Source organism: Nicotiana attenuata, unplaced genomic scaffold (genome assembly GCF_001879085.1).
Source record: "Nicotiana attenuata strain UT unplaced genomic scaffold, NIATTr2, whole genome shotgun sequence".
Classification (NCBI taxonomy): Eukaryota; Viridiplantae; Streptophyta; class Magnoliopsida; order Solanales; family Solanaceae; genus Nicotiana; species Nicotiana attenuata.
Genome location: NW_017671086.1, coordinates 82,094 through 154,182, shown reverse-complemented (window position 1 = coordinate 154,182; position 72,089 = coordinate 82,094).

The following is a 72,089-nucleotide window of genomic DNA, read 5'->3' as shown; positions in this document are numbered from 1 at the left end:
TTAGCGACCATAATTGACGCATTTGAGAGAAAGGGTTGAGGGCACGGGCTTCCTTCTTCACATTGATCTGCGACCACAACCTCGAAAGCTTGATAGACTATATGTTCGCTACCTTCCCTAGCTTCCAGACATGGGACTGACGGGTCCCTATAAATTGATTGCTCATCCTCTCCGTGGACCACGATCTCCTGATCTTCATATTCAAATTTCACCATCTGGTGGAGAGTGGAAGGTACGGCCCCTGCCGCGTGAATCCAAGGCCTTCCCAAGAGGAAATTATAAGAACTGTCCATGTCTAGGACCTGAAATGTCACCTCGGAATCCACAGGACCGATAGTCAGAATCAAATCGATCTCGCCTATGGTGTCTCTCTTGATGCCATCAAAGGCACGCACACAGACATTGTTAGGCCTGATTCTATCAGTCCCAATCTCCATTCTTTGCAAAGTTGAGAGAGGGCAGATATCAACTCCGGATCCGCCATCCAGCATGACTCTTTTGACATAGTACCCCTCGCATTTAACTGTCAAATGAAGGGCTTTGTTGTGGGCAGCCCCTTCCGGGGGCAGATCATTCTTGCTAAATGAGATCCGGTTGACTGCGAACAATCTTTTTGCCATCCTTTCCAGTTGTTCAACAGTGGATTCAATCGGAACATAAGCTTCATTGAAGGTCTTTATCAACACTTTCTGATGCTCAGTTGAGCTCACCAGTAGAGACAAGAGTGAGACCTGTGAAGGAGACTTCCGGAGTTGGTCTATTACCTCGTAGTCCGCAGTTTTCATTTTACGGAAGAATTCTTCAGCCTCCTCAGCACTGACGGGCTTCTTGAGTGGGAAACGCTTCTTTTTGGCTTTGTTCAAATCCTCCAAGTTAAGGTATTTCTCGGCTGGGTTAGCTTCATTTGCTTCCCCTAGGACCTCTTTTCCCTTGTATGTCACGACCGCTTTGTTGTAATTCCATGGGACGGCAGTGGGGTCTGTCATGGGCTTCTGTGGTGCGCGGCCAATAACCACGGGCTCATTCAGCCTTGGTGAAATTACCGGCCCCCGTACCACATAGGCCCCTTTGGGCACATACATCTTAGGTCCCTTGTTCAGCTCGAACCTTTTTGGAGGACTCAATGTCATTTGTTCTTTCCTGTGACCCCGGGGAACATAAAGAATGGCATCTTTAGGGGGTACTGCCCCTGTTTTGGTTTCCACTGTCTTTTCTGCACTTTGAGGGGTGGATTTACTCTTCTTCTCCCCCTTGTCTTGCTTTGCAGCAGCCTTTGGCTTCTTTTCAACATCAGCGATGGCAATGATGGCTTTCAAAGCGGGATCAAACTCCTTATCTTCGCAAATCATCCCAATAACTGGCCCGTTGTTGTGAGCCGGCAATGGGTTATTGGTCACATTAGGAATTTCTTCATCCTTCAGCACTATCCGTTTTTGCTCTATGAGATTTTCAACCGCCCTTTTTAGAGTCCAACAGTCTTCAGTGTCGTGCCCTTCCACCCCAGAATGATAAGCACATCGGGTACCGGGTCGGTAGGAAGGTGACTCTGGGTTTTGTCTGTTCGGGGGTACGGGTTGCAACAAACCCATTTGGACCAGTTTAGGGAAAAGGCTAGAGTATGATTCACCAATAGGCGTGAAGTTTGTTCTTCTGGGTGGCTCCCGGGCATGGGCATTGTAGGGGAAATTATTTTGTGGAGGTCTGGGATTATACTGAGCTTTGTGAGGAGGGTTATTTCTAGGAAGTGGAGCTCAGTTTTGGTTAAACTATTGTTGTGGCCGAGCGTATGGCTGGGCGTTCATCACCGCGTAAGGCTGAGGAGCCATAGCATAAGCCACATCCTGGTGGGGATAATAATGTTGTGGGGTGCTTGGAGGGAAGTAACCTCTAGGTGGATGGGGGTTTCTCAGACCTGAAGCCGCCATCGCCACTTCTTCTTTCTTCTTTCTGTTTGCTACACCTCCGGACCCGCTTTGAATTGCTTGGGACGTAGCTCTTATGGCAGATTGGATCAATATGCGTCCTGTTTTCAGCCCATTGTCGACCATCTCGCCAATCTTAATAGCCTCAGCAAACGGCTTTCCCATTGCAGACATCATATTCTAAAAGTAGTCAACCTCTTGGGATTGAAGAAAAACACTAACCATTTCCGTCTCATCCATCGGGGGCTTGACCCTGGCCTCTTGTTCGCGCCATTTAACAGCATATTCTCGAAAACTTTATGATGACTTCTTTTGAGATTTGACACAGAATTCCTGTCGGGAGCTATGTCTATGTTGTACTGAAACTGCCTGAAAAAATCTCGGGCCAAATCATCCCAAATGTGCCAACAAGATATATCCTGATCCATGTACCACTCGGATGCAATGCCCACTAGACTCTCTCCAAAATAAGCCATGAGAAGCTCCGGTTTTCCACCTGCCCCTCTCAGTTGATTGCAGTACCTCTTGAGGTGGGCTATGGGGTCCCCATGCCCATCATACTTCTCGAACTTGGGAGTTTTAAAACCAAGGGGTAGGTGAACATGTGGGAACATACACAAATCAGCGTAGGATACGCTTTTCTGACCACTTAAGCCTTGTATATTCTTGAGGCTCTGTTCCATACTCCTCATCTTCCGAGTGATTTCTTCTTGCTCGGGGTTCTTTTTAGTTTTTTCCTGTCTCGCGCTAAACTTATACCGAGGTTGTTGAGGGTAGGAATTGGTAGTGAAATGAGTCGTTTCTGGTGGAAAGGATGGTACTTGAAAAGTAAAAGATGATGGATCAAAGTTTGGCCTGGGCAAAGTGGGTTGTGCCGTGGCCGAGGAAGGTGGCGCAGTGATTATGCTGGAGGCCACACCCGAAATTAACGCCTGGGGGCGAACCACAGAAGGCGTTCCAGTAAAGTGGGCTGAGATGGTAGGATATCCGAGCGGAGTGTTTGGGTAATTTATTGGGACGTTGGAAGTTCCACTTTCCCAGGGAAGTAGCTCAGGGAAACCAGGTATTGCACTCAGTGGCTCTCTGCCATTGGACCAGGCGTCCCACATTTCCAACATGCGGAGACGCAGTACCCTATTTTCCTCAGCAGCCGCTGACTCTGATGTTGGGATGGTCGAGATCAAGCTATCCTCTGGGATAGGAGCTGTTGGCAGATGACTCTCTGATGACATTTCAACACTTCCCTTTGATCTTGTAAAGTAAGGATGTGAAGCCAGATTACCACAAAACCAACCACCTTAACATAGAACCTACTCAATAGCAAACACAACAAACCGGTTAGTTTGAGACAATTAACACATAGGGAATCGCACATTGGGGTGTGATGCACCTATACAGTTAAATGTGTTTCTATATGTTTTGCAACGGTTGCGTGTTTCATCCCAGCTTTTGTTTATTTCCCCAATCTCTCCTTTCTTTTGGCGCTTTTCACCTTTTGCTCTCTTTTGATTTTGTCATGTTTNCATAACATCTTTAGAGGGAAAATATTGAGAATAACCCATTCACATTCCTAAACTCTAAATCTCTACGCGAACACCCACGCTAAACTTTTGATGACCTTCAACAATTACTCTAAGATGTGCTATCATAAACTGACCATAAAATTACCTATCGAATATATGTGATCACACTGTGAAGCTTCCTCTTTGACTTGTTTGAACCTTCAATACCCAATGGATTTAATACAATGTGGAACAATAGAGTTCAAGATCAGGCTGGAATTATTCAGGAATCCATTAATGTGCTGAGCAGAGTATTTCATGAGGTTATATGCTAATAGACACTAAGATTACTACTAACAATACTGACATGGTTAATCATTGTGACGACATCAATTATTAGACAAATGAAGCGTATGGGTAACTAGTACATTGGCAATAGGAATCATTAAGGAGGAATATTCAAGTACGTGACCCAGTCGTCTCCTGGAGTGTAGGGAAAATCCGTTTATCAAGAATGAGAATACTCTAGCACCTTGAATGCGATATGGGTTTCAAAATACATGAAGTTGAATTACACTCCTAACGTTAACTGACACAAGGAATCTATGCCAAAAGCCTATGAGGATGAAAAGAAGTTGAACACCTATGAGATTATCATATTGCAAACAGCCTAACCTTTCCTGCTAATTGACTCTATATGAGAGAACTAAAGATACGACAACTGGTCTTCCAAATCAATATGCTCATGATATGTGCAAAAATCTGAAGGCATCTAAGCTCAACCTTTCACGAGTGAAACCACATAGCTAGGAACTCCTACCATAGGGGTGAAATCATTTATTGGTTAGAGGGGTTCTAATGGTTGACGTAACGCTTCGTGAAGAAGGACAATTAAAACTCCTATCCTCCTTAAGGAGGTGGAATGCCAGGGGTAGCAAAATTTCCTGCACATGACAATGACGTTGTCAATAATCCTAGAAGCCGATTGAGCAGAAGGCCACGTAACCCATCCAATCCGACCCATTTAAGACTTCTGAAATGCGGACGCACTTTGGTTTGAAATCATGGCAATATAAGTTTGAACTTAGGGGAAATCATTACTTTTGGAACCTATGAGACAAGCCCACGTAGCCCTAGAAAATCGTTAACAATGGCGAGAAAGTACTTAAAACCATTACGAGTTGGTATAAATCAAGGCCTCAAAGTGTTCACATGAATAAGTTTGAAAAAATGAGACATCTCAATGTATTTATCTGGGGAAAGTAACCTAGGTTATCTAGTCACTGGGACAAGTAGAGCAGGTAACTGGTTGTTTGAAGAACACCTACAAGGAATACCAGCAATATTTATTTATTCTAACCAAAGGAATATGTCTCCATCCTTGATGTTATAAGACTTCCTCTTTGATGCCATAAAACATAAAATGAGTTTTACAATGAGACCTATCAGATGAAATAGATAGTAGGGCAGCAAACTTAAAGAGCACCATTTGGAACCAACAAGCTTAAACTGAGTTGAAGACATTAGAAGACTATGGTAAAGGGAAATTTACCCACTTCCAGTGTCTTTTTTTGAATAGGGGGCTTGTAGAGTACATAAAAATGAGGTGAATTGAATCGAATCATATAGTTGGATAGCTAGTTGAGAAAATGAGATAAGATCGTATTGAAAAATATGGAGAAAAGAAAGTGAGAGAGCCTATGGAAGTAACCTTTCATTGTAACCACTAGGAAGAGTGGTAATATAAGGGATTACGAGAAGCTAAAATTTTGAAAGAAGATCTCTGTATGCAGTCATGTGATGTATAGCTCCAGAATTCAAATATCCGATTATGTTTAGCAACTCTACTTCATAATGAAGCACTACAACACACTTCTACACAACCAGTTATTACAAGCCACATTGGGAGATGCCATAAGACTTGACTGAGAGAAAGGCTTTGACATATGAATGTGCTGCTAGGTGTATTTCTCCCTGGATCAACCCAAAACCAAAAGGCGAGAGTTAAACTGATAAGCAGATCGTTGGACTAGCACATGTGTAGATAATCCATTATCGAAAGGAGATCATTCAATCTCAGCAATTGCGGCATGCTATCAACCCTTGATGAACTTGAAGTGAGATGGGAACCCAATGAGATAGTATAAAATAATCATGGAAGGTTTGCAGATGTTCATAATGAGTTCTCCATGGATTTTGACTTGAGAAATACCCAGATGCTAATGAAAGACAAAACAGGAGAAACAGGCGTTGTGCTACGATAACCTCCAAAGGTGCGCTTGGTCTTGACGAAGAGCCTAGTAAGGGTCCTTACAAGACAAGAAGTGTTACAATGACACATAGAAGGATATGTTCTCTCATGGTTATCGAACAAGTATGGGGAAAATAGCACAATGAATTCACTAACTAAGGAACACAATTATCACATGTTGTGGAGGTGTAAAGAGAAAATAAACATTTGTTATGAGCTGGACATGCTTCTGCTATATTAACTCCCAACTGCAATATACGACCACGCCACGGGCAACCGCGATACTAGGAACAAAGTGAGCTACTTATTGCGGGATGTCCCAAGTGGACACGAAAGTTATACTAAGATGGCGACACAAGATCTTCCTATGAAGGGGATGTGAGGATCTCAATTTTCAAAGAGACTTTATGCACACGGTGACCATTTCGATTGACGTGCACTCATGTGATAGGTGTTAAGGTATTTTCTTATGTTACTATACATTGAGAATCTTTCATGATGATACTCGCAAGAGAGTAGAGTGATTGTTCAAACCATATAAGCCATATACACAAGTGAGTAAAAGAGTGACTCGAGAAGGATCGCAACACTGGGTTGTTTTACATGGAACTTGACACCACATAGGTAATCTTCACGACGGTGCATGCATGGGCACAAATGAGCAGACGTTGTCCATAAAAAGATTTTGTAACAAATTCATCGGATGTAGTCCCCCGTTGAAAATTTAGGAAAGAAAGTGGAAAGTATTAATCCTAGAGTTATAACTCCATTCAAGGATGTATTTATAGAACTTAATTCCACAGGAGGATGTAAATAAGAGAATTTGTGATAGCGTGGATTTACGAACAATATGTCACCTTCAAGGAGTAGTTACACACAAGTTTTTGTGACTCACATCCTATTAAGACCATGTTTATGAGGACTCTTCAATATGGATGTAGACATACAATGAGTAAAATTTTTATATTGTTCATAATGATGTACTAGGGAGTGACTTACTTGGTGGCTTTAGGTTGATAGGGCAATAACGTAATCGATGCCCCTCGACTCCACATCCCTATCGCACGTTGGTAACATACTAATATACTACATTATCTGGTGGTGCAGTGACATTAATAGGAACAAGGGTACTCCCCTTAGCAACAATTTCTACCAATCCCTCCATGGCTCGATACATTCTCCTAACAAACGTTTGGGCAATCTCCCTCAGATTCAATGGTGGAGTTATTCCCTCCTTACTGCTTCTAAAATCATGAATTACTCATCTTGAGATTAAGACATATAATGGAAATTAGCTCCCTATCTTGAGCTCTACTGCACGATCTGGAGTATCAAAGAAGGGTGAAATTCCTAAATGTCCGAATAGCCTCCAACTTATAGATGTGATCGACAACACACCGATAAGAAGGACTCTACTAGACACGGCTCCGAGACATCCTAGGACACTTTAAAACCTTCGGCTCTGATACCAAGTTTGTCACTCCCCAAAAATCGAGGAGCAAGACCGACGCTCAACCGGATTAACGATTAGCAGATGATTATCGGGTAGTTTATCAGCTAAACTAGATGGACAATAATGTGCTAGATTATAAAGACTAGCGACGACTTCTTTTTACCCCACCCTTTGATTTTTTTGGAAATTACAACTAGATCAACCATAAGAAACTAAGAATTATTCCAATCAATCTTGTAAGTTTTGTTAATTGAAATCTAATATGTCAGAAGGCTAGTTTGAATCAGTAGCAACATTTGAACTCAAGTTGTCCATAGATATCATCTATCATTGTTGTGTCTTCTCCCTTTTAGCTAGTAAGTCTAGCTATAAAAAAAAAATAGAGGAAGTCCTTGATATGTTTCTACCATCTCTCTTTCCACTTAAACCAAATCTGATGGAATATCATATTTAGCTTGTAAAGCCAAACTCATGTAATCAACTTGTTAACATGATTTTACTTGATTGATTTGGGAAGCTCATGTCCCTCATCTATAATTATCTTTTTGCCTTCTTGATTAATATGTTTAACCTCCTGAATGATCTTGCCTAATGCATTATTTCTGAAGGGGCAATTGAGATTTGATAAATTAGGGATTTAGTTTTTAGGTCTTAGGGTTTCAAAAATTACGTTATATACATAGGGTCAAAAGTAAAAATATAAAATTCTTAGCGGGTTAATGGTTTATCTAATAAGAAATTGAGTAATCCCGCCCAAACAATTAAACTGTTAATTATAAAATTTTAATCCGTTCACCAACCATTACCCTGATAACCTGATACTAATAAGCCAATTAGCCATTTTTCGGTTTGTTTAGCGATTAACAGTTCGGTTTTGAACTACCCTACCACATAGGACCGGTAAACACAGTCTATAGTAAAAGAATCACCCGCTGGTGTAGATACATGAACATTCATATCTAAAGAATCATGAGGCATGTCACACCTCCTTTTTTACACCCCGAGGGTATATGGGAGTTTTTCCAATTAAAGTGACATTATTCGAAATAGGATTATTTTATTTATTTCTATTTAGAGTCGCCACTTGGGGTAGTTTATTTGGTGTCCCAAGTCACCGATTTATTTTAAATATCCCAATTCAAGGAAGTTTTCGACTTTATTCAAAAGTCTTGCTAAACCAGAAATTCTAGATAAGGAATTCTGTTAACCCGGGAGAAGGTGTTAGGCATTCCCGGGTTCCGTGGTTCGAGCACGGTCGCTTAAACTATTAAAATTGGCCTATTATCTGATTAACTACATATTTTAACCTACTGTGCATTTTTAGCTTTACAACCGCTTTTAATTAATTTTAGAAAGGTTCAATGTCATTTAAAACACGTCGCAAACAACGCTACATGAAATGCACCCGCGGCTCGCGACACGTTCTATTTAACATTGTTGAGAATTGAAATTGGGTCACATGAAATGTACACCCAGATTTTGTGATTGAAAATCACAACTACATCACGGGAACCGTACCCGTAGCTATGATGAATTATTTGAAGAGCGCGCCTAAAGCAACTACGAAGGTTCAATTTTATCAACTATGAGGGCCATGGATGGTTTAATTAATGGCACAACTCAATTATTTCTACAAGGGTTAACTCTTGAATTAGTTTCATGAGGGCCATGGGTTAAGGGGTTTTATGGCACACCTCACTTTGGTTTTAACTAATGAGATTATTTAAATAAGGCTAAGATCCTAATTGAAGCTTAAACTAAGATTTCCTTAACTTAAAGCTAAGCTCTTTTAGGTTATCTAAGGCAAGTGTTTTGGGCTGGTATGAGTTCATTGAACAAATCAGCTTTAGCGATTGGAATTGGGCTCACAAACCAGCCCACAAATCAAAAAGACTTCAAACCATCATGCTGAGTCTTAACCAAACGGCCCAAAGTAGGCACAAAATTAGGCGGGCGCAGTGGCTATGTTTTCTAATTGGGCCTATCTACCCTTTGCTTAATATACAAACTGGTGGAAAAGGCTGAAAACGAATTCATTCTTAAAAAAATCGAAATACAAAGCTGGTTTGAAAATTAATTTCACTACATTGATTTGCAAGATGCATCAGATAAACGTTTATAATTTTTGAGAGGAATAGACAATTACAGCAGGGTCAAGCTATTGGGTTCAACTGCCCAAGCCCAATGGCCTGGGCCCAAACTAGCTCGAATGAATCCCAGACTTGGATCTGGTGGCAAGTCTGGCCCAATTTATATTTACATACAATCATAAAACATGTTCATTACAAAAGGAAAATCTACTATTGAAAGTCTACTGATAATTAAACTTAATTTGAAGCTTAACAGTCCATTCACAATATTAACAGTCCAAGACTTTATACAAGAAAGATTTTATCCTAATGAATCATTATCCTAACAGTCCCTCACAGCTAACATCTAAAAGAAGGAAAGAAGAACTTCTAAAAAAAAGTAAATGAAAGGAAAATGTCTTCTAGCCTTGAATTCCTGCCATCAGATTTTTCACAACCGATGTACCAGCTTGCAAGAGATCAGCTACAAAGCTGCTTCTCACAAGCTGATTGTTTAAACACCACACCTGAAGCTTCTTACTGCCCAAATCAGCTCCCATTCTACTAAGGATTTCATGAACCTGATCCTGTGAAAAGGTCAGATTCACAACATACCTTACTACATTGTCAGACCCAAGCTTAAACACATAATGCAGAAAAACAGTTATGATTCATGGGTTTAACCATGTTAAAGGTTAACCTCATGAACCAATATGGGTTTCAAACCCAAAATCATAGCATACTGCCTTGATGAAACACTAGAATAAACTCAAGGGAAGAAAAGGGGAAGTTCAATCCATGAACCTGACCATGTAAGGGTCAGGCTCAATGGACAGACCAGGTTTTAAGGAGGGGAGTCTAAACATGTTATTTAATTAATGCAAGAAGAAACATAAATGCATACTCGCATAAGATAACCAGTACTGAAGTCTAACAAAGAAACAGAACCCTATGACATAAAACTAAAGGTAAAGAAACTCATGCATTTTTAGAGAGAAAGAAGAAGCTTTAGCACTATTGTAGTTTCAGCATGTAAACCATAGCAAGCATATACAAACAATGTCAAACAAGAAACAGCTCATATTCATCTTAAATTTCAATTTACAAGTAGTCAAACAGGGAAAGGATCATATGTACCTTGAAACAACAATTAAATAACAGCTAAAATGAAGATAAGACTGCTGGAAGAATTTCAGAAGAAGAAAGCAGCAACAGTAACCAACACAGCTTCAGCAAACCAAAGAATCCTAGAGTTTCAAAACCAAACCAACACTTAAAAACTAGAAATCCCAGGTAACTAATCCTAGGAAAATTCTTTTCTTCAACTCATTTCTAGCTTGTCAACGAAAGGAGAGGTTTCTTTTTTTTTTGGAAGTTTTTCTGAGAATTTTTTTCCTAAATCTGAAATTCAGAGAAGAGAGGAGTTTTCTGCCAGAGAATGATACTATTGATTGCTGAAAGGATCTTCTTTTCAATGAGCGAAGGAAGGTACTATATATAGGCATATAAAATGCCATGTGCTGAGGGAATAAAAGAATCATTCCCTCAGCCACAAAAGGAATATTTCTAACAAAAATGGACAGCTGGCTGTCCCTCATTGGTTTCAGTACTTTGTACTAAACAAATGAGGCCAGCTGCCCCCATTCTAGAACATTTCCAACATAGACCTCATCCTATTTCAGAATTACCACACCCTGTTATGACCCCTTAAGTTTCTTTTTGTTCATTTGACCCCTTTAAGTATCTATTGATTTGCAAACTAGGGAAACACACACAAAAATGCCAATATCAACAAACAAATCAAACAAACAAAATTAGACAGTTGAATGAATCTGGATACTAAGGAAAACTTAAAATTAACTACTTTCATGATAAACTTCTGATTTAAACAAACAGAAACCTAATTAAACTAAATCATGCAATTGAGTGCTGAAATGTAAACATGCTTCAAATAATTTTCTTGAATGGACAATCAACCAAGCAGTCGTGAATAAAGAAAAGAAAAATCTAAAATTATCCCAAAAACATGCGGCTAATCAAGAACATTTAAACATGAAAAAGAAGCAAAATAAAACCAAACAATCAAAAGAAAAGAAAGGGATTTACCGGGGTTTATTTCAAAAACTGGATCAATTCACGAACTCGTCCAAACTCTTTGAAGTGTAAATGGACTTTGACCACCATTAATCGACTGTTTTTAATAAGAACAGTCGACTAATGGAGGTTTTAAGTCCACTTGACCAAACTTTGACCGAAAAATCAGAAAAGGGGAAAAATTAGGGCTCAATGGTTCTGAGATTTAAGATTCGTGGAGTTTGGCTGGGATTTTTGGGAAATCGATGGTGAGATGGTGGTGAGGAGAGGTTGAGGACTGTATGGTATGAATTTGGGGATTTTTGGGCGATTTAGGGTTTTTGACTTTGAATCTCGAATTTGAGATTCGAAGCGTTTGAGGGTGATTCGAAGGGATTGGGTTGGAGATTTGTAAAGAGGAGGCGAAGGGGGTTCTGTGGTGTTGATTTGGGGTCATTTGGCATGCCGTAACAACCGTGAGGCAATTTCCGGCGGGTGGTTTATGGCGGAGGCGGCGGGTAATATGAGGGCGGCTAGGGTTTCTCTTGGTTTAGGTTAGAGAGACTGAATGAGGGAGTTCCGAAGTGTGGGGGGGGGGGGGTTGGTTCGGACAATTATATGTTAAGTGACTCCCCAGTTCCGAGCCGTTGGATTGCCAAGATCCAACAGTTGTGCTCAAGTGCTACAAAAACGGGGTCGTTTGGGTTAAATAGGGGCTGGACCGGGTAGGCTTGATTTTTGGGCTTGGGTTGGGGGTAATTCGGACGGGTTTGGGGCAGATTTGGGCTGGTTTGGTCAGATTGGGTGTGAAATGAGCCCAATTTCAAAGAATAGAAATCCCTTTTCAATTCTTTCTTTTATTTCTAATTTCTTTTCCTTCCTTTTTTTTCTTAATTAAAAATCCTAAAAATTGAAATCCTAAATTATCTAAAAATATGAAATTAACTAATTAACTAATTATAAAAATTCTAAATATCATTAAGAAGGTAAAATTAATAAATTAAAAATTAAAAGACAAAAGATGTAAGATGAGCTATTTTTTTGTGATTTTCGAATTTCTAGAAAATAAATAAGTACCGATTGATCCTAAAAATGTAAAAACACATCCTAAATGCAATGCATGGTATTTTTTTGGTATTTTTCAAGATTTAAAATGAAACTTAAATATGCACAAAAATGCAAACAATTAAATAAAATTCTATAAAAATTCTTAAAATGGCAAATAATTAACAGAAAACCTATTTTCTTGGGATTTTATAGGAGTATTTCGTATAGGGCAAAAATCACATGCTCAAAGCTGCCCCTCTTTGCTCGGAAACATGAAGGGTTTTCGGGCAAAGACAAAATGAGCAATTTTGAGGGATTTTTGCCCATTTTGAAACTCCATGGGAAGCATCTTTTGAAAAAGGTCTGACCGAACCCTGCTTCGGAGGTTGCCTACATATCCTTGGCCATAAAGGAATCAGGTCAGTGTAGTTCTGGAAATTTTGGTAGCTGGGACTACCGGGAACTGTGATTTTTTTGTTGTTGCTACTATTTCTGCTTGCTGAACTCCTTATTACACAAAAGTGAAAGATGAAACGCTAAACAAGCTAAGCCTATCAACTACGAGTTACAAGATTCCTATCTATAGACCTTCTGAAGCTTGATCTTGAATCTTGGATGGTTCTTCTCGTAGACTCCGACCTAAATCTTGATGTTCTTTAGTTGCAACTACTGGTTCATCTTCTTCAGCTTTTCAGATCAGGCGGGACATGCAAAACTTATGACTTCAACCATGGCTTGGGCAGTCTGCATCTTTTCTCTGCTTCCACACAGAGTTCAACTCCTTTTCTTGTTCCTTCTTTCTTTTATTTGGGTTGAGACTTCTTCTTTTGGTCACCTCAACCTTGTGCCTCAACGGTAAAAACCTGTTCAGGCACCAAAGCAAACAAACAAACGAAATTTTTCTGCCCCAGTTTTTACTAAAAAAATTTCATTAGTTATTGCAACAAAATCTAAGCTAATTCTTTATTGAAAGCAATAAAATCAGGATTGTGTATCCTTGGGAAAAAGAGATTAGGGAGTGGAGCCCTATATCTATAATGAAATCAACCAGGGATTGGGGGCCCTAAATTGGAAAGATTGCCAGGTTATGCTGGAAAGATGATCGGGTTATGCCGGAAAAGGTAAAAAGGTCCTCGGGTTATTCCGGGGAAATCATCGGGTTGTACCGGAAAAGAAAAAAGGTTCTCGGGTTATGCCGGAAAAGAAAAAAGGTCCTCGGGTTATGCCGGGAGAGTCATCGGGTTATGCCGGAAAAGAGAAAGGGTCCTCGAGTTATGCCGGGGAGGCCACGGGTTATGCCGGGGAAGGTCATCGGGTTATGCCGGAAAAGAAAAGAGGTCCTCGGGTTATGCCGGGAAGGTCCACGGGTTCTGCCGGGAAAGAGAAAAGGTCCTCGGGTTATGCCGGGGAGGTCCACGGGTTATGCTGGGGAAGGTCATCGGGTTATGCCGAAAAAGAGAAAAGGTCCTCGGGTTATGCCGAAAAAGAGAAAAGGTCCTCGGGTTATGCCGGGGAGGTCCACGGGTTATGCCGGGGAAGGTCATCGGGTTATGCCGGAAAAGAGAAAAGGTCCTCGGGTTATGCCGGGGAGGTCCACGGGTTATGCCGGGAAAGATAAAAGGTCCTCAGGTTATGCCGGGGAGGTCCAAGGGTTATGCCGGGGAAGGTCATCTGGTTATGCCGGAAAAAAGGTCCTCGGGTTATGCCAGGGATCAACTAGGGAGCGGAACCCTGTAATGGAAAAGACTACCAGGTTATGCCGAGAGCGACTAGGGAATGGGACCCTATGTTGGAAAACGTAGCTAGAGATTAGGGACCCTATGCTACCATGGTTTTGAATTTTCTCCTTCTTTTTTTTTATTTATTATTTTTTACTTTTAGCACTTTATTCCGGGGAATGCATGAAGAGTTTTGAAAGAAACTTCTCTTTTTGGGGTTAGCTTCCGCTGCAGGATCATTCTGGTTTCCGCGCACCTTACTTTTATTGCACCTGCTTCTTGCGAGGTTGTTTTGGACTGCACCTGTTTTCAAATCAAAGAACAAATTTTCAGTTTGAAACGGTGGTTGGTTTTGTGGTCTTGATTATTTTGATCACATCTCGGCCCAACTTTTTTGCTGAAATCTCCATTGCTTGTTGGTTTTCCGGGAATTGGCTTCATTTCTAAACCCAGGGTCTTGACTTTTCCAAAATTTCACATGATGGTTGACCCGTGTGGGGCTTGGCTTTTCTTATTTTGCCTTTATGGGCGCTTGACTTTGGATTTCTTTCCTTTTCAATAGTTTTGACTCTCAATCATTGGCCATCATGGCCAGTCGAGATCGACTTGATGCACCTGCTGAGGCTGGGTGTCTTTACATGAATTTGGCTTTACTAAGCAGAAACCTGTAAAACCAATCTTGCCATCTTTTCTTTGTATTAGTTTCGAAGGAGGATTAAACCGAAAGGGATTCAAAGAAAAGTAAAGAAAGTACAGGATAATGAATTCAGAGAGAAGTATCCCTTTGGGGGGAGGCAAGAAGGACTTATCTGGAGTGCATGCAGACTTCAATAGACATGACATGCTTCTTGGACTGGATACCCGATCTGCGCAACTATCCAATCTCTTGTAAACCCATTATGACTCGTGTTTTAAAACGAGAAACCTTGCCAGGACCCTTTCAGTGCCAATTGTTGTAATGAATTCCTTCTTCTCGATCAACGGCGCCCTTTGTAGGTTTTCGCCAATTGACCTCTCTCATTTCTCTTCTCACTATCGCCTTATAGTGCTCTTTGCGAGTTTTCACTAACAAGACTCTCTCATTTTCAGTTTCTCCACTCACCATCGCCTTACAGTGCCCGTGTGGGTTTTCACCATAAGACTCTCTCATTTTATTTCTCTCATTTTGATTGCATCGGATCCAAGTAACTGTGTCCTTTCATTTCGAACCTCTTGCCGATCGATCAGAAGAAGTTGAACAGGGTTTCGGGGTAAAAAGCATTTGGATTGAATTACAACTTTGGAACCTTTCAGGCGACCTGTCGCCGAACCGTTATAATATCTGCCCCAGTTTCACTTTTGGGGGAAATTTGGATTTTTGTTTTGGTGTGACTGAACCCCAGAGAGAGGCTGCCTACGTATCCTTTCAGAATCAAGTCGAACGTAGTTCAGGGAAAACTTTGTTTTTGATTGAATTTTTTTTTTGATTTTTTGATTTTTTTTAATGTTTTTGGGTTCCAAAGAGGGTAATCAAAGAAAGGTAACCGGCTCAAAGGGTTAGCAAAGTGTAGAAGTGTTTGGGGTAGCGAGAATGAAAGCCTTCGTCATCCCAATCGGATAATATNAAGAGAAAAGGTCCTCGGGTTATGCCGGGGAGGTCCACGGGTTATGCCGGGAAAGAAAAAGGTCCTCAGGTTATGCCGGGAAGGCCATGGGTTATGCCGGGGAAGGTCATCGGGTTATGCCGGAAAAGAAAAAGGTCCTCGGGTTATGCCGGGAAGGATCATTGAGATACGCCTGAAAAAGGGAAAAGGTCATCGGGTTATGCCGGGGATGTCCACGGGTTATGCCGGGAAAGTCATCGGGTTATGCCGGAAATGAGAAAAGGTCCTCGGGTTAAGCCGGGAAGGTCCACGGTTATGCCGGAAAAGAAAAAGGTCCTCGGGTTATGCCGGGGAGGCCACGGGTTATGCCGAGGAAGGTCATCGGGTTATGCCGGAAAAGAAAAAGGTCCTCGGATTATGCCGGGAAGGATCATTGGGTTATGCCAGAAAAGGTCATCGGGTTATGCCGGAAAAGAAAAGGTCCTCGGGTTATGCCGGGAAAGTCATCGGCTTATGCCGAAAAAAGAGAAAAGGTCCTCGGGTTATGCCGGGGATTAACTAGGGAGTGGAACCCTATAATGAAAGAGACTACCATGTTATGCTGGGAGTGACTAGGGAATGGGACCCTATATTGGAAGAACGTAGCTAGAGATTGGGGACTCTAGGCTACCATGATTTTGGAATTTTTCTTCTTCTTGTTTTCATTTTACTTTTAATACTTTATTTAAGAGAATGCATGAAGAGTTTGAAAGGGACTTCCCTTTTTGGGTCAACTTCTTCTGCAGGACCATTCTGGTCTCTGCACACCTTACTTTTATTGCACCTACTTCTTGCGAGGTTATCTTAGATTGCACCTGTTTTCAAATCCAAGAACAATTTGTCAGTTTGAAACGGTGGTTGGTTTTGTGGCCTTGATTGTTTTGATCACTTGATCTCGGCCCAACTCTTTTGCTGAAATCCTTTACCGCTTGTTGGCTTTCAAGAGACCGATCTCTCTTCTAAAACCGGGTATCTTTACTTTTCCCAAAATTTCACATGACGGTTAACCCGTGGGGCTTGGTTTTTCATTTCATTTCGCCTTTATGGGCACCTGACTTTGAATTCTTTCCTTTTCAAGAATTTTCCATTCTGGAGCATCGGCTATCATAACCAGTCGAGGCCGACTTGAAGCACCTGCTGAGGCTGAGTGCCTTTTCCTAAACTTTGCTTTTGCTAAGCAGAACCCTGTAAAACCAATCTTGCCATCTTTTCTTTGCATTAGTTCCGGAGGAGGATTAAACCGAAATGGATTCAAGAAAAGTAAAGAAAGGACAGGAAAATGAATTTAACGAGAAGTGTCCCTTTCGGGGGAGGAAAGAAGGACTTATCTGTAGTGCATGCAGAGTTTAATAGACATGACATGCTTCTTGTCCTGGATACCCGATCTGTGCAACTATCCAACTTCTCATAAACCCATTATGACCCGTGTTTTAAAACCGGGAAACCTTGCCAGGACTTTTTCAGTGTCAATGGTTGTAAGGGATTCCTCCTTCTCGATCAACGGCTCCCTTTTCGGGTTTTCGCCAATTGACCTCTCTCATTTCTCTTCTCATCGTCGCCTTATAGTGCTCTTTGTGAGTTTTCACTAACAAGACTCTCTCATTTTCAATTTCTCTGCTTACCATCGCCTTATGGTTCCCGTTTGGGTTTTCACCAATAAGACTCTCTCATTTTATTTCTCTCATCTGGTTGTATCGGATCCAAGCAGCCGCATTCTCCGATTTTTGAACATTCTCAATGATCGGTCGGAAGGACTTGAACAGGGTTTAGGGTAAAAAGATTTGGAACGAATTACAACTTTGGAACCATTCAGGCAGGGTCATCGCCAAACCATTATAACATCTGCCCCAGTTTCACTTTTAGGGAAATTTGGATTTTTGTTTTGGTGTGACTGAACCCCAGAGAGAGGCTGCCTACGTATCCTTTCGGAATCAAGTCGAACGTATTTCAGGGAAAACTTTTTTTTTTTAATTTTTTTACAAATATTTTCGGGTTCCAAAGAGGGTAATGAAAGAAAGGTAGCCGGCTCAAAGGGTTAGCAAAGGGTAGAAGTGTTTGGGGTAGCAAGAATGAAAGCCTTCATCATCCCAATCGGATAGTATTGGTGCCGCAGAAAGATTAAACATAATACCTTTTGACTGCATCTGCATTTACAGCTGTTTCGGGGTCATTTCCTTCAATGTCTCCCAAGTACAATTCCCCTTTTGGCAACAGTTTTCTTATAATGTATGGACCCTTCCAGTTTGGAGCGAACTTTCCTTTTGCTTTCTGGTGGTGAGGGAGAATACGCCTCAAAACGAGTTGACCCACTTCAAAGTTCCTAGGCCGCACTTTCTTGTTGTAGGCACGAGCCATTCTTTGTTGATACAACTGCCCGTGGCAGACTGCAGCCATTCGCTTTTCATCAATCAGGGTTAACTGTTCTAGACGGGTTTTGACCCACTCACTGTCCTCAATTTCAGCTTCAGCAATGATTCGGAGGGAAGGGATTTCAACTTCCGCGGGTATTACAACTTCAGTGCCATAAACCAAAAGATAGGGTGTTGCTCCAATCGACGTGCGCACAATTGTGCGATATCCCATCAATGCAAACGGCAACTTCTCATGCCATTGTCTCGAACTCTGGATCATCTTTCTAAGAATCTTCTTGATGTTCTTGTTTGCTGCTTCAACGGCACCATTAGCTTTGGGCCGATAAGGGGTAGAGTTCCGATGCGTGATCTTAAATTGTCCGCATATCTCCCTCATCAAATGACTATTCAAGTTCGCAACATTGTCCGTAATGATAGTTATAGGGATACCAAAATGGCAAATGATGTTGGAGTGCACGAAGTCTATCACTGCTTTCTTAGTGACAACTTTGAGGGTGATTGCTTCAACCCATTTTGTGAAGTAGTCTATGGCAACCAGTATGGACCCTTCCAGTTTGGAGCGAACTTTCCTTTTGCTTCCTGGTGGTGAGGGAGAATACGCCTCAAAACGAGTTGCCCCACTTCAAAGTTCCTAGGCCGCACTTTCTTGTTGTAAGCACGGGCCATTCATTGTTAATACAACTGCCCGTGGCAGACTGCAGCCATTCGCTTTTCATCAATCAGGGTTAACTATTCTAGACGGGTTTTGACCCACTCACTGTCCTCAACTTCAGCTTCAGCAATGATTCGGAGGGAAGGGATTTCAACTTTCGCGGGTATTACAGCTTCAGTGCCATAAACCAAAAGATAGGGTGTTGCTCCAATCGACGTGCGCACAATTGTGCGATATCCCATCAATGCAAACGGCAACTTCTCATGCCATTGTCTCGAACTCCGGATCATCTTTCTAAGAATCTTCTTGATGTTCTTGTTTGCTGCTTCAACGTCACCATTAGCTTTGGGCTGATAAGGGGTAGAGTTCCGATGCGTGATCTTAAATTGTCCGCATATCTCCCTCATCAAATGACTATTCAAGTTCGCAGCATTGTCCGTAATGATAGTTGTAGGGATACCAAAACGGCAAATGATGTTGGAGTGCACGAAGTCTATCACTGCTTTCTTAGTGACAGCTTTGAGGGTGATTGCTTCAACCCATTTTGTGAAGTAGTCTATGGCAACCAGTATGAACCTGTGCCCATTTGAAGACTTTGGCTCGATTAGTCCATTGACATCCATACCCCAAGTGACGAACGGCCATGGCGCCGACATAGGATGCAGTTCTGAAGGAGGTGCTTGAATCAGGTCACCGTGTACCTAACACTGATGACATTTTCAGACGAAGCTGAAACAGTCCTTTTCCATGGTAATCCAGTAATACCCTGCTCGAAGGATTTTCTTTGCAAGAACTTATCCATTCATATGAGGTCCGCATACTCCTGTGTGTACTTCATTCATGATTGTTCCGGCCTCTTGGGCATTCGCACATCTCAAAAGGTTCAAATCTGGATTCCTTTTGTACAAAACTTCTCCGCTCAAGAAGAAACCTACGGCGAGCCTTCTAATGGTTCTTTTTTTATCTCCACTGGCTTGCTCGGGATATTCCCTTGTTTTCAAAAATATCTTGATATCATGGTACCACGGCTGAACACTTGGCTCCACCTCAACCGTATTGCAATAACCATGCCTTTCTTGGATTTGGACTTCCAACGGGTCAATGTGGACATTTCCTGGATACGACAACATCGAGGCCAAGGTAGCGAGTGCATCGGCTAACTCATTGTGAAACCGAGGAACGTACCTGAACTCAACATATTTAAACTGTTGGATAAGATCTTCCACGTGCTGCCTGTATGGTATGAGCTTGACATCCCGAGTTTCCCGTTCTCCCTGAGCCTGCCGGATAATCAGATCTGAATCTCCCATGATTACCAATTCTTCCACATTTTGGTGTATTGCCATGTTCATACCCATAATGCAGGCTTCATACTCGGCAGTGTTGTTTGTGCAGAAAAACTGAAGCCGGGCTGTGGCTGGATAATGCTGACCAGTGGGTGAGATCAAGATTGCCCCAATCCCGACACCTTTTGCGTTCACCGCTCCATCGAAGAACATTTTCCAAGAATTGGCGTCTTCTGAAATTACCTCAACTGAATTCGCTTCCTCGTCCGAAAAGTAAGTACTCAAAGGCTGATATTCATCATCAACAGGGTTTTCAGCTAGGTGATCCGCTAGAGCCTGAGCTTTCATGGCCGTGCAAGTGACATAGACTATGTCGAACTCAGCGAGCAGGATTTGCCATTTTGCCAACCTCCATGTGGGCATCGACTTCTGGAATATGTACTTTAAAGGATCCAACCTGGTGATGAGGTAAGTGGTGTAGGCCAAAAGGTAATGCCTAAGCTTCTGAGCGACCCAAGTTAGGGCACAACAAGTCCTTTCCAACTGGGTATATTTGGCTTCATAACTTGTGAACTTTTTGCTCAAATAGTATATTGCCTGCTCTTTATTCCCGGTCACGTCATGTTGCCCGAGGACACAGCCGAAGGAATTCTCTAATACTGTCAAATACAAAAACAAAGGCCTCCCAGGTTCGGGTGGGACCAAGACTGGCGGATTCGATAGATATTCTTTGATTTTGTAAAAGGCTTCTTGACACTCATCTGTCCATTTGATCGCTGCATCTTTCTTCAACAGCATAAATATGGGCTCACATGTGGAAGTCAACGAGCAATGAACTGGCTGATGTAATTCAACCTTCCCTACAAACTCATAACCTCTTTCTTGGTTCTCGGAGGAGGCAAATCCCGAATAGACTTTATCTTCATTGGATCTAACTCAATGCCCCTCCGACTGACGATGAATCCCAAAAGTTTCCCAGAAGGAACTCCAAATGCACATTTAGCCGGGTTTAGCTTCAAATCATACTTGCGCAGACGCTCAAAGAACTTTCTCAGGTCCCGAACATGGTGATCCTGCGTCTTGGACTTAATGATCACATCGTCCACATACACCTTGATTTCTTGGTGCATTATGTCATGGAAGATGGTAGTCATAGCTCTCATGTATGTTGCCCCGGTGTTCTTCAAACCAAAAGGCATGACCCTATAACAATAAGTGCCCAGGGTGTGGTGAAGGCTGTCTTTTCCGCATCTTCTTCATCCATCAAGACCTGATGATATCCAGCATAACAATCCACGAAAGATTGTATCTCATGTTTGGCACAGTTGTCAACTAGGATGTGGATGTTTGGCAAAGGGAAGTTGTCTTTGGGACCTGCTTTGTTCAGATCCCAATAGTCAACACACACTCGGGTTTTCCCATCTTTCTTTGGCACTGGGACCACATTAGCCAACCAGGTGGTGTATCGGACCACTCGGATTACACCTGCTTTCAACTGTTTGGTGATCTCTTCTTTGATCTTGTCACTAATGTCAGTTTTGAACTTTCTTTGTTTTTGTTGGACAGGGGGACAATCGGGGTAAGTTGGCAATTTGTACACCACTAGATCAACACTTAATCCTGGCATATCATCGTAGGACCAAGCAAACACATCTTTGAATTCAAACGAAAGTTGGATCAGTGCATCCCTAGTTCTTTCATCTGTGTGAATGCTTATCATGGTTTCTTGGATCTCTTCTAAACTACCCAAATTTACTGGCTCGGTTTCATTTAGATTTGGCTTAGGCTTATTCTCAAATTGTTCCAATTCCTGATTTATTTCCCTAAAAGCCTCTTCTTCATCATATTTCGGTTCTTGATTCATTATTTCACAAATAGACAGCATGTTTGGATCTGGGCATGAAGTCCGCAAGCATGTCATGTTATTTAAAGCCGCATTATTAGAACTGAAAGAAGAAATAAGAAAAAGTAACAAAAATCAAAAAGAATAAAGAGAGAGATTCATGAACGATGAAATATTGATTTCATTTCATTGAATTTTGAAGATAACAGGGTTTACATTTGTATTTAAAGACAGTAAACTAAAGGAAACGTCCGAGTTACACCCTGGAATAACTCGTGATGTAGAAAAGGTGGCAAGACTGGACTACCGGGATTCCTGCCTGACTGGGAACGGAGTAGCCTTCAGTTTTGCAACCTGGCATTGGGCCCCATATACAGCACCTCAGCGGTGCTCGAGCCTTCTCCCGGCTGGACCATGTGGGTTTCATACAACATCTGCCTCATAGCTCCACATATTTCTTCAATTTCTTCGGCCGTGAAGGCCTCATCTACCTCTTTTGTGTACTTGGGCTTGACGAATGTTTCGAACAGATGCGGGATTGGCTGAGGCAAGGCCCAACCATTGTTCTTCCGCTCATTTGCCCATGTTTCATCAGCTGGCATGGCCTGAAAACCCACACCAAAGAACTTCTCGCTAGCAGCCAGAGTGATAGGTTCTGTGATACCTTGCAATGATGTCCCGAGCCCCTTCCCGGGCTATCTATGCCTGATCATTTCCTTGGCAACCATAATTGACGCATTTGAGAGAAATGGTTGAGGACACGGGCTTCCTTCTTCACATTGGTCTGCAACCACAACCTCGAAGGCTTGATAGACTATATGTTCGCTACCTTCCCTTGCTTCAAGACATGGGACTGACGGGTCCCAAAAAACTGATTGCTCGTCCTCTCCGTGGACTATGATCTCCTGATCTTTATATTAAAATTTCACCATCTGGTGGAGAGTGGAAGGTACGACCCCCGCCGCGTGAATCCAAGGCCTTCCAAGAGGAAATTATAAGAAGTGTCCATGTCTAGGACCCGAAATGTCACCTCGAAATCCACATGACCAATAGTCAAAATCAAATCGATCTCGCCTATGGTGTCTCTCTTGATGCCATCAAAGGCACGCACACAGACATTGTTAGGCCTGATTCTCTCGGTCCCAATCTCCATTCTTTGCAAAGTTGAGAGAGGGCAGATATTAACTCCGGATCCGCCATCCAGCATGACTCTTTTCACATAATACCCCTCATATTTAACTGTCAGATGAAGGGCCTTGTTGTGGGCGGCTCCTTCCAGAGGTAGATCATTCTTGCTAAATGAGATCTGAATGATTTGCGAAGAATCTTTCCGCCATCCTTTCCAGTTGTTCAACAGTAGTTTCAATCGGAACATAAGCTTCATTGAGGGTTTTTATCAACACTTTCTGATGCTCGGCTGAGCTCACGAGTAGAGACAGGAGTGAGACCTGTGAAGGAGACTTCCGGAGTTAGTCTATTACCTCATAGTCCGCAGTTTTCATTTTACGGAAGAATTCTTCGGCCTCCTCAGCACTAACAGGCTTCTTTAGTGGGAAACGCTTCTTCTTGGCTTTGTTCAAATCCTCCAAGTTAAGGTATTTCTCAGCTGGGTTAGTTTCATTTGCTTCCACTAGGACCTCTTTTCCCTTGTATGTCACTACCGCTCTGTTGTAATTCCATTGGACGGCGGTGGGGTCTGTCATGGGATTCTGCGGTGTGCGGCTAATAACCACGGGCTCATTCTGCCTTGGTGAAATTACTAGCCCCCGTACCACATAGGTCCCTTTAGGCACGTACATTTTAGGTCCCCTGTTCAGCTCGAACCTTTTTGGAGGGCTCAATGTTGTTTTTTCTTTCCTGTGACCCCGGGGAACATAAAGAATGGCATCTTTTCTGCACTTTGAGGGGTGGGTTCATTCTTCTTCTTCCCCTTATCTTGCTTTGCAGTAGCCTTTGGTGTCTTCTCGACATCAGCGATGGCAATGATGGCTTTCAAGGCGGGATCAAACTCCTTATCTTCGCAAATCATCCCAATGACTGGCCCGTTGTTGTAAGCCGGTAATGGGTTGTTGGTCACATTAGGAATTTCTTCATCCTTCAGCACTATCCATTTTTGCTCTATGAGATTCTCAACCACCCTTTTTAGGGTCCAAAAGTCTTCAGTGTCATGTCCTTCCACCCCAGAATGATAGGCACATCGGGTACCGGTTCGGTAGGAAGGTGACTCTGGGTTTTGTCTGTTCGGGGGTACAGGTTGTAGCAAACCCATTTGGACCAGTTTAGGGAAAAGGCTAGAGTATGATTCACCAATAGGCGTGAAGTTTTTTCTCCTGGGTGGCTCCCGAGCACGGGCATTGTAAGGGAAATTATTTTGTGGAGGTCGGGGATTATACTGAGCTTGGTGGGGAGGGTTATTTCTAGGGGATGGAGCTCTGCTTTGGTTAAACTGTTGTTATGGCCGAGCGTATGGCAGGGCGTTCATCACTGCGTACGGCTGGGGGGCCATAGCATAAGCCACATCCTGGTGGGGATAATAATGATGTGGGGTACTTGGAGAGAAATAACTTCTGGGTGGACGGGGGTTTCTTGGAACTGAAGCCGCCATTGCCACTTCTTCCTTTTTCTTTCTCTTCACTACACCTCCGGACCCGCTTTGAATTGCTTGGGACGTAGCTCTTATGGTAGATTGGCTCAATATGCGCCCTATTTTCAGACCGTTCTCGACCATTTCACGAATCTTGATGGCCTCAGCAAACGGTTTCCCCATTGCAGACATCATATTCTGAAAGTAGTCAGCCTCCTGGGCTTGTAGAAAAACACTCACCATTTCTGTTTCATCTATCGAGGGCTTGACCCTGGCTCCTTGTTCGCGCCATTTAACAACATATTCTCGGAAACTTTTCGATGACTTCTTCTTGAGATTCGACAGAGAATTCCTGTCGGGAGCTATATCTATGTTATATTGAAACTGCCTGACAAAATCTCGAGCTAGATTATCCCAAATGTGCCAACGGGATATATCCTGATCCATGTACCACTCGGATGCGATGCCCACTAGACTCTCTCCAAAATAAGCCATGAGAAGTTCCTCTTTTCCACCTGCCCCTCTCAGTTGATTGCAGTACCTTTTAAGGTGAGCTATGGGGTCTCCATGCCCGTCATACTTCTCGAACTTGGGAGTTTTAAAACCCAAGGGTAGGTGGACATGTGGGAACATACACAAATTAGCGTAGGATACGCTTTTCTGACCACTTAAACCTTGTATATTCTTAAGGCTCTGTTCCATACTCCTCATCTTCCAAGTGATTTCTTCCTGCTCTGGGTTCTTTGTAGTTTTCTCCTGTCCCGCGGTAAACTCATACCGGGGCTATTGGGGGTAGGAATTGGTAGTGAAATGGGCCATTTCTGGTGGAAAGGATGGTACTTGAAAAGTGAAAGATGATGGATCAATGTTTGGCCATGGCAAAGTGGGTTGTGCCGTGGCCGAGGAAGGTGGCACAGTGAATATGTTGGAGGCCGCACCCGAAATTAACACTTGGGGGTGAACCTCAGAAGGTGTTCCGGCAAAGTGGGCTGAGATTGTAGGATATCCAAGCAGAGTGTTTGGGTAATTTATTGGGACGTTAGAAGTTCCACTTGCCCTAGGAAGTAGCTTAGGGAAACCAGGTATCGTACTCGGTGGTTCACTACCATTGGACCAGGCGTCCCACATTTCCAACATACGGAGACGCAGAACCCTATTTTCCTCAAGAGCCGCTAACTGTAAAGTTGGGATGGCCGAGATCGGGCTATCCTCGGGGATAGGAACTGTTGGCAAATGACTCTCTAACGACATTTCAACACTTCCTTTTGATCTTGTAAAGTAAGGATGTGAAACCAGATTACCACAAAACCAACCACCTTAATATAGAACCTACTCAACAGCAAACACAACAAACCGGTTAGTTTGAGACAATTATCACATAGGGAATCGCATGTTGGGGGTGTGATGCACCTATACAGTTAAATGTGTTTCTATATGTTTTGCAACGGTTGCGTGTTTCATCACGGATTTTGTTTATTTCCCCAACAGTACATAAGTGCTTCTAAAGTTGATTCAGGTGCCCGAGGGACATCAGTCGGTCTAGCTACGGGCCTGTGTGCAAGGTCTCCTTGAAGACGATCCAGGTCATTCATAATTTGTCGAACAAAGGCCATTACTGCGGAGAAAAAGGTGGTTTGAGTCATGTCTTCACATTCATGGCACTTTGTGGCGATGTAGTCAGCAATTGCTCTAACTCTTTCCCTGATGATACCCTTTTCTTGGAGCAAACGCCCGATTTATTGAGACCTAGCTTCTAGCACTTGGGCATTATGATGGTTTTGACCCTGCAGCTGTTGCATATCTTCTTGTAGTTGGGACATTAATGCGTAACAATGTTCCCTTTTCTCCTTAAAGTTCTTAGCTTGTTTGGCCATCTCATTCTCGAGGGAAGTTAGCCTTTTCTTCAAGTTTGTGACTGTTCCCTCATATTTCCTTTTCAATTGTCTTACGAACTCCGCCCGTCCCTCTGCGTTCTTTTTCTACTGTGCCTGGGCCCTTTCCAGATTACCCTCGAATTTTTCCAAGTCATCCTGGTATTCAGATATTTTTCTTCTAAGACCATTTATGAGTCTTTCATCCACTCGGCTTTTTTCCTGATTCTCAGCAGCTATCTTCACTTTTTGGATCTGGGCTCGAAGGGCTTTGTTTTCTGGAGCCATCTTCTTCTTTTCCCCTTCATCAGCAGCAGCTTGTACACTATTTTAAAATTTAAGATCTCGGATCAGTCCCTCCAATTTGCTTATTGTAGCTCTGTAGCTTGTCTCTTTTGCCAACCAATCCCATTGCTCCCGTGACTCATCAGTGAATTGCTAGACATGAGGCCTTTTAGCAGGCCGTTTGGGCTCTTGATGGACTTGAAACCTTTTGCCAACCATGTTGTGTAACTAGGCTCTAGCTCGCCTTTGGATAGATCCTTTACCCGAGTCTTTGGCTCTAGAAACCTGCACTGATTCCAAATCTGACGAACTTTTGCTTCTGGGAACACAACTTTTGGACCCAATTCGATGACTTGTCGGCTCAGATCTTCATCATGTGGAATAGTTTGGTACCTGCCTAGCTAGCGTAGCACCCTGTGCGGAGCATATGGCTGAATGCTTCGGAAGCCCATTAAGAGAAGATAACACACCTCGGCTGACATGTAAATGACTTCAGTGACCGGGAGCCAACCGAATGTCCACTCAATTTTGTTTGAAGTTAAGGAGCTCAAATGTGTGAACCAGGCCTCCGTACCTTCTGGAAATTCATGACCCTCTAACCGGTTTCCATGTTCTTCAATGCAGTTTAGACCAGTCATACCATAGTTCATGTACCCTGGACGGTGGCAAAGATGTTCTTGTATCCAAAGTTGTAGAAGCAAGTTACAGCCCTCAAAATAATTTCCCCCTTCTCGGCAAACAGTTAGAGCTCGATAAATCTCTGCTAAGATCATTGGAACAAGGGTGCCATTAGCCTTTTTAGTCATGACATCGGCCATTCCCACGAGGCCCAATTCTATATTTCCATCCTTTCTTGGGCAAATTAAGACACCCATGAATGCCACTATAAAAGCCAGTCCCCGACGTGCTTCCCATTTATCTTTGTTTCCTGAATGAGTTAGACCAGTATCTGGAGCCTCAAAACTGCGGTGATCGCCATAACGCCGGTACAAGAAGTAGAATATGCAAAATCCCTCGGATAGATTTCCATCTTTAACCTCTCGATTGATGCTCAAAAGGTCAAAAAACTTATGAGGAGTCACTGCTCTTGGTGCCACTGGGTACCGACTTTTGAGATTCCCACTAAGACCGGCATAGCCCGCTATTTCCTCAAGCGTGGGGGTTAGCTCAAATTCAGAAAAATGGAACACATTATGCGTCGGGTCCCAAAAAAGGTATTAAAGCCTCAATTATATCCAACCTCGGTTTAATCTTCAAAAGACCGACAAGACCGCCCAAAACATTTACCAGAGTATCTCTGCTGACTTTCTCTAAGTCGTTCCACTACATATGGAGTTCTAATGTGATCTCTTCAATGACTGTGAAAGGTTCATTTTCAATAGTGCTCATCCTGTACATTTATTTAGAGTGATTGGTTAAAAAAACCATGATATATTTTGACTCAAAAGAAAATTATCAGTTTTCAAAAATTTTCATTTCCAAACAAAACCACCTTTGCAAATACGGCCCTTCAGGCCCCTCAAGAAAGAAGATTTTAGGGTTGTGTTCGCTAATCAGCCAAAATTTTAAAAAAGGAACCATAGGTGGCTATTCTTGCAAAAACAGCCTTTCGGCGCCCTTTTGGGGACATTACGGCTATTTAGACAATAACGACATTACCTAACTTATCTATGACAAAATAACAACTTTTTTTTTTCTTTTTGGGTTATTTTTGAAAAAATGGAGTTGGACCCGGTGAGGGTTGCCTACGTATCCCACATACGGTGAGAATCAAACTTGCATAGTTCGAGCAGATTTGATATAAGAAAAACAATACCAAAAAAAATATTTTTCTTGAAACAATTTCCTTTTTCTCTTTCTCAAAATTACGGCAGAGTTTCGGTACTTTTGGATACGGGGTTTTCAAAGACGGGTAATTATCTCTCTCATACCTCAACTTTGATTTTTTTCCAAACTTTCTCTATTATTTTAGAAGCCGGTCAACATGCAATCCGGAGCAAATAAATGCACAAGTAGCAAGTAGAATGCATCAGGATGGTCTTCTGATTTCGGGTACACCTGTCCTAGATGGACCCAACCCCTGTGTTGAGTCCCCTAAGTCAAATGCACATGATGCAAACAAACGTTCCTACTAGGGATCTGGCATGAGGCTTTGTTATACTAGGTTTAAAACCCAGGGTGTATTGTTCTAGACCTGGCTTACCCGAGCGGACAGCTCGAGGCGGGGGGGGGGGGGGGGGGNCTGGCTTTGCAACTTGTCCGAACCTCGTTCTAAAATTGGGATATGACTCTAACAGAAGAGAAGTTACACGAAGTGCACCCTTCCCAGATGATTTAGAAGACAAGAAGAGGGTTCGTAACAGTTTTGTATACAATCAACCAATATCAAAGCGGTAAAAGCAGCATTTAGCACATTAGGCTCAAACATGCAAGAATCAGATAATAAATAAAGCCAACTATAACAGTTATTCCAAGCTCGAATTCTTAAACCCTGAATAAAAGTTCTGGGTTCTTATCCCCAGCAGAGTCGCCAGAGCTGTCACACCTCCTTTTTTACACCCCGAGGGTATATGGGAGTTTTACCAATTAAAGTAACATTATTTGAAATGGGATTATTTTATTTATTTCTATTTAGAGTCGCCACTTGGAATAGTTTATTTGGTGTCCCAAGTCACCGATTTATTTTAAAAATCCCAATTCGAGGAAGTTTTCGACTTTATTCAAAAGTCTTGCGAAACCAGAAATTCTAGATAAGGAATTCAATTAACCCGGGAGAAGGTGTTAGGCATTCCCGGGTTCCGTGGTTCGAGCACGGTCGCTTAAACTATTAAAATTGGTCTATTATCTGATTAAATACATATTTTAACCTACTGTGCATTTTTAGCTTTCGACCGCTTTTAATTGATTTTAGGAAGGTTCAATGTCATTTAAAACACGTCGTAAACCACGCTACATGAAATGCACCCGCTGCTCGCGACATGTTCTATTTAACATTGTTTAGAATTGAAATTGGGTCACATGAAATGTACACCCGGATTTTGTAATTAAAAATCACAACTACGTCACGGGAACCGTACCCGTAGCTATGATGAATTATTTGAAGAGCGCACCTAAAGCAACTACGAAGGTTCAATTTTATCAACTGTGAGGGCCATGGATGGTTTAATTGATGGCACACCTCAATTATTTCTAACACCTCAATTATTTCTACAAGGGTTAACTCTTGAATTAGTTTCATGAGGGCCATGGGTTAAGGGATTTTATGGCACACCTCACTTTGGTTTTAACTAAGGAGATTATTTAAATAAGGCTAAGATCCTAATTGAAGATTAAACTAAGATTTCCTTAACTTAAAGCTAAGCTCTTTTGGGTTATCTAAGGCAAGTGTTTTGGGCTGGTATGAGTTCGTTGAAATCAAAGTAGGCTCAAACCAGCCCAGAAATCAAAAAGACTTCAAACCATCACGCTGAGTCTTAACCAAATGGCCCAAAGTAGGCTCAAAATTAGGCGGGCCCAGTGGCTATGTTTTCTAATTGGGCCTATCTACCCTTTGCTTAATATACAAATTGGTGGAAAAGGCTGAAAACGCATTCATTCTAAAAAAAATCGAAATACAAAGCTGGTTTGAAAATTAATTTCACTATATTGATTTGCAAGATGCATCAGATATACATTTATAATTTTTGCGAGGAATAGACAATTACAGCAGGGTCAAGATATTGGGTTCAACTTCCCAAGCCCAACGGCCTGGGCCCAAACTTGCTCGAATAAATCCCAGACTTGGATCTGGTGGCAAGTCTGGCCCAATTTATATTTACATACAATCATAAAATATGTTCATTACAAAAGGAAAATCTACTATTGAAAGTCTACTGATAATTAAACGTAATTTGAAGCTTAACAGTCCATTGACAATATTAACAGTCCAAGACTTTATACAAGAAAGATTTTATCCTAATGAATCATTATCCTAACAGTCCCTCACAGCTAACATCTAAAAGAAGGAAAGAAGAACTTCTAAAAAAAAGTAAATGAAAGGAAAATGTCTTATAGCCTTGAATTTCTGCCATCAGATTTTTCACAATCAATGTACCAGCTTGCAAGAGATCAGCTACAAAGCTGCTTCTCATAAGCTGATTGTTTAAACACCACACCTGAAGCTTCTTACTGCCCACATCAGCTCCCATTCTACTAAGGATTTCATGAATCTGATCATGTGAAAAGGTCAGATTCACAAATACCTTACTACATTGTCAGACCCAAGTTTAAACACATAGTGCAAAAAAACAGTTATGATTCATGGGTTTAACCATGTTAAAGGTTAAACTCATGAACCAATATGGGTTTCAAACCCAAAATCATGGCATACTGCCTTGATGAAACACTAGAATAAACTCAAGGGAAGAAAAGGGGAAGTTCAATCCATGAACCTGACCATGTAAGGGTCAGGCTCAATGGACAGACCAGGTTTTAAGGAGGGGAGTCTAAACATGTTATTTAATTAATGCAAGAAGAAACAGAAATTCATACTAGCATAAGACAACCAGTACTGAAGTCTAACAAAGAAAAAGAACCCTATGACATAAAACTAAAGGTAAAGAAACTCATGCATTTTTAGAGAGAAAGAAGAAGTTTTAGCACTATTGTAGTTTCAGCATGTAAACCATAGCAAGCATATACAAACAATGTCAAATAAGAAATAGCTCATATTCATCTTAAATTTAAATATACAAGTAGTCAAACAGGGAAAGGATCATATGTACCTTGAAACAGCAATTAAGTAACAGCTAAAATGAAGATAAGAATGCTGGAAGAATTTCAGAAGTAGAAAGCAGCAACAGTAACCAACACAGCTTCAGCAAACCAAAGAATCCCAGAGTTACAAAACCAAACCAACACTTGAAAATCAGAAATCCCACATAACTAATCCTAGGAAAATTCTTTTCTTCGACTCATTTCTAGCTTGTCAACGAAAGGAGAGGTTTCTTTTTTTTTGGAAGTTTTTCTGAGATTTTTTTTCTTAAATCTGAAATTCAGAGAAGAGAGGAGTTTTCTACCAGAGAATGATACTATTGATTGCTGAAAAGATCTTCTTTTCAATGAGTGAAGGAAGGTACTATATATAGGCATATAAAATGCCATGTGCTGAGGGAATAAAAGAATCATTCCCTCAGCCACAAAAGGAATATTTCTAACAGAAATGGACAGCTGGCTATCCCTCATTGGTTTCAGTACTTTGTACTAAACAAATGAGGCCAGCTGCCCCCATTCTAGAACATTTCCAGCATAGACCTTATCCTATTTCAGAATTACACCCTGTTATGACCCCTTAAGTTTCTTTTTGTTCATTTGACCCCTCAAAGTATCTATTGATTTGCAAACTAGGGAAACACACACAAACATGCCAATATCAACAGACAAATCAAATAAACAACATTGGACAGTTGAATGAATCTGGATACTAAGGAAAACTTAAAATTAACTAATTTCATGATAAACTTCTGATTTAAGCAAACAGAAACCTAATTAAACTAAATCATGCAATTGAGTGCTGAAATGTAAACATGCTTCAATTAATTTTCTTGAATGGACAAACAACCAAGCAGTCGTGAATAAAGAAAAGAAAAATCTAAAATTATCCCTAAAACATGCGGCTAATCAAGAACATTTAAACATGAAAAAGAAGCAAAATAAAACCAAACAATCAAAAGAAAAGAAAGGGATTTACTGGAGTTTATTTCAAAAATTGGATCAATTCACAAACTCGTCCAAACTCTTTGAAGTGTAAATGGACTTTGACCATTATTAATCGACTGTTCTTAATAAGAACGGTCGACTAATGGAGATTTTAAGTCCATTTGACCAAACTTTGACCAAAAAATCAGAAAAAGGGGAAAAATTAGGGCTCAGTGGTTCTGAGATTTAAGATTCGTGGAGTTTGGCTGGGATTTTTGAGAAATCGATGGTGAGACAGTGGTGAGGAAAGGTTGAGGACTGTATGGTATGAATTTGGGGCTTCATGTGCGATTTAGGGTTTTTGACTTTGAATCTCGGATTTGAGATTCGAAGCGTTTGAGGGTGATTCGAAGGGATTGGGTTGGAGATTTGTAAAGAGGAGGCGAAGGGGGTTCTGTGGTGTTGATTTGGGGTCATTTGGCACGCCGGAACCGCCGTGAGGTGATTTCCGGCGGGTGGTTTATGGCGGAGGCGGCGGGGAATATGAGGGCGGCTAGGGTTTCTCTTGGTTTAGGTTAGAGAGACTGAATGAGGGAGTTCCGAAGTGGGGGGAGGGGATTGATTCGGACAATTATATCTTAAGTGACTCCCCAGTTCCGAGCCGTTGGATTGCCAAGATCCAACGGCTGTGATCAAGTGTTACAAAAACGGGGTCGCTTGGGTTAAATGGGGGCTGGACCGGGTAGGCTTGATTTTTCGGCTTGGGTTGTGGGTAATTCGGACAGGTTTGGGGCAGATTTGGGCTGGTTTGGTCAGATTGGGTGTGAAATGAGCCCAATTTCAAAGAATAGAAACCCCTTTTCAATTCTTTCTTTTATTTCTAATTTCTTTTCCTTTCTTTTTTTTATTAATTAAAAATCCTAAAAATTGAAATCCTAAATTATCTAAAAATGTGAAATTAGCTAATTAACTAATTATAAAAATTCTAAACATCACTTAAGAAGGGAAAATCAATAAATTAAAAATTAAAAGACAAAAGATGTAAGATGAGCTATTTTTTTGTGATTTTCGAATTTCTAGAAAACAAATAAGTACTGATTGATCCTGAAAATGTAAAAACACATCCTAAATGCAATGCATGGTATTTTTTTTTGTATTTTTCATGATTTAAAATGAAACTTAAACATGCACAAAAATGCAAACGATTAAATAAAATTCTACAAAAATTCTTAAAATGGCAAATAATTAACAGAAAACCTATTTTCTTGGGATTTTATAGGAGCATTTCGTATAGGGGAAAAATTACATGCTCACAAGGCATATCCAAATAATAAGCAAAGTATGATGAAACATATGAATAAGTGGAACCAGGGTCAAACAACACTGAAGCATCTTTGTGGCACACGAAAACAATACATGTGATCACGTCATCATAAGAAAATGCATCCGGCCTGGAGGAAAATACATAGCAACGTGCCTGAACACCGCCTATCCGACCTCCTCCTCTAGGGCAACCTCAAACTGATTGAGCCCTACCCCTAGATGGCTATGCGGGTGGTGTAGCTACTGTCGCGGGAGTCATAGTCTGGCCACCCTGCTGCATTGGATCTCTATAATAGTGGGGGCAATACATCCTCATATGGCCAAACTTCCCATACTCGTAGTAGTCTCGAAGTGGGAATGGTTGCGGGGCCTAAGTCGGACCCTATGAACCAGAAAAACCGATGAAAGGGCCCGATACTGGAAAATCCTAAACTGATGGAGTGCGATAAGGGCTCTGACGAACCACGAGGACTCTGACGAGCTGCCTGAGCAGGCCTAAAATGATGACCTCTGTTGTGATGTGACTGGCCTCCAAACGAGGCACCGCCAAAACAAACTGAACCACGGGGCCTCCTGCTCCTTTCGCTCAAGCCTGTGAACATACTCCAAATGATTAGAAATCTCAACCACTTGGTCAAACCTAGCATCCATATCGGCCCCTCGAGCCATACTATAATGTACTCAATAGTTGAGGCCATCAATGAACCTCCTCATATTCTCCCTCTCAGTGGGAACCGACTATTCTCCATGACGTGCCAAAACTAGGAATCACATCTTGTATTGGGTCACAGCCATATTGCCCTAGCATAGCTGCCCAAACTCCTTACGCAACTCCTCTTTGTGGGTCTTTGGGATAAACTTCTTTAAGAAAAGAATTGAGAACTGATGCCATGTAAGTGGCGTTGCACCAACTGGCCTACCTGACTCATAAGTTTGCCACCATCTAGGCTGCCTCTGTTAGCTAAAAGTAGTAAAGGCAACTCCACTAGTGTCCGTAATACCCGTTGTCCTCTGACTTTCCCCTAGTACACTTGGGAGGATAAATCCTCTTGAATCGCTCCAACACCTTCTGCTCCTCATTAGTCATAGATGGATCAACATCGGCCCGAGAATCGACAACTGCTGAACCGGTAACACCCCTGGTGCTTGATAACTTGAGCTAGTTGTTCGGTGTATGGCAGCGAGGTTCTGGGGTTCGTCCTATAGCATATGAGGTAGTTGGTGCAATTGCTATCATACCCGCCTGAGCCAAGCTCATGTAGACACTAAAAATCTGAGCCAAAGTCTCCTAAGACCAGGTGCATCAATAGGCACCGGTGGTGTCAAATCTGGTCCCACTAGCTCAGTAGTATCCGGAACCTGCTCCTCCACTAGAGAACCTGGTGGCCCGTAGGTTCTCTCTGGCTGTAGTGTGAGCCCCACCTCTACTGTACCTCGACCCTGGCCTCTCGTAGCCCTGACCGATGACACTAGTGCCTGCCCGCCTTATCCGGCTGAACGTGTCCTCACCATCTGTGAGAGAATAGAAGAGTAAACGTTCAAACTTTGAAATTAGTAAATCTGCATGACAAGAATGCAAGAAAGTGAAGTTTCCTAACCGTTCGGTAGCCTCTCGAAGATAAGTATAGATTCCTCCGTACTGATTTCAAGACTCTCCTAAACTTGCTCGTGACTCATGAGACCTAGGAAACCTAGTCATCCAATACTAACTTGTCACGACCAAACTTCTACCGGAGCCGTGACGGCGCCTAACACTGCTTGCTAGGCTGGCCAATAATTCCACAATAACAATACACTTAAATAATAGAACTTGATACATCTCAACTAAGGGCGGCAAGTGGGTAGGGCCGGGCCGCAAACGGGCCAAACGTGCTGGTCTCGCGGGCTGCGTCCGGGTCCCGGTTTGTTCCCTAAATAAATGATTCAAACATTCCCAGGCTAAACATGCTTTTTGTAGGAACTAGCTCGGGACTGGGCCCACTAGCTCATTGTCCCGGGCTAAAAAGGTCGAGCCCATAGTCCAAACAGGCTAAATATGCCCAACAACTATAAAAAGAAATTAGTTATTTTTTTATTAAATACAACTTAGAGACAAAAGGATATTAAAAAAACATCTAAGGCAATGCCTTGTAATTTTATTATAGAATTGTAACCTAATTTTTGAATTCAAATTTAAACTCCTAATTTGCAAGTTTTCAGATTATGGTCGTTGGTCCAACGAATAATTTTCAAAAATAGCCGTTGAGACCGTTCAACTTGCAAGTTGCATACAAGTTACATACTAATTTTTGAATTGAAATTTAGAGAAAAAAATATTGTACAAAAACATTCAAAGCAATGCCTTATAATATTAGCAATAAAAAATATGGCAACATGTTTCTATGTTTTTCTACCCCCATGGAATAAGCACTACAAGGTGCTAATACCACCATTGAGAAGAAAAAGGAACTAATCAAGAAGTGCCAAAAATACAAGTTATATACTAATTATTGAATTCAAAGTTAAACTCCTAATTTGCAAGTTGTTGATGGAAAACAAACTTGCAAATATACTATTTAATATATTCTAAAAACGTGCAATTAATTTACATAGTTGTCTCTTACAAACTTCATAAATCCTTCGAGGCTCGAAGGAAGTTCCATTGGTGGTGGCGGAAAAGTAGCTTTTTCATCGCCACTTCCATTATCGGACGAAGTAGCATCCTCAGCAAGTTCAGCTAGCATTTCTTCATAATCTTCGTCTATTGCTGGTTGTGATTCAGCAAGTCCAAAATTTTTTCTTTTTATTTCTAGTTTAAATTGATTTGAACCAGTACCACTAGGGTCAGTATGACTAGGACTAGGTACACTTTTCCCCTCGACCAGAGCTTCCATACAAAAATATTTGGCATTATCATTAGGATGTTTAACTATGTGTCTAACCAAAGATCCTGTCCCCGACCACGTTGGTGCATATTTAAAAGCTAACTCTAGACCACATATTTTACAGCTAGCCTTACATTCTAGTTGAGTAAAGGCCAAACAGCAGATGCTTCTGTACATTTGGTTGGTTCTCTAGAAAAAGTAGGGGCAGTAACGGGAGATCAGTTGGGTCATCATTAGGATTAGCAGCGTTATCACTAGTTGGGTCAACATCAGGAGCATAACTAGTGGGTGTATCATCGTCCGATTGAGTTTCATCAAAATTTATTTTCTCATCATCTTTTTCATTAATAGTATTATAATCAATAGTGTAGAGAGCATTCCTTAATTCATGGTCTAAATAATCACAAGGTACAATATTATGGCATAATTCAGTGTCGGTAAATTGTAATAAACTATTATTGGTATTAAGAATAGCAGGCGCAGGACGTAGCTCAGGGAGCCGGGGGCGGGGAGGAGGAAGAGCAGTACCACTAGGTTTGCCAGTCTTAGATTTTCCCTTACTCTTACTTTTACTGTGCCCAAAAATATTTCATAAGTAAGACATCTTAATTAATCATGTAATAGCAACTAAATAAAACAAACAAAACTATAATATTAAGACTTAATAATTGGAATGAGTTTACCGAATTGACTAACAACTTGTTGAAAATTGATTATCGTTGACTTGAAGACTCCAATTCACCAACTTCATAACTTTTTCACAAATTCTAACAACTTCAATATTTTTTGACTATTTTTGAATAATGTGAGAAATAGTAGCAAACTCACAATTTATTTCACTATTTTTTTGATAAAATAAATAATTGTAGCAAGTATTTTAGAAAATTAGAGAGAGATTTTGATAGATTGATATTGATTTTGTAAGAATAATGAAAGAATGAGAGGGTATTTATAGTAGAAAATAAGGAAAAAGTATAATAATAAAAAGTTTGGGGTTAAAAATTAGTTGGGGTGGGTGAGTTGGTTAAATGGCTATTTTTTGAAGAGCCAACGACTTTTTTTTAAAGCCAATGACTCCGTTTTTAAAAAAAGAAACTCTGTTGGGCCCGTTTGGCCTGCCATGGGACCGGTCCGGTCACATGGCGGGCCAAACGGGCCCGGTTCAAATGGTAAGACCAACCCATTTGTTAGGACTAAGTGAGGGTGACCATTTGTTGTGAAAAACCAAATGCCCAAATAGTATTGAAATGCTGCCGGATTTGTGAAAAATGAAAAAGAGAAAAAAAAAGAGAAAAATATTTGAAAAAAAAAGGAAGAAAGTTGTTGTTCAAAAATACATTTTTGATTTTGGCAAATCTGACCGAACTACGCGGGTCTGATTCTCACCGGATGTGAGATACGTAGGCAAACCTCATCGGTTCCGACCCCAATTTTCAAAAAATCCAAAATATTTTCTTTTAGTTCTTTCTTTAGAAATCTTTCCTTAAAAAATTCAAAAAAAGAAGAAGTTTTTCTTAAACTTAAAAATGTTTTCTTTCTTTCTAATGTCTTTCATACGAAAAAAGAAAAATCAATAAAAATCAAAATGCAAAATACTTGTTTCCATCCAAAATTCAAAAATATTTTCTTTTTTCCTTAGAAAAAAGAGAAATCAAATGAAATTCAAACAAAAATATTTTCTTTTTACTTTTGAAATTCCCAAAGTTCAAATCAAACAAAAGGAATTTTCAGAAGTTTTTCTTTCAAAAATAAAATCAAAATTAATAATCCAAAACAAAATTCCTTTCTTCTTTTAAAGCATTTTTTTTAGAAAATTCCAAAACCAAAAAAAAAATCAAAAAAAATCAGTCAAAAATATTTTTTCTTCTGCCTTAAAGCTTCATGGTCTAAGTTTTATAAAAAGAAAAGAGTTAGTATACTCAATTCCCAATCTGCCCGAACTACGCCGGTTTGATTCTCACCGGGTGTGAGATACGTAGGCAACCCTCATCGGGTCCAAACACCCTTTTGCAAAAATAGTCAAAAATACCAAAATTTTAATTTTTGTCAAAAATAAGACGGATGATGCCATTCTTGTTTTAAAATAAGTCGAATGTCTCCAAAAGGACGCCGGAAGGCTATTTTTGCAAGAACAGCCACCCTGAGTCATTTTAAATGGTTTGCGGGCACAGCCTTAAAATCTTCCTCCCAGAAGTGCTGAAAGGCCGTATCTGCAAACCAAGTCCTTGTTTTTCTAGATAAATAAAAGTTTGCAAAAATAGCCACTTTTTCCTTTTAAGTCAGAATAAGTCATTAAAATACTCCTTAGCTGTCTTTCTTTCGTAAATAAAAATAAAGAAAAATACAAAATTTTGAAAAATTGAGTCCGAAAAATATTTTTGCTCAAAAATCCAAAACATTTTCCCTATTCCGAAAATTAAGAAGCAATTTGCAAAATCAAAAAAAAATATTTTTCTTTCGTGTTAGAAAAAGAGAAAATAAATAAAAATTCAAACAAAAAATTTTCTTTCTACTTCTAAAATTTCCAAAGTTCCAATAAAAAGAAAAGCAATTTTTTTAGAAGTCTTTCTTTCAAAAAATAAAAAGAAAAATCAAAATCAAAAATATTTCCCTTTTTCCTTCTAAAGCATTTCTTTCAAAAATTCAAAAAAAGAGTTAGTTTCTTTACCTTATTTGCAAGAACTACGCTTGGTCTGATTCATGCGGGGTCATGATACGTAGGCAATCTCCATAGGATTCGACCGTAACCCTAAGAAAAGAAAAAAAAAAGAAGAAAAATACGAGGGAAGGAAATAAAAGAAAAACAAGAGAGAAAGAAACGCAAAAAGAGAAAATAAGGAATCGAGAGAAAACCATGGCAAAAGAAAAGGGAAAAGCAGGAAATGAAAAACAGAGGGGAAAGAAAATTAAGAGAAAATAGAAAGAGAAAGAAAAGCAACAAAAGTAGAAATCAAGATAAGGGAAAATAAGAAAAGAAAAGCCGGGATGACGCATGCAACCAGTGCAAACATGTAGACATCCGTTTAACTGTATAGGTGCATCACACCCCAATGTGCGATTACCTATCTGTTACTTGTCTCAAACTAACCATGTGTTGCTTTCAACTCCAGCTTAGCCTTTGGAAACGGTGGTTGGTTGTGGTAAGCTGGCATCGCATCAATACTTTACCAGATCGAAAGGAAGTGTGGAAATGTCTACAGAAATGACTTTGCCCGCAGTCCCCATCTCTGAAGACAGCCCCATCTCGGGGGTCCCGGCCTCTGAATCTTTTACAGCCGAAGAAAATCGGATCCTGCGCCTACGATTGATGGAAATGTGGGACGCCTGGACCAATGGAAAAGAGCCTCCAAGCACCATCCCTGGATTTCCTGAACTATTCCCTAGATCTGAGGGTACCTCCAATATCCCCATCAGCCACCCTCATACTCCTTTGGGACAGCCTACCATGACCGCCCACTTCGTCGGAACGCTTTTTGAGGTCCGCCCCCAGGTGTTCCCAGCAGGAGCAGATCCTAACATCTTCACTGCTCCACCATGCTCTGCTACAACACAACCCTCACTGCCAAGGCCCGCCTTTAATCCCTCAGCTTTCACTTTTCAAAACCCTGTCTTTCCAGTGGATCCTCCTCAATATCCCACATGTAATTACTCTCAGCCACCACCATTTGAGCTTACACTGGGGCAGGATAAAACTCCCAAAACTCCTGAACAAGATGAGATGGCAAAAAGAATGAGGAGCCTTGAGCAGAGCTTGAAGAATATGCAAGGCTTAAGCGGGCAGAAGAGTGTTTCTTATACTGATTTGTGCATGTTCCCTCACGTGCACCTGCCCATGGGATTTAAAACGCCAAAGTTCGAAAAGTATGACGGGCATGGCGATCCTATTGCCCACCTCAAAAGATATTGCAACCAGCTGCGCGGGGCCGGCGGAAAAGAAGAGTTGTTGATGGCTTATTTCGGAGAAAGCTTAGTAGGCATTGCCTCAGAATGGTATATGGACCAGGATGTCTCACGATGGCACATTTGGGATGATCTAGCCAGAGACTTTGTAAGGCAATTTCAGTACAACATTGACATCGCACCAGACAGGAACTCTTTGGCCAATTTGAAGAAGAAACCCTCGGAAAGTTTCAGAATATGCTATTAAGTGGCGCGAACAGGCATCGAGGGTGAAACCTCCCATGAACGAGGTAGAAATGGTCACTGTCTTTCTCCAGGCTCAGGAGGCAGATTACTTCCAAAACATGATGTCGGCCATGGGCAAACCTTTTGCAGAGGCAATCAAGATCGGAGAAATGGTGGAGAATGGCTTGAAAACGGGCCGGATTCTGAGTCAATCGGCCACCAGAGCAACCTCCCAAGCCATCCAAGGCGGGTTTGGAGGAATGGCCAAAGGTAAAATAAAAGAGGAAACAGTTATGGTAGCATCAGGGGGAATAAGATATCGGGCTCCGAGACCTGTATTCTCTGAAAGAACCCCTCAACACTACTATCCTCATCCTTATATGGCTTATGCTTCCCCACCTTATGCGGTCATGAATGCTCAACCTTTCGCCCGACCACAGCCACAAGCCAACATAAATCAACCTCCATTCCAAAGAAACCAGCCTCCTCACCAGAACCACTATAATCCCCATCCCCTGCAAAAAACTTTCGTCCTCCGGAACCACCCAGGAGACCAAACTTTACCCCAATTGGTGAATCTTACTCCATTCTATTCGCGAAACTTGTCCAAATGGGTCTACTGCAGCCAGTTCCTCAGAACAGACAAAACCCGGCATCGCCTGCCTACAGAGCTGGTGTTAGGTGTGCATACCATTCACGGGCAGAGGGCCATCATACAAATGACTGTTGGACTCTGAAACAAGCGGTGGAGAACTTAATAGAGCAAAGGAAAATTGTGTTGAGGGATGAGGATGTCCCAAATGTGAACAATAATCCGCTGCCCGCTCACAACAACGGGCCAGTAATCGGGATGATATGTGAAGACAAAGAATTTGATCCAGCATTAAAAGCTATAATTGCTATCGCTGATGTAGAAAGAAAGCCAAAGGTGGCCCCGAAGCAAGAGAAAGGGGAACAGAAGAGCAAAATCACCAAGACAGAACCAGAAAAGAAAGCTGATGTGGTGCGGGGGACATTCAAACCACCTCGGCTGAGTGAGCCAGTGGTTATTGGACGCGTACCACAGAAGCCGATGATCAACCTTGCTGCGGTACCATGGAATTGTCAGCAGACGGGGGTCACATACAAGGGAAAAGAAATCTTGGGAGAGCTGCTAGAAAACCTCCCTGTTGAGAAATATTCAAATGTAGGGGAGGGCACCCACATGGTTCAGCCGGGGGAAGGTACTAGCGCCGCTGAGGTGCTCTACATGGGACCAGATGCTAAACTCCAGAACTGGAAGGCTACGCCATTCCTGATCAGGCGGGAGTCCCAGTAAACTAGCTCTGCCACTTTTTCTGCATCCCGAGTTATTTCAGGGTGTAACTCGGATGTCTTCTATAATTGCTTGTCTTTAAAATTCCCGAATGTGAACCCTGTTATCTTCAAAATTCCAAAAATGAAATCAATATTTCATCGTTCATTTTTCTTTCTGATTTTGCTATTTTTCCCTTCATTTCTTCTTTTTAGTTCTAATAATGCAGCTTTAAATAACATGACATGCTTGCGGACTTCATGCCTAGATCTCGAAACGCTGTCAGATTTCGAAATAATGGATCAAGAGTCAAAATGCGAAGAAGGTAACTTTGAGGAAATAAAAAAGAATTGGAATAACTGAAGGAAAATTGGTTCGCACAAGAGAGTGTGCTGTACTCAGGGAACATCCGGGCAGTTGTACCAACAAGGAATGGCCCATCCTTACAACAAGGAAGCGCGGCCCAGGAATTTTGAAGTGGGACAACTCGTGTTAAGACGCATTCTCCCTCATCACAAGGAAGCAAAAGGAAACTTCGCACTTAATTGGAAGGGTCCATACATCATCCGAAAAATATTGTCGAAAGGAGCATTGTATTTGGAAGATATCAAAGGAATTGATCCCGAAACAGCTGTGAATGCACATGCAGTAAAAGGTACTATGTCTAGGCTCTCTAAGGTGTTGGTTTTTGAGATGACGAAGGCTTTCCTTCTCGCTATCCAAACACTATCAACCCTTCGTAAACCCATTTGAGCCGGTTACCCTTCTTTGGCTACCCTCTTTGGAACCCGGAAGTATTATCGAAAAAAAAGAGAAAAAAAAGAAAAAGAAAATATGATGAGAAAAAGAGAAGAAGAGAAAAGAAAAGAAAAAGAAAGAAAAGAAAAGAAAAATAAAACAAAAACAAAAATTTATTTGCTTGAACTACGTTTGACTTGATCCCGAAAGGGTACGTAGGCAGCCTCTCTCTGGGGTTCAGTCACACCGAAACAAAAATCCCAATTTCCCCAAAAAATGAAACTGGGGTAGATGATATAATGGTTCGGCCATGAATCCGCCGAAATGGTTCCAAAGTTGTAGTTCCGCGCAAAATCCTTTTTACCCCAAAACCTTGTCCAAGTCCTTCCGATCAATTGGCAAAGGCAGGTAAATGGAAAACGTTACTGTTGGAATCTGACACAATGCAAATTGAGAGAAATAAAATGAGAGAGTCTTATCAGTGAAAACCTTCGGGCACCATAAGGCGACGGTGAGAAGAGAAATTAAAAATGAGAGAGTCCGTTGGGTGAAAACTCGTAAAGAGCACTATCGGGCGATGGTGAGAAGAGAAATGAGAGAGGTCGATTAGCGAAAACCCGCGAAGGGCGCTGTCGGCCGAAAAGAAGACATCTCGCCACTAAAGGTGTCCTGGCAAGGTTCCCTGGTTTTGAAATACTGATTAATGGGTTCACGAGAAGCCGGAAAGTTTGTGTGGGTTGGGCATCCAGTCCAAGAAGCATGTCATGTTCATTTGAAGCCAGCATGCACACCCCAGATAAGTCCTTCTTTTCCCCCGAAAGGGATGCCTCTCTTTAAACTGATATGATTGTCTTTCTGCATACTTCTCTTTGAATCCCTTTTGGTTTAACTCTGATTCCGTAACTAGTACAAAGAAAAGGCGGCAGGATCGGTTTCATAGGGTTCCGCCTGGTCAGAGTCGAAGAAATACCCAGACTCAGCGAGTGCGTCAGGCCGATCTCGATTGACCATAGTGATTGATGCTTCCAAAGCAAGAACATTGGAAAAGAAAGAAAATCAAAGGCAAGGGCAGAATAAAGTGACAAGGTCAGAGCCCACACGGGCGATTCATAATGAAATCCTGAAGGCTGAACCCGGTCGGTTTGAAAAGAAATTCACCCTCAAAGGCAAACAAGCAGCAAAGTTCTCAACAGAAATGGAGCCGGGATCAAGCAATTAGGATGATCAAGGCCACAAAACCAACCACCGTTTCAAACTAACAAATTGTTCTTTGTTGAAAACAGGTTTAATTCAAGGTAACCGTGCAGGAAGCAGGTGCAGTCCAAAAAGAAATGAAATGCGCAAGCGCTGAAACAGCTTTGCAGCAGGAAAACGACCAAAAAGGTAGTTTCCTCTCCCCAAGTTCTTTCATGTGTTTTGCTAAATAAAAGGAAAAACATAAAAGAGGAAAACAAAAGAAGAAGAAAGAAGAAAAGAAATAAAAATGAAAATCCCAAAAGAAAAAACAACTCAAGGTAGCATAGGATCCCATTCCATAAATATCCCGGCCAAAAAACCGAGGATCTCCCGGCCAAAAAACCCTGGAGCTTTTTCTTTCCAAATCCCGGCCAAAAAACCGAGGATCTCCCGGCCAAAAAACCGTGGAGCTTTTTCTTTCCAAATCCCGGCCAAAAAACCGAGGATCTCCCGGCCAAAAAACCGAGGAGCTTTTTATTTCCAAATCCCGGCCAAAAAACCGAGGAGCTTTTTCTTTCCAAATCCCGGCCAAAAAACCGAGGATCTCCCGGCCAAAAAACCGAGGAGCTTTTTCTTTCCAAATCCCGGCCAAAAAACCGAGGATCTCCCGGCCAAAAAACCGTGGAGCTTTTTCTTTCCAAATCCCGGCCAAAAAACCGAGGATCTCCCGGCCAAAAAACCGTGAAGCTTTTCTTTCCAAATCCCGGCCAAAAAACCGAGGATCTCCCGGCCAAAAAACCGTGAAGCTTTTCTTTCCAAATCCCGGCCAGAAAACCGAGGATCTCCCGGCCAAAAAAACCGTGGAGCTTTTTCTTTCCAAATCCCGGCCAAAAACCGAGAATCTCTCTGCACATTCCTGATTTGATTGCTTAGATATGTGTCACAACTAACTCACGAAATTTTCCTAGTGAAAACTGGGGCAAGAAAATTTCGTTCGTTTGGTTTGTTTTGGTATCTTAAGCAGGCCAACCTCAAAACGCCAGGTGTGAAATGACCAATGGAATGAATCTCAGTCCAGAATCAAGAAAAGTAGAAAAGAACGAAAGATGATGAATTCAAATGTGAAGCAAGCAAGGGCGGAGTGCTCAAAATCTGATTGAAGTCACAAGCTCCGTTGATCTTGTTTTGACCCAATGCTGCATGAAGAAGTAAAACACCTACAACTTGCGAGCATCAAGATTCAGATCGAAGTCCACAGCAAAATCAGCTAAGACTCAAGATCAAGTTTCAAGACAATTATAGATAGGAATCTTGTAACTCATAGTTGATAGGCATAGCTAGCTTAGCTTTGATTTTCTTTTTGGTGTAATAAGGAGGTCAGCAAGCAGTAGCAGCAGCAACAGCAGTGAAATCACAGCTCCTGGTAGTCCCAGCTACCAAGCACTCCAGAACTACACTGACCTGATTCCTTTATAGCCAAGGATATGTAGGCAACCTTTGAAGCAGGGTTCGGTCAGAGGGTTTTCAAAATGCTTCTCCTGGAGTGCCGAGCTGGCAAACCCCCTCGAAACAACACCCCATAGCCCTCATGCCTCCCTCATGCCTATTCTGTCATTGGTTTCCTTTGAATATGCCCAGAATTCTTCAAATATTAAATCCGAGACTTGAGCCTTAGGAGTCCAAAATTGGATCTATGCATACAAGGTCACTCTTCTGCATTTCCTCGTTTGTTCAAGCCTGTTGTGACACAAAAGAATGGCACTCGTTTGGCATGGTTTTAGGTCAAATCAGAGTACTAGTTTCGATTCCGAGCTTAGCCAGTGAGTCCCTTTCATGTTTTTTTTTTTCTCTTCTTTTGTTCTCTTTTTCTTCTTTTTTTTGTTTGTGATTCACTTTCGTTCTTCTTCCCTATTTGATTAAGATCATTTCCATCGAGACTAGGTCAAGGTCTTGAACCCATGACCTCTTTTCTTAGTGCTCGCTTTCCCCTTAAAATTTGTTTTCTGATTTTCTAAGTTTATTTAGTTTTGTTAATAGCATGTTTAAATCTTTGATTTCTTGTTCTGGTCACATAGGTTAATTTGATTAGGTTTATTTTGATAGTTCAATTAGTCCCCTGTTTGTTGGTAATCGTTTGATTAATCAATATGTTTGGATCCTTTTAGTTTTCTGAATTTGTCTTGGTTTTACTGTGCCATTTGGGCTTTGAGGTCATTACGGATCACATTTTTAGGGAATCTTGCTTGGCCCGAACTTGAGGCCATATCTTTTGAGACACTGAACCCATTTAGAATCCAATAACCCGCACCCACTGGACCCAGGTCGGTCTTTAGTGTAAATACAGGGTGTTTAAGGGTAACTTGGGTAATGCACTGAGAGCATCTCTCAAGTAACTGCCCAAGGGGCTTCCTAGAAACTTCTAGTAGGGGTTTGCTAGTAAATTGTAGGTCTAACTTGACCAACAAGTCATAAATTAAAGGACTAAAGTGTAAAAATAAAATCTGAAGTTGCCCTAGTAACTTGCCTATAAAGGCATTGTTACTTGGAGTACAATACAGATTTTTAGGCATTGAAAAACTCTGGACATTTTGGGCGGCTGAACCCTGAAATTTACTACTCCATTGAATTTTTAGGGTGAATTAGAGATTTCCAAGTCTTGAATCACAATTCTAGCTCACATAAGTTTGAATATGGACTAGCTTTCCTTGTGCTTTCAGTAGTTAGAATTGCAGAGAATTTTAGAGTATCATTTTGAAGTTAACTGGGCTATTCAAGTCGATTTCTGGGTCTTGTTACCGGTTTTGGTGGCTGTGACTTCGATTTGAGATTGTTGTTGCTCTTGTTGCTTAACACTGCTACTTCCTCTTGCTGTTGCTGACCCCTTTCTTTTACTTTGCTCAATTCCAGGTACATTTGTAATCCCTAATGGCTCATTCAATGCATGTGAATACTTGTGAAATCCAAATGATGAAGCAATTCGATCATACAAATCTGTTTTGGCTTCCATTACTAGTTAATGTGTAGTTGTAGTTTCATTTAAATAAATGAGTGTTGGTGTTAGATAGGACTATGTGTGTTATTTAGGGCTGTTTAAATTTGTTTTGTAGTTAAATCGGACAGATTGTGGATTGTATAACCAGGATTGCCTGTAGAATGCTAAGTTTGTCATGAGTTAATTCTATGTGTGTAATTTGGACTGTTGAACTGTTAATTAATTGGAATTACTGGACCATTCTCTTCACTTCGCATAAGTAGGATATTCAATAATACTCGTTTGGCACAGCTAATTTTACAATATCACAGGCAGTATCGGCTTGAGCTACAATATTAGGTAATACAAATGCTTATGATTCCATATCAAATGTTTTGCTGGATATAATAGTAACATTATAATAGTCACGTTTCCAGTATTGATTTTCAGTTCTTGTTTAGTTTATACTGGATTTGTTTGAGAAGTACACGGATTAAGTCTAAAGGTCTATCACAATTCTAGATTAAATGCTAGTTCATAACTTGAGCATTAATTGACATGTGGATCTGAGCATTAGCTTAGTATGGTTGTAAATATTTGGACCATCAAGACAGGCCCAATGTGCACTACAACTGAAGGCCTATCCGGTTTTCTTGCCTCATTCTGGAATTGGGCTCATATTGAGCCCAAAGTTTGGCTGCATCATGAACGTAGACTGCCTAGCTCAGACAACAGGATTGCTTCATGTTTGGGTCAATTCTTAGGCCCAAAAAATTGTTATAAGTCAAAAACCCCTTTTAAAGTTACATCAGGAATATGGGAGTTGATTTGCAAGTATAAATTTAGGTTTTCGAGTTAGGTAGCGGGTTCAAACTAAGAGGGTCTGCCCTTTTGTCTGAATTCGGACTTGAACCTGAGACCCGAATTCATAAATGCAAATTAATTAGCCCTTTTAGGGACAAATAATAAATAGAAAATCATAGTTACTTTAGGACTGGCCTTTAAATAAATAAATTGAGATGAGCCTCGCCAAACGAAATGCAAAACTTGCGGGGCCCTCATTAAACGTTTTATTAAAATATTTTAGAAATTCGGGACGTGCCATTTAGCGAATTTTCATGGCCTCCCGCAAAGTTAATAAGACGTTAGCCACTCTAGGCGCGCTTTTAAATAATATCACCTTCTTAAATACGGGTGTGCATTTCATGCGACCCAGATCCAAATCCCAAAACGCTGAATAAGAGGTGTTGAGGATCCGGGTGCATTTCATGTGACGTGATCCAAAAACACGCTCTTAAACGGTGTTCACTTTCCGTAAAAAAAAAAAAAACTAAAAGCGGTTGAATAATTCTTAAAATTGCACTATAGGTTGGAGCTTGTAATAAAAATCAGATTTTAGCCATTTATGATAATTTAAGCGACCGTGCTAGAACCACGGGATCCGGGGGTGCCTAACACCTTCCCTCGGGTCAACAGAATTCCTTACACAGAATTTCTGGTTCGCAAACTCCAATTGGGAAGTCGAAATTTTTTCTCGATTTGGGATTTAAATTAAACCGGTGACTCGGGACACCAAAAGCCCATCCTTTCCCGAGTGGCGACTCTAAAAATAAATAAATAATCCCATTTCGAATAATGTCACTTTAAATGGAAAAACTCCCTTATACATTATCCTTCGGGGTAGGTGTGTAAAAAGGAGGTGTGACAAGTACAACCCACCCCATGTACGCAATAAGTAACAAACTCAACCTTGGGGTGAAAGCAGTGACGAGCTCGGAATAAGGTCAGTGTCGAACACTAATAATCAATAACAACACATGAAAAAAGGATGACAGTAAAAGTAAATGACTCAAAATATATCATGTTTACCTCGTTCACAAATACGAAAAAATAGACATGCTTTCCAAGTATAATAGTCAAAGTCCAATCTTTCACCGAAATCACTAATGCATGAATTATCAAGGAAACTATGATTTTTCCAAACTTTCAAAAACAGATAGAACATTTCATCTACCATCTAGCATAATCACAGTGCAACTATGGTGAGGGCCCCTCACCATCACACGCACAACCACACTCAACATTATATGGGTTCCTCGCACAAATGCCTCTCACCAGAGCCCATATATAGCTCTGTGCCTGCGCTCACTACGAATACTAGACTCCGGAAGGGCAGATCCTTGCCCAAGTGCTAATCAAATATATGCCTATAATCAATATCACATATCTCAATTGTGGGGCCTGGTGCACGTGTCGCCCTAGTCAATACCATATAACCTAATATAGGTCTGCCGTACGCATCAGCTCAAAAATAAATACCAAATCGGCTCTATGGCCCAAGCTTATTCATGAACTGCTTATGTCTTAGTTAACTGCATCTCACACTACTCAGTACAATAGTGTTGCACATATGAGGCATCAAGAACATGTGAGAAATCAAAAATAAGAATGCACTAAGACAGAGATATCATACACATATATAACATCATGACGGAGAGTATATATATATAATAAAGGCAAGAAACTCAAAACAACAAGAGTATCCCTATCATGTACCAAACAAATAAGCACATAGCCTAAACATGATTCATAGCTCAAACAATCATAAAAGTAGAGAAAATATGGGTATAACGGGGTATGACAACAAAACAAGTCTCATAGTAGTCTAGAGTCTACCCAGATCATGAATACCCTAGATGCACGCACACACGCCTGTCACCTAGTATGTGCGTCACCCCCAACAAATCCCAAGTGTCATAATTTACAGGGATAATTACCCTCAAACCATGTTTAGATATGTTACTTACCTTAAAATACGGGAATCAATACTTCAAAAACCCCTTTCCACGCGAATCGACCTCCAAATGGCTCGAATCTAGCCAAAATAACTTAATATCATCAATAAAGTCATAAAAAATAATTCTAAATGATAAAGCTAAGATCTTGAACAAATTATGCAAATTCAATCCAAAAAGTGAAGCTCGGGCCAGCACCTCGGAACCCTACAAGACTCACAAATTTCGAACAACCATTCCAATACGAGTCCAAACATGTGTGTTTCATCCAAATCCAACCTCAACTGGACCCTCAAATCATCAATTTTCACTCTCTAAAACCATAGTAAAAAATCCCCAAATTGCACCTTTAATTCATATAAACTAATTGTAATCATCCACGGTTAATCAATATCTAACATCAAAATTAAGTAAACTTCACTTACCTCTTCAATTTTGGTGAAAAGTATCCAAAATATCGCCTCAAACCAAGCTCCACCACTCCAAAAAATGATAAATGACCAAACCATCGAAATGTTATAAGTTGCCCAGTGAATTCTGCATTTGCGCTTAGTCCGCCGCATCTACGGCTCAACTTCTACAATCAAAGGCCCGCATCTGCAATCCTTGCCAAAGTCCCGACCTCCTGCTTCTGCGGTGTCCCCCACGCACATGCGCACCCGCTTCTGTGGTCTCCTATCATAGGTGCATTGTCACTTCTGCGCCAAGCCTTCTGTATCCGCGGACAAAGCTCAATCAACCCACTCTCGCATCTGCACCCTCAGGGCCTTATCTAGTGCATCGCATTTTTGACCAGATTTCTGCAGGTGCGAAAGCATCAGACTCAACAAAACTTTAGCAGTGCCAATACAATAAAAAATGATCAGATATCAATCTGAAATATGCTCGGGGTTCCCAAGTCCCCCGTCTGACCACAACCAAACAGTATCAAAACTACGAATCACACCTCAATTCAAGCCTAATGAGCTAATAAACTTTCAACTTTCAAAACTCATGTAGAATCAGATCAAATCAACTCGGAATGACCTCATATTTTGCATTCAAGTCCTAAATGACACAATTAACCTATTCCAACTCCTGAATCTACAATCCAAACATGCTATCAACAAAGTCAACTCCCGGTCAAACCTATTAACCTTCTAAACCTTCAGCTTTTCAACTTTCGCCAAAAAGCATCAAATCAACCCACAGACCTCCAAATTGAAATCTGGACATACGCCAAATTCCAAAATTACCATACAAAGCTATTGGAACCATTGAAAAACCATTCGTGAGTCGTCTACACAAAAGTCAAATTCTGAATAACTTTTACAACTTAAGCATCCAACCTTGGGACTAATTGTGCCTATTCAATCCCATGAAGTCACATAACCACAAATACATATATGTGAGTCAATACCTAATTCTTGATTCATACCACTACCAGTTTCAAGCTCACCCTTACGTTAAAGCTCACCTTTACATAATGCCTCTTGTATTGCTTATGCTTGAGTTTCACGAAGTTCATCACTATGCTTGAAAGAAGCTCACACCATATTCAATATATTGGAAACCAACAGTAAATGCTCTTGTACTTCAACACAACTTCTGGAAACCGCAAAAAGATTTGATTGATGTTGATGAGCAAAACAATGAATATAACAAGCACCTCTACTTCCTTTTTGCATTAATTTAATGATCCGATCAGTCGTTTTACTTTCTAGATCCATATTTACCTATTTAATACTTCCCGCATGTGCTTTTCCTATTTTATGACTTGCAGGGACGATTGGTTTAATTTTGGAAGGGTTCGGGTTGAATCTAAAACACTTAGTTTTATTATAGTGGCCTACGGTGGCCAAGTTAGACTTGAGTCGACACTTTGAGTAAACGACCTCAGAATCGGGATTTGAAAGTTTCAATAGGTTCGTACAATAATTTTGAATATAGGCATAGATTCGAATTGAGTTTTGGATGGACCGGGAGAATTTTAGCGCTTAATGATGGAAGTTGGAATCTTGAAGGTTTTATAGTTCTCTAAGTTTGATTTGAAGTAGAATTTCATGTTATCGATGTTCGTTTGGGATTCCGAGCCTTGGAATAGGTTCGTATAGTGATTGGTGACTTGTGCGTAAAATTTGGCGTTATTCCGAGCTTTCCAAGTATGATTCGTCACGTTCGGAGTTAGTTGGAAGAAGTTTGAAGCTTAGAAGTTGATTAATTTGATTTTGGGGTGCAATTATTGGTTTCAATGTTATTTTATATGTTTCAGGACTTTGAGTAAGTCTACATTATATTTATGGACTTGTTGGTATATTTGGATGGGGCCCCATAGGGCTCGGGTGAGTTTCGGATCACCCAGAACATTTTTGAAGTTGACAGATTTTGCTGGTGTTGGTGTGATTCGTGATCGCGAAGGATTTTCCGCGATCATGAAGGAGGATTTTGGAGGGGGAAGCTGATTTCTCTTCATGAGTTCGAAGAAGGCTCCACGAACGTGAGGGAGGACCTGACTCTCCTACGCGAACGCGGAGGTCAAAGTGCAAAAGCAAAAAAGGAAGTGGACGGATGGGCTGGTAGGCATTAAGCCTTCACAAATACGGCTCTTAGGACTGCGAACACGAAGGGAATTAGTCAAGAGGCATAATGAACGTGACCTTGGTGTTTTTGGACGTCCAGAGTTTTGGCCCTTGCGAACGCGAGGAGGCTTCCGTGATCGCGAGAAAGAAGGACCTATGCAGAATGCGTTTTTAATACGGGACTCAGGCTCATTTTTCCTATATTTCATATGGCTTTGGCAGTTTTGGAGCTCTTTAGAGGGGGATTTTCATCAAGCATCATAAGGTATATGTTTTCTACTTATTGTGAGTTTTAGACACGGATTATTAGTAGATTTTAACATAAAAAGTGAAATTTTGGAGTCTGGGTGAAAATGCTAGAATTTGGTAAAAATGATATTTGACCACAAAATAAGTTACGGAATTGGGTACAAGTTATGTATTTAAATTCATGGTGTCATGGGTAATATTTATCTTCGAAAAAATCTGGAATCCGGGCATGTGGGTCCGGGGTTAACTTTCTAAGTTGAGTTGGAAAATTATTCTAATAGTTAAATTATTAGCCTTTCAGCATATATTGATTGATTTATACGTCCTTTGATTAGTTCCAGGTTGCTCGGTGTTGTTTTGAGGCGACTAGTGAGATTTGAGAGCCGAGTAGAGGGCTTGAAAGCAAGGTAAGTCTCTTGCCTAATCTTGTAAAAGGGACTTATCATCGTAGGTACTCTAATTATTGTGTGCTACTTGCTATGGATGCTACGTACATACAAGGTGATGAGAGTCTGTGTGTAGCTAGAATCATATTTATATCCGGGTAGACTTAGATCTTTACCATGCCTTATTCGTACTATTTGAACTGAACTTGTTAGTTTAATTACTTGGATTTATAATTGAGATTGGATTAGAAATTGTGTTTGACCGAGCCTCTTTACCTTGAATTTTGGCGGGATACTTGATTGTCAGTAAAATTTTCTTTACATTCCTAGCCTTGTGTCTTGTTCATGTGGCCGGTAGTTCGAAAATTTTCTCTATTCTTGTGGATCAAACCGTACGCCTCGCCAGTGCTATAAAATAATTGTGGAATGGGCCGTACGACTTAGGTATAATATTTGAGATGCATCTATGGATCGGGCAATACGACCTCAGGTTGTGTATACTTTTATTATGGATCGATTCGTACGACTTCGGTAGATTTTATGTGTAATATTCCATAGGAGTCAGAATACACATGAGATTTCCCTCTTGACTTGAGACTTGATATCGGCTTGATTTTTTTTTTTCCTGGTTCGTTTGAGATAACATATACTACCTGAGGATTTCATATTATTATTATTATTATTATTATTATTATTATGTTGGAGGATCAGGGTAGTTACAGTACTTACTTCATCGTGACTTGTTGTGTTTAATGCCTGCTTATTTTCATGTACTTTAATTATTACACGACTAATAAGTGCCGTTGTCCACCTCTCGTCACTACTTCTTCGAGGTTAGACTAAATATTTTCTAGAGTACGCGTTGATTTACGTAATCATACTACACTTCTGTACTAAAGGTCGTTTGGTAGGATAAATTAGATAAAATAATGCTTGCATTAGCTGTGAGTACTAATAATATCTTGTTTGGTACATTTTTTGACCCTATACATTGGTTGTGCAAGCATTAACTATACACCCTATTTGGTATTATCCTGTGCAAATTAATGCATAGAATACCATGGTATTAACAATGCAATGAGTTTTAATGCATGCATAACTAATTGCCCTTCAAAATTTATGCTTGAGTAAAATATGCTATTACATAAATGCATGTTTGATATAAAGTTTGATACTGAAATTGTTCCCGCTATTTATATCTATACTCCGCTAATTTTATCATTGTAAATTTATAAATATGTACTCTACTACTACTATGTACTGGAATGCACTTGTAATCAACCCATTTTCCTTTTATTTCTATAATTCAAATTTTTTTGCCTAATAATCCAAGAAAGCAATAAATAAAATTATATCCCTTGTAGATAAATAAATACTTAGCATAGTTCTTCTTTTTTTTTTTTTATAAATAAATATTCAGTTCTATATTACAATATAGGTAACAAGTCAAATAATTTTTTTAAAAATATTTTTCATATAAAAACATTGCTCAACATATGTTTCTTTTAAAAAGATAAAGCGATGGACTGGTTATGAGGATATTCTTGTAAACAAAGAATTCTTTTAGAAATTGTGCAATGCTTTAATACATCAAACCAAACAATGGATAAGAAATATGTCAGCATAGCCAATGCCAGCATAACTAATACACCCTATTCAGCATTATTCTTATGCACCCTACCAAACGATCCCTAATTGTGCACGTACTGAGGCAGATACTTCAAGAGGTCATACGGGCGCATACGCTGTATCCGGAGACTTAGTGGTGAGCTATTCTCCATATTTCGATTTGCAGCACCCAGAGTCTCCTTCTCGTTATGTTTATCATTTGTTTTATTTTGTTTCAGACAATAGCTATAATGATTTCGTATATTCTACTGGATTATTTATGCACTTGTGACATCGAATTTTAGAAGATTCTAGTGGATGATTATGGTTGTACCTAATATTATCATTGTCTCGCTTAATGTTTATTCATACCTCATGACTTAGTAAGAACATAAGTATGTTTTCATGGTTTTTACACTTAATTTCACTTACGTAATTAAGCTCAATTATAAATTAAAATATCAATTAGATAACTCCTATAAACTGCACAAAAATTAACTCAAAAAGAAAAATAATGTATGTTGGAAGAAACTCTAATTCGAAAGGAAAAGAGAAAAAATAAAAGTAGTAGAACAACTCACAATTATGAATATCGCAGCAAGCAATTTTATAATGACTAGGCTTTTTCAAAAAGTAGGGTTTAAAATAACCGAACAATGAATTTTATATTGTTTATTATTCTTTTCCTACACAAAAGAGGAGGAGTTTAGTTCTCTTTTTCCCAACACAAAGTCGGATGAGTAATTCTGAGTATCATACTTGGCATCTAATTCTAATGAGTAAGAAGTACTGCTACTTTTGAAAAGAAGGATTATCGTATCGCTCAATAATTTAAAAGTGAAGTAATGAATGAAGATACCGAGCTTCGAACCGCTGACCACTGCTTCGAACTTAAGGCGCTTTACCAGCGAACTAACGACCTTATTCTGACTAAGTGATGTCATTTTACTTTACATGTACGTAATTAATGTTATCATATATATATATATATATATTGACGAAGCGGTGTCGGATAACATCACTTTAAGAACTGTAAATCAACCCCTGACAACAACAGATTAATCAAACAAAGTAAGGAACAATAAAATTGTTTACCCTAAAATTTGGATAACAATTAAACTTATAATGTTGTTTTAAGGATATGTGATTTAACCTAATACCAATTGATAAACGTAAATATAAGTCATGCAAATTGACAATAATATAAAGCAAACCAGCGTTTGGACAGAGCTCCCGAGCTTGAACACCCTCGAGCTAGTTATGCAAGAATAGTTAAAGACATAATAAGCTGATGAACAAGAAAGTAAGTTGAGAAATATATTTCTTTGATATTCGTGAATGTAAGTTCTATACAAATGATGGGGACTCCCCTTTATATAGTAGAGGAATCCTAATTATGGTGTAACTCTAATTACAGAAGTACATCCCATGATTAGCCTAAATAATCGCCCATGATCTGATCCGTTCCAGGATTTCTGTCGTGATCTTTGACCGGTCACGGATATCTCGTCTTTCCGTTATTGCGCTTCGCTCGAAGTCTTTCATATACGGTCTCGATCACTGTTGGCCTCGATGTCGATGAGCACCTCGATTCTCGAGCTAGATACTTTATTTTCGCGTTCTGACGAGATTGACCCTCGACGTGATTCACTGGTCTTGGATTAAACGGCAGGATCAGACACGTCATATTTTATCTGTATACAGATAGTCTCCTCGTTTCTTGGAGTGTAATGAGAAGAAACTAACTAAGCCTTCGATTTTATACCTCGACCAGGTATGACGTCACCCTTGCGACGTAAGCGACAGAAGCGACCGAAGAGTCGCGTCGGTACAGTTCCCAAGATCATTAATGGACGTCAGTTGATGGTCGGCCACTAGTGCCTTTGAACGGTCGCCGTGAATGCTTAAATAGGTCTCCTTCTAACTTCTTTAAACTTTTACTTTGAGTTTTCTTGCACCAATCTTAAAAATCCTTCTGAGTTTTTCGAATTTTTCTGCAAATCATCAAAGTTCTTCACCTCTCATCAAGCCTCTCCGTCCTTTCACAGTTTCTTGGCCTTGTTACCAACCCTTTTTCAAAACTACAAATCTCGTCTTTCTCTTTTCCTGAATCCGTATGAAGATGGCGAAAACATCAAAAACTGTTCCTCAAAAGGAGAAAGCTTCTTTTTCGCGGCCGGCCGGCGACAAGACGCTGGGGGAGCCACGCATTGAGGAGTGCATTTCTGGGGTGTGCGATCTCACTTCCAATTTCAAGGTTGAGAAACCCCCGTCGGTCCGTGGCCGATTTGAGCCAATGTCGAGATATACATACTCAATAACTGAGGGCGACCTGAAGCAGGTGAAAAAAGATTGCCATTGGGAAGGCAAAGAGCTGGTGATTCCGACCCCCGAAGAGGGCATCACCACGCACGTGAAAGGGTTCTTCAGTATTTACACTTTCCTATTTATGTTGGGTCCCGTCGACCCCGTTATCCTCGATTTCTACCGCCAATACCAAATAACCCTGGGCCAGATCCATCCTTGCTTCTGGCGCATTGTTATTTTGCTTCGATTCTTCGTGAGCAAAGTCGAGGGGATGCCTTTTACCCTCGACCATCTTATTAGACTGTACAGCCCCCGTCTCTATCGAAGCGGATTAATAAGGCTTCAGCGTCGGGCCACCAAGGTGCTATTCCCGAGCATAGATAAGGACAAGGACCGAGGACGGATGGGCAGGTTTGTCCGAGTGAGGACTTCTGACATAATTCCGGCCGAGAAGATACCATTCCCTGAAGAGTAAAACATGAAGCGTAAGTACAAACCTACCTATAGCTTCTGTTTATTGTTTGTTTCTTTTGCCTTTTCTTATTGATATCCCTTCCTATGGTGCAGTGGTTTCTTGGTTGCCTGGTGCAATCCCGACCTGTGACGGCTGGGTTTGAAAACTGACATAGACCTTTTTGTACGTAGAGCGCTCGTGGCGCGATTTGGCAATGGTCCGATGGGAGGCCAAAAATCACGGTAAGCTTCTTTATTCATGTTTGATTCCCTTCTCTGAAATATTTCTTTTTTACTTGATTTCCTTCCATACAGGTCTCGGAGACAATGCTGTCATGAGGCCCCCGTCTGGGGAGGAGGAGGAGGCCCCGAAGCCGGCTAAGGATAAGAAGAGAAAAAGGATGTCACCCTCCGATATCCAAAGCCCAAGAAGAGCAAAGCTCGCAAGTCGAGGAAAGATGTTGCCGCTCTGCCTGAAAACGTAATTCAGCAGCTACGAGATGAAGAAGAGGAGAATGAAGATGCCGCCTTCGAACTGGTGGCTTGAAAGAGGAGCGCCGAGGTCCCAACGACCACTGAGCCGGTGATGACCGAAGAGGTTCAGCCTCGGATTGAGGGGATCTCAGTAGACGACCCGAGTAAAGTCCCTGAGTCATCAAAGGCCGAAGATACCTCCCGTCGTGAGGGGCAACTGGTGGTCGTACCTGAAGGGGCCAGTTCTGAGGCTCTTCAAAATGAAGAGAATACCCCAAGTGACTCGCTTGGGGCAATAAATGTTGATGATTCGCCGCCCCTCCCTGCATTTTCTGAGGGGAAAATTTAGGAAGCCCAGGCCTTGGAGACCCCGTGGGGATGACCCACGAAGGGGAGGACCTTTTCCACGTCTGCTTCATGGGAGTCGAACATACTTCCGATCTGGGTGATGGATCGAGTATCTTCGATGAAGCCCATCGACTTTTGAGTCAGGTATGCCTTAGCTCCCTTTAACAATATTATTATTGTCTTTATTTCCTCTTGTCTAATTTCCTTTATTTCTTCATAGGCTTTGACGCTCTATTGGGAAGTGTTTTCTAAATCCCGGGTAGAGCTGAACCAGTATGAGGCCGATCTCAAAAGGCTTACGGAGGTGAGAGATGCCCTAAAACTTCTTATTGGTCTAAAAGAAGAGGAGATCAAGGGCCTCCGAGCTGAACTGGCAACAACTCATAGAGGGAAAACCGACCCGATTGAGCAGGTAATGAAATTTTTTTGAAGCTCGTTATGTTAATCTGGAAACGATGACTAACACACCAATCCTGCAGGTTAAGCAGAGAGCCAAAAATATCGAGTAGCTTCGCGAAGAGGCCAAAATGATGGAGGCGGAGACTTTGGGATGGAATCAAAACATGGATCTCATTGCCTCAGAGAAAGAGGCTGCTCGAGCTCAACATTCATCGGCCGAGCATCAGCTCCAAAGAATGAAGGAGGAAAATTTAGCCCGCACCGAAAGAATCGAGGAGCTTGAAGCTCGATTGGCCACCGAGCTCGCAAAGGCACATCTGAGGTAGAAAAAACAAAGGATGATGCGAAGGCGGTCATGGCCATCTACCGAACTGATGTTGAAGCTGCTCATACTCGCGCAAAGGAAATATCCGATGCCGCTCAGGCCCGAGCATTCTACGTTGCCTAACATGCCAAATGCTAGTCTCATAGAGAGACTCTCGAGGAGATTCATACTCGTGGGTTTGACTTTGCTACCAAGATTGAGGGTGAGAAACTACTCGAGGCCGAAGCTAGAGCGCTACTTTCTTCTGATGACAATGAATCCAGGAGTGCAAGTGGATCCGAGAGTGGAGAAGATGAATATGAGACTCCCGAGGAAGAATAGGAAATTAAAATATATTTTTTCCCTTTTTTTTAATTTTTGTGTAGGACCCTGAGTGGTCTTTGTAAATATTTTTGCATATATGAAAGATCCCTTTCCTTTCCGACTTGTCTCCAACTCTTGTTTTTTGAAAACTTTGTTTTACTTTCGCCTTATGATAATTCTGGTGTACTTTATAACTTGCGAGAATTTTGACTCACTTTGTTGTCTTGTGAAAATTTTGTCGAAGTCAGATTAGTATAGTCTCTATAATCGAGTGAGTACTTGCTATAACTCGGAGTAGAAAAAACCCTTAGGTTCCGATTGAGCAAAGGTGGATCCCCGAACTCAACCAAATAATGGCCCTTAGGCTCTCAAATCAGACCGATATGGCCTTTAAAAGAGTGGCTTTTTCCCCTTTTATTGGCTTTAGAAGTTTAATCATATAAAAATTTGTTATGCCTTAGCATGAGATATCTGTACCAATTAGGATTCAGTGTTATCGAAAAACTTTATTATGCCTTAGCATAAGTTTGTTCGACAGTTCGAACAATTTGGTACCTCTTAAGGTTTTCGAGGGTTGGTATTATCGAAACCCCATGTATATTTGCCGAGGGTAGCCCTTTTTAAGTGTTTTTATGAAAATATTTGAAGGCCTATTTGATTACGGAATTCGGACGTCACCGAACCGTGTTAGTTTGGCCGTAGCCTTTAGCTTGAGGTATGCTCTTTTGGCTTGTTTCTCAATTATACTTCGAACTTGTTCGAAGTGTCAGTCCCCGAGTGGGATGGGCATAGCCTATAAAACAGAGGGTTGCCTTTTCAAGGTCTTATGGTCTTGGAGTTTAATTATTCGAACTTATCAATTTTTCGACCGCAATCCCCGAGTACGGGGTTGATAGCTCGAGCGTTAGTTGCGATCGACATTTGAGCCGGCTTCTGCAATAGATCATATGTAAAGTACAAATTGCAAAGTCAAAATTACTAAGGCATGGGACATCTGGTAAGGAAAAAAATACTTCTTTCCATAAATCTTGCGTACATGTTTTTCCATCGGGGATCGAATAATCTACAAGGATACGGTTCATTTGACCATTTGGCCCTTTACAAAATTTTACCTATCGAGACTTGCTGATAGGGAGTATTTTCCTTGAGAACATAATATCCGAGAGCGGTTACATCCAAGGGTGATGCCTCCCAGTATTCGAGGTTGATTGTAAAGAAGACTCAGATACTGTTGAATCGTCCCCAGGTAGCACACTAATTGTTGCCTCATTAAAAACCTCGCCGAAAAAAACCCATTTGGTAAAAAAAACCGATCTAAGGAAAAAAGAGTACAACGCGTTCTTTAAAACCTGAGATCTTTGTGTTGAAGAATCTCTCGAAGTCTTCGATTGAACGCCTGCAATAAGTTAGTATCAAATACAATTGAAAAAAGGGAAATCCATACCTTATCAATAATATCGTTTGAGTAGTGATATGTTCCAATTATTTGGCAATTGTTCATCATTCATCGTGCCAAGTTTGTTAGACCCTTTTCCGATGATATCGAGGACCTCATACGGTCCCTCCCAATTCGGATCGACTTTCCCTCGTTCGGATCTCGAGTATTGATGGTGACTTTTCTCAGAACTAAGTCCCCTATTTTGAAGTGTCGATGATTGGCTCTTCGATTGAAATATCTTTCGATTCGCTGTTTCTAGGCGGCCATTCGAACAAGGGCGGCTTCCCATTTTTCGTCTAGCAATTCGAGGCTTGTGTTCATAGCCTCGTGATTTGACTCTTTAGTTGTGTATCGAAACCCGGCGCTTGGTTTCCTAACTTTGACCAGGATCAGAGCTTCGACGCCATATACTAAGGAGAATGACGTTGCCCCCGTACTAGATATTGTCGTTGTCTGATATGCCCAGAGAACTTCAGGCAACATTTATCTCAATTTCTCCCTAGCATCGTTCAACCTTTTCTTTAGGTTCCGAATGATGGTCTTTTTTGTCGATTCAACCTGTCCGTTCCCACTAGGAGGATACGGCGTCGACAATATCCTTTTTATTTTGTCATCCTTGAAGAACTTCATTATTTTGCTACCGATAAATTGTTTTCCATTGTCGCATACTATCTCGGCAGGTATCCCAAATCGGCATATGATGTGATCCTAGATAAAGTGTGTAACTTCTTTCTCTCTGACTTTCTCGAAAGCAAGTGCTTCAACCCATTTAGAGAAATAGTCAGTCATAAATAAAATGATCTTAGCTTTACCTGGGGTCGATGGCAGAGGGCCAACAATATCCATTCCCCATTTCATGAACGGCCACGGGGATAAGACAGAATGAAGCTGCTCCACGGGCTGGTGGATAACCGGTGCATGTCTTTGGCATTTACCGCATTTTCGAACGAACTCCTTAGTATCTTTTTCCATACTGTCCCAATATACCCTGCTCTGATGACTTTGTGAACTAGTGATTTGGCACCAGAGTGGTTCCTGCAAGTACCCTTGTGAATTTCTTGAAGGACATAGTCGGTGTCTCCCGGACCTCAACATATTGCCAACGGCCCATCAAACATCCTTCTGTACAATGTTCCATCTTCGGCCAATGTGAATCGTGCAGCATTCGTTCGCAGAGTCCTCGATTCCTTAGGGTCCGACGAAAGTTTCCCATTCTTCAGATAATCGATATATTTGTTCCTCCAATCCCAATTTAGGCTTGTGGAGTTTATTTCGGCATGGCCTTTTTTGACTACCGACTTTGAGAGTTGTACGACAGGCCCTGAGCTAATTTTATCTTGTTGACTGATGACCCCAAATTTTCAAGAGCATCGGCCTCACTGTTCTGCTCTCGAGGTACATGCTGTAGGGTCCATTCTTTTAGTCGGTGTAGGGTTACCTGCAGTTTGTCCAAGTCCCTCTGCATTCGATCCTCTCGAACTTCGAAGGTCTTGTTTTCTTGGTTAACCACAAGTAGGGAATCACACTTGGCCTTGATGACCTCTGCTCCTAGGCATCTAGCTAGCTTGAGACCTGCAATCATGGCCTCATACTCGGCCTCGTTGTTAGTCAATTTAGGGGTTTTGATAGATTGTCTAATCGTATTGCACGTGGGCGGCTTCAAAATGATGCCTAGATCGGACCCCTTTACATTTCAAGCACCATCTGTGAAAAGGGTCCATACCCCCGAGGATGTACCCGATTTTAGCAATAGTTCCTTTTCGACCTCGGGTACGACGGCTGGCGTGAAGTCTGCCACGATGTCTAAGATCTGAGACTTGATGGCCGTTCGGGGTGAATACTCGATATCGTACCCACTGATTTCGACGGCCTATTTTGCCAGTCGACCCGAGAGTTCGGGCTTGTGCAAAATGTTGCGAAGGGGGTAAGTGGTTACAACAAAAATTGGGTGACATTAAAAATACAGTCGTAATTTCCTAGAGGTGCTTATTAGAGCAAGCGCTAATTTTTCTAAATGTGGGTACCGTGTCTCGGCTTCACCTAAAGTTCGGCTAATGTAGTAAACAGGAAATTGCATACCTTTCTCTTATCGAACTAGGACACCACTTACCGCGACCTCCAAGACTGCCAAATATAAGTAGAGTTGCTCGTCCGCCTTCCGAGTATGATGCAATGGTGGGCTCGAAAGATACCGCTTTAATTCTTCCGATGCCTGTTGGCATTCCGTGGTCCAAGTGAAATTGTTCTTCTTTTTGAGAACTGAGAAGAACCTGTGACTTCGATCCGAAGACCTCAAGATGAACCGACCTAAAGCAGCTATCCGCCCTGTTAATCTTTGTACGACCTTAATGCTGTCCACGACTGTGACGTATTCGATTGCTTTGATTTTATCGAGGTTGATTTTGATTCCCCGATTTGACACCATAAAGCCGAGGAACTTGCCTGAATCGACCCCGAATGCTCATTTCTAGGGGTTGAGCTTCATGTTGTATTTTCTCAATATGTCGAAGGTTTCATAAAAATGTGTCAAATGGTCCTCTGCACCCAGATACTTAACTAGCATGTCATCAATATAAACCTCTATTGATTTATCTATTTCTTCTTCGAACATTCGGTTTACTAGGCGTTGATAAGTAGCACCAGTATTTTTTAGACCAAATGGCATTACATTATAGCAATAAGTACCCTACATAGTAATAAACGAAGTCTTTTCCTGATCCTCTAGGATCATTTGTATTTGGTTGTACTCGGAGTAGGCATTGAGAAAAGTGAGGATCTCGTGGCTAGCCGTGGCATTGATCATGCGATCGATAATCAACAGACGAAAGGAGTCCTTAGGGCAAGCTTTCTTAATGTCTTTGTACTCTACGCACATTCTAAGTTTATTCCCCTTCTTGGGGACTACAACTAAGTTTTCTAACCATTCGAGATATTTTACTTCCCGGATGGATCCTATTTTGAGAAGTATGGTTACCTCATCTTTAATGAATGCATGCTTTACCTCGGACTGTGGCCTTCTCTTTTGCTTCACCGATCTGAACTTTGGGTCCAAACTCAATCGATGAGTGGTAATCTCCGGTGGGATCCCTGTCATGTCAAGGTGGGACCAAGAAAAACAATCCATATTTTTAATAAGGAATTTAATGAGTTTTTCCCTGAGCTCGGGACTTAACCCCATGCTCAGGTATACCTTTCGATCGAGCAGATGCTCGATCAGTATGACTTGTTCCAGCTCAACATCTGTTGATTTTGTGGCATCGGAATCGTCAAGAATTACGAAGGTTTGAGGTATCGCATAATTATCATCCTCGAGAGTTTCCTGCTGTTCCGATCTGGTCGAGTCCGACGACTGTGGTTGCTATTTGACTTCCTGCTTTCCCTCCAGTTCTGGTTCCTTTGTTGATGTTAGTGTCGATTCTGGAATCACTTCATCAATTGCAAACATCTCTTTGGCTGTTGGTCGTTCGCCGTACACCATTTTGATTCCTTCCGGTGTTGGAAATTTCAAGACTTGATGAAACGTTAAAGGTACCACCCTCATATTATGGATCCAAGGTCTCCCGAGCAGTGCGTTGTTTCTCATATCACCTTCAATTACATGAAACTTTGTTTCCTAGATAGTTCCAGCCACGTTTACTAGCAACATGATTTCCCCTTTGGTGGTTTCACTTGCCATGTTGAAACCATTGAGCACTCGAGCTGCAGGCACGATTTGATCCTAAAGGCCGAGATGCTCTACGACCCTCGATCAAATAATGTTCGCCGAGCTACCTGGATCAACCAACACGTGTTTAACTTGGATTTTATTCATAAGGATAGATATTAACAGTGCCTTATTGTGAGGCTGTTCGATTCCTTCTACATCCTTATTAAAAATAAGGTATCCTCTGTTAAGTAATCCCGATTACGCTTTTCCCTTGTGACTGTCACTTTGGTCCCTTGTGATTGTCACTCTGTTGTGGTTCTTCCTGTTCATTTTTCTTATTTGTGTCCTTGTCATTGAAGTGATTTTTAGCTCGGTCACTCAAGACTCTCGAAGGTGACCCTCGTTGAATAAACGAGCTACCTGACCCCTTAACTGTCTGCAGCCTTCGATTCTGTGACCGTGGGTTCCATGGTACTTGGACATTTGATTTGGATTCCTTTGAGCTGAATCGGTCTGTGGGGGTCTGGGGCACCTAGTATCCTTGATTCATCCAATTGTTGACACAATACCTAAAGCATCGACGCTAAAGTTGTATTTCGATAACTGTGGTGCTTCTTTAGGCTCGACATGTTTATTGAAGCCACTTTTACTCGTGAGCCCTCGGAAATTTTGACCTCGATCATTCCGAACGTGATTACCTCTCGGTCCGTTGTTTTTACGATCTGCGCTGTATGGTTGGTACCGATCTCTATTCGATTCGGGCTATCTATCATTGTCTCTTTGAATCCAGCCTTTGGATTTATTCGGGTAAACGGAACCGGACAGGGCTCCCAACTGATCATCCTCGACTCTGATGTTTGACCAGTATCGATTATGCACATCAGCCCAGGTCACTGCTGGTTATTTGATCAAATTCTGCATAAGTTGACGGGATGCTACCAAACTTTGCTCATTCAAACCCTAAGTAAAGGCTTGGACGTCCCAATCGTTGGTAACTAGGGGTAGGTCCATGCGTTTCATATGAAATCGAGATACAAATTTCCTTAGTATTTCATTGTCTTTTTGTGTCACTTTGAAGAGGTCCGACTTCCTAGTCGCCAACTTTATTGTTCCAGCGTGTGCCTTTAAGAATGAATCAGCAAGCATGGCGAAAGAATCGATGGAATTGTGTGGCAAATTGTGGTACCATATCATTTCCCCCTTTTGATAAAGTTTCTCCAAATTTTTTCAACAGAACAGATTCAATTTCATTGTCTTCTAAGTCATTTCTTTTTATTCCGCATGTATAAGAAGTGACATGCTCATTAGGATCAGTGGTTCCATTATACTTAGGAATTTCTTCGAAATGGGCTTTGGAGCCGCACATGGTGGGAAAGGCTTCTGTACGAACTTTTTCAAATCCAAACATTTTTATCATTAGCCTCAATTCTTTTTCTCCTGATTCAATCCGTTTAGTGAGCTCCTCGAGCATCTTCATGATGGCGGGTCAATTCCCGATCAATTATCGTCCAGTTTCTCCTACACAAGTACGACCCTATGGATGACTTCCTGTGATGTATCGAGTTCGATTATGCTTGGCACTCGATTCTGATTTTGGAGTTGCGCTATCGCAGCCTGCTAAGTTTGTAACATGTCAAATATCATTCGAAGGCTAATCCCGCCTTCTTCACCACTCTGTGCGTTCTGATCGACTGCCCGGTCAACTATGCGAATGCTATTTTCAGGGTCGGCGCCTAATTCTCCATGAATGGCGACTCGAGAAGTAACGTCGACTGGATCTATGGCCTGTGGTACATCGATATTGATTATGAGGTACTCCGTTTCTCGGGGTGACCATATGTTCATTCTCGCCATGAAGACCAAGGCCGGTATCTGTGTCACTAGGTACTGCTTGAGAGTTTAACATGTTGATTCCTGAAATAAAAAACACTTACGAGAACATGCGTAAAAGCAGTGTGTGTTATGAAGGTTAATATTAAGCAATCACTATTATCGTTATCCCCATGGTGCATGCCAAACTGTTTACCCTAAAATTTGGATAACAATTAAACTTATAATGTGGTTTTAAGGATATGTGATTTCGCCTAAGACCAAATTATAAACGTAATGATAAGTGATGCAAATTGACAATAATATAAAGCAAACCAGCGTTTGGACAGAGCCCTCGAGCTCGGACACCCTCGAGCTAGTTATGCAAGAATAGTAAAGACACAATAAGCTGATGAACAAAAAAGTAAGCTGAGAAATATTATATTGCTTTTATATCCGTGAATGTATGTTCTGTACAAATGATAGGGACTCCTCTTTCTATAGTAGAGGAAGCATAAGTATGGTATAACTCTAATTACAGAAGTAAACTCCATGATTAGCCTAAACAACCGCTCTTGATCTGATTCGTTCTAAGATTTCCGCCGTGATCTTCGACCTGTCACGGATATCTCGCCTTTCCGTTATGCGCTTCGCTCGAAGTCTGTCATATACGGTCTCGATCATTGTTGGCCTCGATCTCGACGAGCACCTCTGTTCTCGAGCAAGATACTTTATCCTCGTGTTCTGACGAGACTAACCCTCGACGTGATTCCCTGGTCTTTGATAAAATGCAAGGATCGGACAAGTCCTATTTTATCCGTATAAAAAGAATATGTGTTCGTTGTGAAGATATATTTGTCATGCCACCACAGTTGAAAGAAATACTTAAACAAAATATAAGGCAAATTCCTAATGTTTTTTTTTAAAGCAAATATTCCACTAGGCAGGCTGCCTAGTGGCTAATATATAAATAAAATCCCAAACAAGGGTCCATTACAAAGAGTCTAATGTACCATAAAAATGAATGAAGCTACTATCTACTACTAATGGAAGATAAAAGTTTTCTAAGCTAGCTATTACATCATGTATTGCAGTATAAGTCCATCTCCTGCCTGTGTATGTGAATCCAAATGGCAATGGCAAATACCAAGTAGCACCTATAAATCTCTCACCAGGCGCCAAAGTATGCATTCCAAAGACCAAATTGAATTCCAAACGAATACACCAACAGATTGAACTCATCAAGGCTATAAAGATCCAATCAACACAATGTAGAACTATAAGTTGATGCCTCCCCGGGCTCATGACATTTACCTTATCTACTGCAGTATCTTCTCCAGAATGAGTGTGTAACCACACTAATACCACTGAAAAAGACACCATAACACACAAGATATGATAGACCAAATCTGAGGCAAAAGATGTAGAAATCTTGTATTTGGATACCATTAAATTGTTGCAGCTTCCTTCTTATGTACTGAAATCCCAGTTGCTACTCTTGGGAACAAAGCAAAACCTGCACGATGCTAATAGCAAAATAATCATAAAGTTGGCCGTGCAAAGCACAGACCTGCTGTACACATACCTATTCTGCAGATCAACTTACAATAATGTAAGTTCTTGTATATGTAATGGACCATTAGGGAATAATCTAGGCTTCCAATAATGATGTAGAACCAGCTTCCACATCCTTAAAGAATCCAAAACTTCGAGCAGAAGAACAAACAATGTAGCTGCATAAAGCACAGCCCTACTGTTCATCAGAAATTCACTTCTGCACTTAATGAAAAGAACTTCTCCCTTCCTTTGTATTTCTCCACCACATATCCATAGAGTGTCCTCAGATTGAGTATGATAACATACTAATACCACTGGGTAACACCCTATGATTATACAGTAGAGAACAAAATCCAGCAAAGTTATAATTAAAACTTGGCTTCCATTTGAGAGTATACAGTATAGAGACCTAATACTTTACATTAGATAACTACCTAGCATAACCTGTAAAGAAAGCATTTTGAACACTGCTAAATAGCCCCTAGACTGAGCATGAAACCATGCTAATACAACTGAGAAACTATTCAACATAATCCAGAAATACTTAAGAATGGGTTTAGGTAGAAATACTGGATCTGTACTCATCAGTCTGGTGCTCTCCTTTTAGCTATCCTAACTCTAAGATTAGGAACTTGAGCTTTGTCCATATTGATTAGTGCCTTTCCTTCAGATGGTAACTCATGGAATGATTGAAATATGATTGTACCTGCAAAAGAGAAAACAAGGTTAGCTAAAAAATCTGCCATTTTGTTGCCCTCCCTAAGCACATGTTGGAACAACACATTATATGACTTCTTAATCTCCTTAATCCTCCTCACTTCTGCCCCTATACACCATGGTGTCTCCCACTCATCATCAATTATCTTCCTCATTACCAATGAGTCTGTCTCCATGATCAAAGGGTGAAGCTGCTTCTCCACACAGTACACTAAGCCTTCTACAATTGCTTTTGCCTCTGCTACAATGTTTGTTGCCTCTCCAATCTCCCTTGCTTTTTCAAACACCAAATCCCCCCTATGATCTCTAACACAGAATCCATAAGAGCTAGGACCCGGATTTCCTTTTGATGCTCCATCAGTATTGCACTTGAACCATCCTTCATATGGCAATTTCCATGTGACTCTCCTAGTAACCACCACTGGTTTATAACTCTCAAAGAAGCTGATCATATCTGGCCACAACAATGGAATCCCAGGAAGCCAGGGATTTCTAACCTTTGCTAGAAAATACAATGTCTTGTTTATTTCATGAATAACCCTGCTACAAGAGACTGTCCCTCCATATTTGATTGTATTCCTCCTCTTCCAAAGTTCCCAAAGGATAATTGCAGGAGCTGCCTGAAATAATGGTCTAAGCTTTGGACAGCACTTTGCATTCCACCATTCCCTTACCACTTGATGAACCTGCACCATATTGATTACCAAGCCTGCTGCCTGAGTAAATGTCTTCCAGACCTTATTTGCAGTAGAACTTGTTAAAAACAGATGCTGGAATGAATCTTCCTGTGAAGGCAAGCAACACCAGCACTTAGAGACCACCATGTATCCTCCTCTTCTCCACAGATCATCTGTAGGGACCTTTCCTTTCCAAACTCTCCACAAGAAAAAAGAGATTTTGAAAGGTAAACCTTTAGTACACAGCTTTGCAAACTCATGATTCCTTGGCTCCCTATGTCTAAGTATTCTCCATGCACTACTTACAGTAAACTTACCTGATGGTGTAGGCATCCATCTAGGAGTATCCCAGAATGCATCTCCATTAGCAAAATGAACTTCCTTTCTAATGTGATCAGCAATGTCTTGTGGAAATGTCTGATCCAGTATTGTGTCATCCCATTGATCCCCATTCCTCAACTCAGCTACTTCCTGCAAATCTTCATTTATATGAAATTCTGGAGGCAGTACATGATATAGTGATCCTAATCCTGTCCAATTCTCATGCCACACATTGGTAGAACCCCTATTCGTTTCCCACAAAATCTCATGTTCCACCTCCTCTCTTGCCTCTAACATTTTCCTCCATACATGTGATCCTTTCCTAAATTGAACCACTGTAGGTAATTCTTTCTTGCAGTACTTGTTCCGCATGAAGTTAGACCACAAAGTTTTAGATGTTCTGAATCTCCACCATAATTTTGCAAATAAGGCCTTTGATACATCAAACAAAGATCTGAACCCTACCCCTCCCTCCTCCTTAGGAAGACATAAGTTCTGCCACTTTGTCCAATACCTACTCCTCCCTTCTTCCTTATTGCTCCAGAAAAATCTTGCAAATGTTTTATGAAGATGTTCAATCACATTATTTGGTGGATCAAGCACAGAAAGTATGTGTGTTGGAATACTTTGCAGTACACTTGAGATCAATGTAGCCTTACCTCCATATGAAATTAGTTTCCCTTTCCATGAGTGCAACTTTGGTTTCACCTTCTGAATCAAGTCATTATAATAATCTTTTCTCCTTCTTGTGTAAAAAATTGGACAGCCAAGGTAGGTAAATGGGAAATTACCCTTAGCAAATCCAGTAATAGTAGCTACTGCATGCTCCAACTCTCCAGAAACATATGGATGCATATAGTAAGAACTCTTTGCCTTGTTGATCATCTGCCCAGAGGTGTTCTCATACAATGCCAAAACATCAACTATTTGCTGAAGAGAATAAGGATCAGCAGAAGCAAAGATAATAGTATCATCTGCATAAGCTAAGTGGTTCAAAGGATCAGACCACTTTGGCATGCCAAAACTTCTAAACTGCCTATCTTCAAACAACTTGTTCAAGGATGTTGATAACACTTCTGCTGAAAGAATAAACAAGGCTGGTGAGAGAGGGTCTCCTTGCTTCACACCCCTTGTTGAATGAAAGAATCCAGAAGCCTGACCATTTACCAAAACTGAATACCAATTGTTCGAAATAAGGTTCCACACCATGTTTATGAAAAATCCTGCAAACCCCATCCTTCTCAGAACATGCATCAAATATTTCCAAGACACCCTATCATATGCCTTGGTCATATCTAGTTTGATCACAATATTAGCTGGCTTACCTCTTAGTCTTATATCAGTAACAATCTCCTGAGTCAACAGAATATTCTCAAAGATACTCCTCCCTTTGACAAAACCATACTGGTTTAAGGAGATCAGTGAGGGCAAAATCTTTTCAAGTCTATCATGAACCACCCTTGAGAACACTTTGTAAACAAAATTACTCAAGCTAATGGGTCTAAGGTCTGAAAATGTTTGAACTTGTGGTTTTTTAGGTAGTAGTACAAGGTTAGTGTGTATTATTGATTTAGGCAAAAGACTACTCTCAAAGAACAACACTAACACAGAATGAATATCACGCCCCACAATATCCCAACAAGCTTGATAAAACACACCTGAGAAACCATCTGGACCACTTGCACTTTCACTGCTCAATTCAAAAATAGCAGCCTTGACCTCTTCCATACTAGGCAATCTACACAATTCAAGATTCTGCTCCCTTGTCACCATTGCAGGTACATTTTGCAATAATTCAAAGCTTGTAGGATCCCCCTTTTTAGTGAATTGTTTATGAAAAAACTCCACAGCAGCCTCAGATAACTTGTCATGATCCTCCATCCATGAGCCATCACTATTTTGGATCCTCTTCAGTTTTAACTTTTGCCTCTTTCCATTAACATAATTATGAAAGAACCTTGTGTTTCTATCTCCTTCTTCAAACCAAGTCATACCTGCCTTTTGTTTCCAATATTGTTCCTCAACGTTCAAGTATTTTTTCAACTCAGCTTGAGCTTGTTGAAGTAATATTCCTATTCTCAATTGAGGGATCTTCCTCAAACAACATCTCCTTGATCCTCACTACATCCTCCCTGATAGCTAGCTGCTTGAAAATGTCCCCATAGGTTAGTTTACTCCATTTTGAAAGAGCAATCTTAACCCTTTTCAACTTTTGTTTGAACATCAAGAAAGGGTCTCCTGTGAAATCAGCCATCCAATTCTGCCTCACCACATCCATAAAAGATTTCATGTTTTGCCCAGAAATTCAAGAACTTGAATGGTTTAACAAACTTCATAGCTTCCCCTCCACAACTCATCAACAAGGGAGCATGATCAGATCCTGTTCTAATAAGGTGCTCCACCTCTATTGTAGGAAATAAGTTTTGGAAAGGCATATTGACTAGAATTCTATCAAGTCTATTAAAGATGCACTCCTCATCTGGCCTCCCATTCCACCAAGTGAAAGGGCTGCCCTTATAGCCAAGATCAAACAAGCCACATGAGTTGACACAGAAGGCAAAATCTTCATACTCCGAGGGATACACAGGTAAACCACCTATCTTCTCATCCTCTCCCAAAACAACATTAAAATCCCCACCAACAAGCCAAGGCAATTCCATGTCACTAGCCACATAATAAAGATTGTCCCATAGTTCTAACCTTTCTAATGCACAACACTTAGCATAGACAAAAGTCAAGATAATGTACTTACCTAACTCTTGATGATACACTCTAATTGTCATTTGTTGCTCAGTGTCAAACAACAAGTCCCATTCAACCACAGCATCCAAAAACAACCAAATCTTCCCATTCACATTAGAAATTGCTGCCTCCATTCCTAGCCTTCTTCTATATTTGTCAATAAACTTCTTCTTCTGTTTAGGCTCCGTCAGTGCTACAATGAAAAATCCATGTTCTTTCTGCATATTAATCACTCTCTGAAAGGCCTGTTGTGTTTTAAC